Source organism: Mustelus asterias, chromosome 4, assembly GCF_964213995.1.
Source record: "Mustelus asterias chromosome 4, sMusAst1.hap1.1, whole genome shotgun sequence".
In the NCBI taxonomy this organism is placed as follows: domain Eukaryota; kingdom Metazoa; phylum Chordata; class Chondrichthyes; order Carcharhiniformes; family Triakidae; genus Mustelus; species Mustelus asterias.
The window spans coordinates 45,305,113-45,377,201 of record NC_135804.1 but is presented as its reverse complement, the minus strand read 5'-3'; the positions used below and the strand labels follow the sequence as shown (position 1 = coordinate 45,377,201).

Genomic DNA, 72,089 nt, shown 5'->3' with positions numbered 1-72,089 from the left:
TCCAAACCGCTAAATCACCCTCAATGCCATGCCTCCGTATCTTCTGCAATAGTTTACCGTGGGGAACCTTATCAAACGCTTTACTGAAATCCATATACACCACATCAACTGCTTTACCCTCATCCACCTCTTTGGTCACCTTCTCAAAGAACTCAATAAGGTTTGTGAGGCGCGACCTACCCTTCACAAAACCGTGTGACTATCCCTAATCAAATTATTCCTTTCTAGATGATTATAAATCCTATCTCTTATAATCCTTTCCAAAACTTTGCCCACAACAGAAGTAAGGCTCACTGGTCTATAATTACCAGTGTTGTCTCTACTCCCCTTCTTGAACAAGGGGACAACATTTGCTATCCTCCAGTCTTCTGGCACTATTCCTGTAGACAATGACGACATAAAGATCAAAGCCAAAGGCTCTGCAATCTCCTCCCTTGCCTCCCAGAGAATCATAGGGTAAATCCCATCCGGCCCAGGGGATTTATCTATTTTGACACTTTCCAGAATTGCTAACACCTGCGCCTTATTAATCTCAATCCCGTCTAGTCCAATAGCCTGTATCTCAGTATTCTCCTCGACAACATTGTCTTTTTCCTGCGTGAATACTGACGAAAAATATTCATTTCGCGCCTCTCCAATGTCTTCAGGCTCCACGCACAACTTCCTACTACTGTCCTTGACTGGCACTAATCTTACCCTAGTCACTCTTTTATTTCTGACATACCTATAGAAAGCTTTAGGGTTTTTCTTGATCCTACCTGCCAAAGACTTCTCATGCCCCCTCCTGGCTCTTCTTAACTCTCTCTTTAGGTCCTTCCTGGCTAACTTGTAACTCTCAAGCACCCTAACTAAGCCTTCACGTGTTATCTCTACGTAAGTCTCCTTCTTCCTCTTCACAAGAGATTCAACGTCTTTTGTAAACCACGGTTTCCTCGCTCGACCACTTCCTCCCTGCCTGACATTATCAGCTGCCTGACTTTATCAGTTTCTAAACTCACGAGGAAGCTTACCCCTATGACGCTCGGTTTAGGTAGACCCACCTGTTTTCTCTTGCCTCAAGATGCTAGCCTCTGTGAATCAAGAGCACTGGTCTGCCAGTCGAAGGGTGGAACCTTACCAGATTTAGTATCAGGCTCAGAGTGAAAACGGGTGTATACTCTCCAGCTGCACAGACCAGTTTTCACTCCATCTCTTTGAGCCTCTCAGAATGAAAGGAATGAGTAGGCAGGGTTTACATTGTCACTCTGGTGGAGCAAGGGCTGATAGAGCCGCCAAAATTGGCACCACAGAGAGCGGGGCGCCACCTTTAAAGGACACGCCGATCAGTGCTGGCGTTAAAAATCGCTCCTGCCATTCCCACCCCGCACAGTCATTGGGGGCTCTCTCCTCCCTGCCCCCCCCCCCCCCCCCCCCCCACCACCCCACCCCGAAGTTATCACCAGCATTTCCGCTCCTCATTGCCCGCTCCTCCCCTGTGCCTGCAAGCTCCCTCCTCACTGATCGTTCTCCTCCCTCACCACACGTAAATGGAACCCCCCTCCGCCCCCCCAGGGGCTCCAATGAGGGCCTCCCTCTGGTACTGCTCCTTGACAATGCCCCTTGGTGCAGGTTGAGGCACTTTCAGGTTGGCATTTCCAGATTGGCACTACGTTGGCAGCTGCGATCTGAGGAAACAAATGAGCAGCATATCTGAGGTCAAAGTCTTACAGCGAGAGGTAAAGCAGAGAAGCCATGCCCATCACTGGAATATCTGGAAAGAAGCCATCTCAAGCAGCAGTAAGGGTCAAGTTGGAAGATGTGGCAATATGCAGCTCTTCATTAAAAAATCCACTAAGTAGCAGCTTCAGACAGCATGCTGGTTCCACAGCCCCAAGTTAACAACAGTTATTTTTCCCTTCAGAGGCTGCCAAGTAAACAGTATCAGAAGTAAAGGATGAAGATGGTCAAGTGCTTGCAGTTACACTCAAATCTCTGGCGACACATGTACTCACTCATCCTCCTTCTCAGAGACAGGAGGAAGGAGGAATAGAAGTCCAAATGGTTGAGGTGAGGAGCAGGCAGTCAAATTCAGAGGCTGGCAATGCAGGCGTTCACCTTGAAGAGGTCTGATAAATGCAAACCCCTGTCTGCTGAGCACGAAGGCGATGATTTCAGGGATCCTGACATGAAATAAAGGAGATTGGCAGAGTCACAAATAATGACTGGAATTCTCCGACCTTACTCGCTGCTGGGAATCTCCAGTTCTGCTCCAGTGAATGGAGATTTGGCTGTGCGCCAAATTCTCCTGGCAGCGGTAGCAGGGTGTGTGAGTGTGGAGAATTCCGGCTATTGCTTCTGCAGAAGGATCATTTGGACTCGAAAGGCTAACTCTGCTTCTCTTCACAGATGTAGCCAGACCTGCTGAATTTATCCAGAATTTTCTGTGTTTAAACATGCACGGTGGCACAGTGGTCAACACTGCTGCCTCACAGCGCCAGGGACCCGGTTCAATTCCGGCCTCGGGTCACTGTCTGTGTGGAGTTTGCATGTTCTCCCCGTGTCTCCATGGGCTTCATCCGGGTGCTCTGGTTTCCTCCCCCAGTCCAAAGATGTGTGGGTTAGGCTGAATCGCAGTGCTAAATTGATCCTAGTGTCAGGGGATTAACAGGGCAAATATGTGGGGTTACAGGAATAGAGCTGGGTGGGATTGTGGTCAGTGTAGACTCAATAGGCCGAATGGCCTCCCTCTGCACTGTAGGGATTCTATGATTCTATTGTGGTTATTATAGCCTTTCCCAAGATGTGCAGCAGATGGCTGAGATCGCAGTGACGTAAGATGGTTTCACATCAATGCAGTGCTGGAGAAAGTGCTATTCAATGGGAGTATGTCAGGTGAAGTTGATGATAGCAGGGGTTAGGGTGGGATATTCCATTCACTGTCTCTCAAGCTTCCTTCAGTTGGTTCTTCTGCTGATTGCTGGTGTAAGGGAAATTGTATTAGATATTGTATGAGCTAGGTATGAAATTCAGATTCACAGGTTTTAGTAAAATGATATAGCAGATTTAGGTGAGTAGTGAGATGGGTATATAACCTAAAGTAACTTCGTGTGACCTAATGTGATCAAGTATAGATGACATGCTCAAGGCAGAGGAAACAGGGAAGTAAATGGCAGTCACTGATTAGCAAAAGCAGACAATAGTCACTTAAGAAAACAAGGAAGACTGCTCGGTGGTTCAACTTAATAGTGGACCATAAATCAGCAGAGAGAATGTCTTTTTCTTCTAAACACATTCGGCCTTAGCTTACAAAACCACGATTATTGTACAAACAGAAAAGTTCAGATAAGAGCAAGAGTTATAACCACCATGGTTTAAGAGACAACGAGATATAACAGGGAGCGACCGATTGCAAAGAAAACAGATAAAGGGTCAACTAAAAATAATGGTGGCCAAAGAAAGATAGGGCTGTAGGGTAAGATAACAACCAAGGACAGGCTGTAAAAGGGAGAGGAGGATCTTGAAATATGAGGCTGAAATGTACATAAAAGACTGTAAGCCCAAGGGCTCTTTGGAGTGTTCCGGACGTTCCCGACTTTATCTCTTGTGCTGAGAAATAAAGTCTATTGCTTGGAAGATCGCTGCTCAGACTCTGTTTTAATTGATGTGAATAAATTGTCGTCCTGGGGAACCACGACAAAATTGGCGCTGCTTAGCAGGGTTGGTGAGAGATCGCCCAGAAAAGCATCTGGAAGGAGTGGCGGAGACGGTGGTCCAACCGGAACCGAGAGGTCCCCAGCCGGCCTTCTGTCAACAAGGTAAGCAGACTTGCATGCATGTAAATCCTTGTTGTCAGAAAGGGGTTTTCTCGAGGCCCGGTGCGCCCGGCTCTCTGCTGGTCCTGGATCTCCCCAACCCAAAAAGATATCCTGCACAGGTAAAACCAAATTGTGTAAAAATTTTTGAGAGACTGAGTCTGATCTGAAGAGCAGAATTTTTGCATGCAAAAGCGCGCTGCGAATACTGTATTGTCTGTGAATGGGTAAAAAGTGAGACGGGAAAAAGGCCGAAAGCTAAAGTAATGCAATTAGGTTAAGTCAAGCGGTTTGGAGCGGGTTTTTCAGGTCACGACTTGCCCAGAAGAGAGTAAGTGTGGGAAAACCTGCCAGTCCAAACCTACCCAGGACCTCGGGTAAGGGACGTCAACCGAGAGGGAGAGAGATCAGTGAGAGATCGCTCTCTGACCTAATACAGTAGCCAAAAGCACAGGAGTGGATTTTAACCACAGGAAAGGGGAGTAGCAGCTAGAATAGAGGAAGTAAAAGACCAATTTGAACAAACTGGTCTGAGGTAACAGCGTGGAGAACAGAAATAAGAGGAGAGTCGGAACATAGGTAGGGTAATAACTAACAACTTGGAAAGATTACCCTGACAAAACTGCCTGGTGACAAGATTGAAAATAACTAATCTTTGAATAATAACAAAAACGGAAGCAACACTGGATTGGAAAAAGATTACACACATAATTAACTTAGAGGACATAAAGAATGAGTGGCCGTATGTAAAATGGGAAAGAGTAGTCGATAGGAATTGGATAGACGAAATAAAATTGGAAACCCTAGAGAAATTAATAAAGGGATCTGACCGATACAGGATTCTTATACACATAGACGAGCAAGTGAAAACCTACTACCCTCTGGCCCGGGAGAGGAAGATAGTGCCGGGACAGGGGACTACGGGGAAGTGGATATCAGGACCCCGGTTAGAATTACAGATAGTGGCAAAAGAAATCCAAAGGAAAGGTAAACAGGGGACTGAGCACGGAAAAACAATACAGCAAGTAATAATCACTGTGATACCTAACTCTGACAGATTAAGTGACAAAAATTGCGACAGTGATCCAAAAAGACGAGTAATGGCGCACCAAGTTAAGACACCAGTGGAGATATTAGGGGATAAGTTCCCAGCCCTTAGGGGAGATATAGAACACGTCTCTAAAAAATGGGCCAAAAGAACAAATAAGACCAATACACAGTGGCCGGAGGAAGGCACATGGTCCATAGAGAGGTGTGAGGACCAGAAGGGAATGATAAAGAACTATAAGATTAAGGATAAATCGAGCAAAAGAAGGGAAAAGCGAGAAAAGGAGTTAGAGATATTAGCCCTATTCCAACAAGAAGGGAAAGAGAGAAGAGGGGTATGGAGGGGAGGTAGGATGCAGATGCCAGTACAACTTGAGGAAAAAGCAAAATTGGAAGATCCAAACGTAGCCCCACCCCCATACTTAGAGAAACAGAGCTTCACGGGACTGTACCCAGTCATATCAGGCACAATGAATTTTGAGGGAGAATATGACATAGAACAGATGACGAAGGAGGAATGGGCACGAAAGGAGGGAGAAAAGAAACAAGGTATAGAGGAAGCAGCTAGAAAAACAGAAGAGGCTTTTGATGGGCTGAACCAAAGGAGAAAGGAGTTGGAGGACGAAGTAAAGGTGGTAGAACTTTTGGAATGGGCAAAGAAGGTAATGAAAGAGGAAAAAGAACGAGAAGAGGGAGGAAAGAATGTTAGAAAAGAATATGAGGGGAAAACAGGAAATGATTTTTGCGAGTATGCAAGTGAGACATCACAAGGATGGAGGTGGAAGCACCCAGAGGAAGGTAGAATGGCGAGAGAGACGGAAGGAGAAACAGAAGAGAGTAGTGAAGACGAAGGGAGGCAATCAATGTTAGGGGTGCAAAGAAAATCAAGGCGGGAAAGGCACCCACCTGTAAAGTTTCCAGATGTGGATAGGAGAGGGAAAAGGGTATTCCCGGTGATTCTGAAGGGTGGCAGACCGCAGTATATCCCTTGGTCAGGTCAGGATTTGCCTAATTTAATTAATGAATTACCCAATATTTTGGATGGGGCTGGAAGGTGGATTGGACAGTTGGAGGCAGGGATGGTGGGAAAAAGGATGGCACTGGGCGACATCAAAGCTCTCCTGACAAAGGTGCTAGGAATGGACCAAATGGCGGAAGTAATGAGACGTGCTGGCATCCCGACCGCAGCTTATGACCCAGCGGTGGATGGGACACTAATGGACCAGTACCGCCAAGACATCTGGCAGGCACTGCGGGACATGTACCCCAATCGAATGGATGTAAAAACCCTAAAGGGAGAGCCACTGGGTGAGGAGGAGAATGCAGCGGTGTATGTGGAGAATCAATTAAAAAGGTGGAGAAGGGACACGGAGAGGGACATTCTAATAGACCCACTGACCAACTCCATGTTCCGGGCTGCAATCCTAGAGGGCTTGCCAGCCCCAGCTAAGACAAGGCTGGAGGAAGTGGTGGGCTTGGACTCAAAACATTACCGAGAGTTTGTGGATTATGTTGCCCATGCAGTAGAGAGACATCGCAAAGATGAAAAGAATGCAGACAAACAGCTGAAGGAGGTACAACGTAAACTCCTTCAGGCACAGTTGGAGGAGATCAAAAGCAAGGATAAACTGAAGGCAAAAGAGGATCTCGCACCCAGAAAAATAGCACCAATGATGGTGGAGCAAAAGCCAGAGGAAACACCTGCACTAATCAAAGGGGGGAGCGGAGATGGAGGCCAGCCCGTCATAACCTATAACATTTCTGCCTTCCCACTGTCCATGAACCCAGGAGCCTATGGCCTAAATTATCAAAACCCATACGCCCTGCAAAGTCAGACTGACTGGAATAGAAATGGGAAAGGACAGGGAGGTGGTAGGCCACCCTATCAGAATCAGAGAGGACAGGGACAGGCTAATCATCAGACTCCGAGACAGGGACCACTGCCTGGCCCTTCAGGTGTGTGTTGGGGGTGCGGGGAGGCAGGGCACATAAAAAGGAATTGCCCGCGGAATTTCCCCAGACAGGGAGAAAACCAGCAGCAGACAGGCCAACAACTGATCCAAGGATCGCCAAACAGCATCCCGATGTTTCAAGGGCCGGTAAACCATCAGAATTCCCCATAGGGAGGCCCAGAGAACCCCGAAATGGTAGGACAGCACGTACAGATAACAGAAACTGCAGAGCAGGAACCTATAGTTAACGTTAGAGTAGGAGGGATCGAGGTCCCCATGATGATAGACACCGGCGCCACATGTACGTGCATGCAAACGAAATATGCGGATCACTTACCATTGTCAAACCAGTTTGTAAAAACTGTGGGGTTCTCGGGGAAAGTAACATTAGCTCGAATGACGACGCCGGTGCCTGTTACCATTGGAAATAAGACAACCCATGTACCTATTTTAGTATGTGATAAAACTCCTTTAAATCTATTGGGAAGGGATGCAATCCTAGGTTTAGGACTGAAATTAGAATGCACTGAACAAGGAATTGATTTGATGGGAATGTATCCACTTGAAATACCAGGAAAGGAAGGGGTTAATGTATATTGGTTGGGAGATATAGAGGAACAAGTTAAAAAACAGATATGGGAAGTTTGGGGAAAGCTTATAAACACTTGGGTTCCACAAGCCAAATGGCCAAGAACAGAATTACACAGTACAATGATATTTGATGAAGGGCAGGAACCTGAGATACAGGAGAAATGGGAAAGGGAGGCAGGACGAGAACAGGAAATAAAGTCAGGAAGTATTTTAATCGGACTAGAGGGAGTAGCCCTCACCATTGTTAGGAATGAATGGGTTAACAAATGGTTCTCTGTATCTGGGGCGGAGCCACATGTCACATTGAAAGTGAATCCGGGATACAGATCAAAAGACCTAGGACCAATGGTGTTGAGAGCACAAGATTTAGAATTTGTCCAGACAGACAATGTAGATATTTGGACGTCCAGCAATGGACAAATGACGAAAATAATTTTGGATGTTAAGATGCTTGGGAAACCGAAGCAGATAACAATAGGAGTGCAAATTGAGAAACAGGAACTGGAGTGGAGAGAGAGGTTAGAGCAGGATTTGAACTCCCTCCCGCAGGAGTTGTGGTCCAGACAGGACACGGATGTAGGGAGGGTCAAAAACGCTAATCCAGTTGAAGTCAGATTAAAGATAGGACGTCAGGGGCCGTATAGGCCGCAATACCCAATCAAGACAGAAGCAATTGAAGGAATTAGAGGGACAATTAAGGGATTGATAGAAGCAGGGGTATTAAAAGAAACCCGGAGCAGGTGTAATACACCGCTACTACCAGTGAAAAAGGCGGACGGAGAAAAATGGAGATTGGTGCATGACCTAAGGGCAATTAATGAGGTAGTGGAAGATATGCCAGCAGAGGTTCCAAACCCTTATACCTTGATGACAAATATACCACCTGAAAGTAGATGGTTTACTGTAATAGACCTATGTTCGGCATTTTTTAGTGTGCCACTAGCTCAAGAAAGTCAGTATCTCTTTGCATTTACGTACGAGGGGAAACAATACACATACAATAGGATGCCCCAAGGATTTAAACATTCCCCACATGTATTCAATCAGGTGTTGAGAGCAGATTTAGAAGGAATACAGTTGGAAGGAACACTAATACAATATGTGGATGATTTATTATTATGCACAGGAACACAAGAACAATGCAGGAAGGATAGTTTAAAACTATTGAAAAGACTAGCAGAAGGGGGCCATAAAGTTTCCAGGAAAAAGCTGCAGCTGTGCCAGAAAAAGGTAGAATACTTGGGGAGAGAAATATCAGCAGGACAGAAGGAGATAGCTTCACAGCAAATAGAAGCAGTACTAAAAGTTCCGAAACCACGGACGGTGGGACAAATGATGACATTTTTGGGAATGACAGGATTCAGTTCAGAATGGGTGGAAAGCTATGCCGAAAAAACGCAGGCACTACGAAAGATAATGAAGGAGGCAGGGTGTGACGAATTAAAAGCCAAACTAAAATGGGATAAAGATGCTTCAGACGCATTTGAAAACGTGAAAAGAGAAATGGCACAGGCACCAGCCTTGGCTTTACCGACCTATGACAAGCCCTTTGACTTATTTGTGAGTAACAGAGAAGCCGGATTTGCTACAGCAATGTTAATGCAGGAAAATTGCAAGGGTAGACGAAGGCAGGCTGTAGCATATTACAGTACCAAGCTAGACGACGTAGCAATGGGATACCCTCCGTGCTATCAAGGCCTGGCAGCAGCTTGGTGGGCGTACGAAAAGGCAGCCACGGTCACAATGGGATATCCGATAAACATACATGTATACCATAAGGTAGCTGAATTGATTGAGCAAGGAAAATTTGTGCTGACACCTGCTAGGATCCATCATTATCGAATGCTAACCACATTTCCAGATATCACGATAATAAAGTGCAACAGAGTAAATCCAGCTGATTACATGCCATTACCTCATGAAGGAGAAGAGCATGAATGCTTAAGAGAAGCAAAAACATTAATGAAACTGAGAAAAGATTTAAGAGCAGAGGGACTAGTGACAGAAGGGAAAAGGATACTGTATGTAGATGGCTCATGTTACAGGGATCACTTAGGAAACCACGCAGGCTATGCCATAGTTGAACAGAAAGGGGAAACACTTGAAGTCATAGAAGCAGAGAAATGTGAACAGCCCTGTTCAGCCCAACTGGCAGAACTTAAAGCATTGACCAGAGCATGTGAGCTAGCAAACGGGGAAGCATTGGAAATTTATACTGATTCGGCCTATGCCCACGGGGTCTGCCATCTGTTCGGGGCAATATGGAAGCAAAGGGGATTTATGAAAAGCGGAGGAGGACCAATACAACACGAAGGTCAAATCAGGGCTTTAATAAGGGCCATGATGGGTCCAAGGGAATTAGCCATAATTAAGTGTCAGGCGCATTAAAAGGGGAGCAGACAGCATCACACAGGGAAACACCAAAGCCGACAAGGCAGCTAAAGAAGCGTCAGGATGCATTGAGGCTACGATAGCCCCAGTAGAAATAGCAAGGCCGCACCCAGGGCCAGGTACGGGGGATATCGAACCTCATATTACATTAGAAGATGTAGCACAATTACAGGAGGAAACCTCTGTAGCTGAAAAGGCAATGTGGAAAGATAGAGGAGCACTACAGGGACAACAGGACAGGATATGGAGAAATGGGGAGGGATTGGTCATAGCACCCACATCATTACTAACCGTACTAATTAGCGAAGCGCATGGAGTGGACCACTGTGCAAGAGGAGAAGTGGCTAGAAAGATCAAGAAGGAAGGATTCTGGTCACCATACCTGCAAAACTCGATTGACTACATACTGAGTCAGTGTGAGGTGTGTGCTCAGAATAACATCAGGAAGGGCATTACTGCCCCAATAGGGCATATACCCATTCCTGAAGGACCATTTAAACATCTATACATGGACTATGTGGATATGGGAAAGGTGGTAAGAGGGAAAAGATACATGCTAGTGATTATTGATAGATTCAGCAGATGGATAGAAGCAACGCCATCCAAAGATCAAGGATCTGGAACGGTGATTAACTTCCTGTCAAAAGAAATTATCCCAAGATTTGGTATACCCACGCAATTAAGTTCAGACAATGGATCTGCTTTTATAGGAAGGGCACTGAGAGAGACACTCTCGGCACTCCGAATAAAGCAGAAGTTTGGATGCGTATATCACCCCCAATCCCAAGGAATGGTGGAGAGAGCAAACGGGACCCTTAAGGCTAAAATAAGCAAAATTTGCAATGAAACAAGGAAAAACTGGATAGATGCTCTGCCATTGGCTCTAATGCAATACAGGAGTCAGGAAAACAGAATCACACATTTGAGCCCACATGAAATGATGACAGGAAGAGTAATGCCGGTACCTAAGATCAGGGGATCAGGAGGTCCTACGCTAGAATGTTTAGATCAAAGCACAAAAGAGTATATACAACAATTAACTGTTATACATAGAACTATATTTGAACAGGAAAAAGCCAAGGAGGAGGAGAATCCGGTAACAGAACATCAGATCAAACCTGGAGATCGAGTATACATCAGAAAGTTCCGGAGACGTTGGAACGAACCGAGACGAGAAGGACCGTTTGAAGTCACCAAAGTGTCTCCCACGGCTTTGCAAGTAGAAGGCAGTACACTGTGGTATCACTTGAACCATTGTACCAGAACGGTACCAGGGGTGGGGGAGAGAAGGGAAATTGAAGAAGTACACAGAGTGGATAGAGGTGATAGCGAGGAAGAAATAGAAATACACGGGGAGAATCGTGGGGAGGAGGAACAGAGCCAAGGAAGAACAAAAAGAATAGAGGATGATGAAAGTAGTTCTGTACCTGAGCTGGCTGATGATACAAATGCCCAGCCTGAGCCTATTAGTCAAGGTGCCGAGGGAGGTGAGGACAGGGAAGGGGCCCCATTCCCCACCTGGGACTTGGAAACTATTTCCCTTAGGGACTTCCGTGACCCATAGAAAAGGAGAATGGGATACAGAAGACATAAGGGTGCAGAATCAGGAAGATAGAGTATTAAGACGAACAAAACGTGAGCGACTAGTGAGCACAAATACTATTTGGGAAAAAGCGCAGAAAAACAAATGGTGGAAATGGGCTGAGTATACAGGTCAGAAAAACAGTGATGGGAAAGAGTGTGTGGTATGTGCATCAGAGAGACCTAACACCCAAGTAACTGATATACCATGGGGATCAGGAGACTGTGAAACCAGGCAACAAAGCTGGAGAAAGGAAAATTGCCGTGCATATACCACATATATACGGAATTATACAATAGGGAATCGGAACTACTCGTATGAGAAGATAGACTGTTCCGGATCCGCATGTGCTAACCTTTGTAAAGGTAAGCCGCCGTTGTGTCAATACCACTGAATCCTGTTTGCTGGGGTAAAAAAGGGCATCTACAACTTGACCCACAGATGTCCAAAGTGGCCAAAAACGGCAGTGGACGCGGTCCCAAAGGAATGGAGTGTAGAGCCCAACTTACAAATCCAAGATTGCTATTGGAGGGAAAGTAGCACAGGAAGTAGTGTGGGAAATTACACAGGAGAGTGTGAAAGGATTTGGAATATAACCGATGTTCTTAGTCTGATCATCTCAGAAGGGGGATGGACACCCCCTCCTTATGTGGTAGACTATCAAGAAAATCAACTGGCCGATCTCTGGTGGCTTTGTGGCCCGGAGAAAGGGCTATTGGCAAAACTACCACAGAATTGGAAGGGACTATGTGCCCGAGTTATGCTTGCCCAGAGCACTGTGATACTACCGGTGGAAAGAAAAATTAAATCACAAAGAATTAAGAGGGCATATACCCCTGACCCTACGATAAAATTGGACGCAATCGGACAGCCTCGCGGCATCCCGAATGAGTTCAAAGCTAGGAACGAAATAGCTGCAGGGTTTGAATCCCTCTTTGTTTGGATCACACCCAGCAAGAATACTGAGTGGATCAATTACATCTATTATAATCAGCAGAGGTTTATTAATTATACGAATGATGCCCTGGAGGCCTTAGGAGAGCAGTTGGATGTGACCAGCAAAATGGCGTGGCAAAATCGACAGGCGTTAGATTGGCTCCTGGCAGAGAAAGGAGGGGTGTGTGTTATGTTTGGGGATCAGTGCTGCACATTTATCCCTAATAACACTAATCCAGAGGGGTCATTTACACAAGCCATGAATAAGTTAAAAAAATCTTAAGAAAGAAGTGAAAGAAAATGCTGGGTTTGGGCATGAGGTATGGAGTTGGCTGGACAGAATATTAGGAAGATGGGGGGCGTGGTTTGCCAAAGCTGGAGCTGTAGCAATCGCAACAATAATCATTCTGGGATTGATATTTTGTTGTTTTTTACCCGCCCTGAGATCCTTCTTTACCAGAATGGCAGCGCGGCAGATGGTGACGCGGGTGCTAAGCAGCTCACGCTCAAGAGAAAAAACAGAGGAATGGGAAAATCTTGAGCCGCCCCCGCTGAGTGGATTCACAATGACCTTGGTCGAAGTTGAAACTCGTCACTCTGTAAAATAACTACAATAGTGGAAGATCACCTTGTGGAAACAACAGCACCTTGCTGAAGTCCGCGCGAAACCAGGAGAACTTAGTCTGTACACAGGAATCAGTCTTTTTCCCTTCCCTAGACAAGAGTGGGAAGGTTTTTGGCTGATGACTGTCAGGGGCAGGCAATCTGGAGGAGCAACCCAAAAATCAGAACCGGGATAGACAAATAATGATAAAGTTAGAATAGGGACACTGATCCCTGACCAAAATAGTCGGCTCCTCCACATCGCCTGGGAAAAGTGATTAAAATAAAATACAAATGGGATTGAGCAAGGGGATTATTTGAGCTTGATAATTGGGATGAGGCTAGGGAAGCCTCAAAGGGGGGATTGTAAGGGAAATTGTATTAGATATTGTATGAGCTAGGTATGAAATTCAGATTCACAGGTTTTAGTAAAATGATATAGCAGATTTAGGTGAGTAGTGAGATGGGTATATAACCTAAAGTAACTTCGTGTGACCTAATGTGATCAAGTATAGATGACATGCTCAAGGCAGAGGAAACAGGGAAGTAAATGGCAGTCACTGATTAGCAAAAGCAGACAATAGTCACTTAAGAAAACAAGGAAGACTGCTCGGTGGTTCAACTTAATAGTGGACCATAAATCAGCAGAGAGAATGTCTTTTTCTTCTAAACACATTCGGCCTTAGCTTACAAAACCACGATTATTGTACAAACAGAAAAGTTCAGATAAGAGCAAGAGTTATAACCACCATGGTTTAAGAGACAACGAGATATAACAGGGAGCGACCGATTGCAAAGAAAACAGATAAAGGGTCAACTAAAAATAATGGTGGCCAAAGAAAGATAGGGCTGTAGGGTAAGATAACAACCAAGGACAGGCTGTAAAAGGGAGAGGAGGATCTTGAAATATGAGGCTGAAATGTACATAAAAGACTGTAAGCCCAAGGGCTCTTTGGAGTGTTCCGGACGTTCCCGACTTTATCTCTTGTGCTGAGAAATAAAGTCTATTGCTTGGAAGATCGCTGCTCAGACTCTCTGTTTTAATTGATGTGAATAAATTGTCGTCCTGGGGAACCACGACACTGGCAGTCAGTATTCTGTTACAGCAGCATTAGAGTAACTCGTGCACATGCTGATGAGATAACTCCCCTTCCCCTTCATGGCAGCAGCACAGGCGAGCATTTCACCAGATCCATACAGGAGGTTTCAACTTGGACAGGACCATGACTATAGTTTAAGCTTATTTATTAGTGTCACAAGTAGGCTTACATTAACACTGCAATGAAGTTACTGCGAAAATGGGCGGCACGGTAGCACAATGGGCGGCACGGTAGCACAAGGGGCGGCATGGTAGCACAGTGGTTAGCACTGCTGCTTCACAGCTCCAGGGACCTGGGTTCGATTTCCGGCTTGGGTCACTGTCTGTGTGGAGTTTGCACGTTCTCCTCGTTGATTGGCCATGCTAAAGTTGCCCCTTAGCATCCTGAGATGCATAGGTTAGAGGGATTAGTGGGTAAAATATGTAGGGATATCGGGGTAGGGCCTGGGTGGGATTGTGGTCGGTGCAGACTCGATGGGCCGAATGGCCTCTTTCTGTACTGTAGGGTTTCTATGATTTCTATGAAAATCCCCTAGTTGCCACACTCCGGTGCTTGTTCGGGTACACTGAGGGAGAATTTAGCATGGCCAACGCACCTAACCAGCATGTCTTTCAGACTGTGGGAGGAAACCGGAGCACCCGGAGGAAACCCACGCAGACATGGGGAGAACATGCAAACAGGTCCCTGGCGCTGTGAGGTGGCAGTGCTAACCACTGTGACACGTTGCTGCCCCCAGCGACCCTCAATGGAGGACTAATTTCAGCCCCAGAGGCTGAGGGGAGATGGTGTAGTAATTCAGTAATTCAGAGGCCCTGGTTAATGCTCTGTTGACACAGGTTCAAATCCCAGCAGAGCAGCTGGTGGAATTAAAATTTGAATAATAAATATGGAACTGAAAGCTAATCTCAATAATGGTGCCATGAAACAAAGAACAAAGAACAAAGAACAATACAGCACAGGAACAGGCCCTTCGGCCCTCCAAGCCCGCGCCGCTCCCCGGTCCAGGATTGAATCCTGAATCCAGGATCCCCGCCCAATTTTCCAGCCTATCTACATACCAATATCCTATCCACCGAGCTGTCCCTCACAGCTACGATGCTTTGTTCATCACAACCTATTAACTCACCCCCACCCCCCCATTCCAGACCATGTGATCTCCAGGGAGAGGCGAAAACCCAGAGTGAAAACCCCAGGGCCAATATGGGGAAAAAAATCTGGGAAATTCCTCTCCGACCCCCTGAGGCGATCGAAACGAGTCCAGGAGATCACACTGGCCCTGATCGGAAAATGCTTCCCAACCCTAGTCATTTCCACTTCCACGAACACCATATGAATTCCCTGCCCCCGAGACAGGTTCCCAACTATCCGCAGTCTCGCTCTGTACTGGCACCAGCAAGATGATCATAGATTGAAGCCTTGAAACGAGAAACAAGGAACAATTAGCCTGCGCCGCTCCCTGGTCCAGACTAGACCACTCTTTTGTATCCCTCCATTCCCACTCCGTTCATATAGCTGTCTAGGTAAGTCTTAAACGTTCCCAGTGTGTCCGCCTCCACCACCTTGCCCGGCAACACATTCCAGGCCCCCACGACCCTCTGTGTAAAATATGTCCTTCTGATATCTGTGTTAAACCTCCCCCCCTTCACCTTGAACCTATGACCCCTCGTGAACGTCACCACCGACCCGGGGAAAAGCTTCCCACTGTTCACCCTATCTATGCCTTTCATAATTTTATACACCTCTATTAAGTCTCCCCTCATCCTCCGTCTTTCCAAGGAGAACAACCCCAGTTTCCCCAATCTCTCCTCATAACCAAGCCCCTCCATACCAGGCAACATCCTGGTAAACCTCCTCTGTACTCTCTCCAAAGCCTCCACGTCCTTCTGGTAGTGTGGCGACCAGAACTGGACGCAGTATTCCAAATGCGGCCGAACTAACGTTCTATACATCTGCAACATCAGACCCCAACTCTTATACTCTATGCCCCGTCCTATAAAGGCAAGCATGCCATATGCCTTCTTCACCACCTTCTCCACCTGTGACGTCACCTTCAAAGATCTGTGGACTTGCACACCCAGGTCCCTCTGCGTCTCTACACCCTTTTTGGTTCTTCCATTTATCGTGTAGCTCCTCCCTACATTATTCCCACCAAAATGCATCACTTCGCATTTATCAGGATTGAACTCCATCTGCCATTTCCTTGCCCAAATTTCCAGCCTATCTATATCCTTCTGTAGCCTCTGACAATGTTCCTCACTATCTGCAAGTCCTGCCAGTTTTGTGTCGTCCGCAAACTTACTGATCACCCCAGTTACTCCTTCTTCCAGATCATTTATATAAATCACAAACAGCAGAGGTCCCAATACAGAGCCCTGCGGTACACCACTAGTCACAGGCCTCCAGCCGGAAAAAGACCCTTCCACTACCACCCTCTGTCTTCTATGACCATGTGGAGATGCCGGCGTTGGACTGGGATAAACACAGTAAGAAGTTTAACAACACCAGGTTAAAGTCCAACAGGTTTATTTGGTAGCAAAAGCCACACAAGCTTTCGAGGCTCTAAGCCCCTTCTTCAGGTGAGTGGGAATTCTGTTCACAAACAGAACTTGTAAATTGAGTCTGTGTCTTTATAAGTTCTGTTTGTGAACAGAATTCCCACTCACCTGAAGAAGGGGCTTAGAGCCTCGAAAGCTTGTGTGGCTTTTGCTACCAAATAAACCTGTTGGACTTTAACCTGGTGTTGTTAAACTTCTTTCTATGACCAAGCCAGTTCTCCACCCATCTAGCCACCTCCCCCTTTATCCCATGAGATCCAAACCTTTATTAGTCATCAGAAAAACGCATCCAGTTCACTCATGTCCTGAACGAAATATGCTGTTCTTATTTGGTGTGGCCTACATGTGACTCCAGACCCACAGCAATATGTTTGACTCCAAACTACCCTCTGTAATGGTTTAGCAAGGCACTCAGTTTTAATAAACTGCTGCAGATACCAGATGAACTGCAGCGGTTCAACAAAGATACTGACCCTCACCTTCTCAACGATGATTTGGAATCAGTAACAACTGTCAGCCTTGGCAGTGATGCCCACATCCCACAAAAGAACAAAAAAGATTTGGAGCAGCCATCTATGTTTCAGGGTCCAGGCACTTAAGCAGCACTGAAACACAAGTGTGCGAATAAGGCCATGCAGTCAGAAGCCAGATAAGGTGTACATGTAAAGAAACCAAGTAACACATTGCCAAATAATTGCTGCAATCATTGGTACTGTTGTGAAGTTGTATGAACTAAGGAATAGCATGATGGGAAAATTGGTCAACTATTTGGTACAATATAAGCAAGGCTGACTCTGTATAATTTTAAGACATGCCTGACCTCTGTATAACCTGATAAGGCTGACTCTGCATAACTTAAGACGTGAATAAGATCAGAGAAGATCAAGCTATTCCAAAATGTCTGACCTCTGTAAGGCCTGATAAGATTGACTCCTCATAACCTAGGGCTACATGAGTAAATAAAACAAGATATGGTCAGGGATGACAGAGTCATCAACCTTCTTCTATTACATCAAAGGGCAAGATAAGGGTATGAATGATGAGACAAAGAGTTCTAGGAGGTCAGCAGGTTGTGACATGATTAATGATATTGCTTATGGTTCTATTACTGATCGAATTCCTGAATAAGCTCTGGTCACGCTAACTGATAATGATTATGTATAAATACTGAACTGTTTCTTTCTGTAAGCGCGGACTTGAGGAGGAATTAGCAAGTTGTACCAACTGCTCTCTGAACTCAAGTTTTCAGCCAATACTGCATGTAGTCTTTCGTAAATAAATATTTAGTTGAAATGAATTTTGTTGAGTCTTTCTATCACAATCAAGAAGCAGGAAAGTTTCCACTTCAACATTTGGCGCTGTGAAGCAGAAACCAATACCCTGGGTGAATTCCATGGGGGACTGAAGAAGTGATCAAGCCACGACCCAGAGGGAAGAGACGGAGGCCGGCACAAGGTAAGATTCACCTTCGTCTCTCTCTCTCTCTCTCGGATCGGTGCTACGACCCCTCGTCCCTGACGGAGGACACTAACAGGTGACGGTATTCGAATCTAAATTGGACTGTGAGTAGAGTATTTAGGGTCAAGGACCCGATAGAGTATCTAGGGTCAGGGACCTGATTGTGGCTAGCCTAAGGTCATGGACCCCTTGATCTCATTTTACATCCGGACCAGGGTTGCACAGGCTTAGTTTGGGTCAGGGACCCTGTGATTTGAATAGTTTGGGTCAGGGACCCTTTGGTACCGGGAATTTGTATTTAACGTTTTTGCCAGGGGCACAGTATACTGACGTTATGGGACAGAGTTTAGACAAAACAGGGGGCAATTCTCCTTTGCTTTTTATGTGTTCTGAGACCCCCGCTCAGGAACGTAATTTACATCGATTATCTGCTGCACTAAATAGTAAATTAGGTAAAGATATTTGGCCACTAGGCGGAACATGGAACTTGGAAAATTGCACTGCAGCAGAAAAAGCTATTTGGACGAAAAATGCAGGTTCCAAGTGGAAAACTTTAATTTCAAAATGGAAAAAAGAGTCGACTCGGCGCCACGAACAATTGTTATTAATGAGTTGGAGGGATAACGCCCGTAGAAAAGGGATTGAAGAATGTGTGGAAGGGAAATCAAAGGATTGGGAAACTTTAAAATTGGAATGTGAACTTTGGGATAGGAAGCATCATGAGACGAAACGACAGGGTAGGGATAAGAAAGCATCGGGTGATAGGCAGGCTGGGCTAGCCCATCAGGTTAAACAATAGGAGGATCCTCCCAGTTGCTCTGGCATGCCGCTGTTTCCCTATTCAGGTGATACGGAGAAAGAGGAGGAGTTGACTCCTAGACCCTCCCTTTATCCACCGCTCCCCACTGCTCCATTGCCACCGTCCCAATTCCAGCCTCCCCCTTATGACCCCGCTGCCACTGATCCCCCAGCTGCTGCTGATCCCATAGCATCACGCACCCGTTCACGAACACAAGTCCCTTATATGGAACAACCCTTCACCTCTCTCAATCAGGCTCTTCATGATTTATCCCTCCAACCTAAGAAGGAGGAGGCTTTTCCGCCACCACCGCCCCCTGCTAATTATCCTGTTAGGAGTCTCATCAACCCCCGAGCTGGTGCTGGCGACAACCAATTCATTGAGGTGTGGCAGGCCTTTGAACCCCAGGAACAATGTTTGATCATGGCCCACTGTCCATCCTGTAAAGATGACCCAGAGGGGTTTACTGAATATTTGAGACGAACTGCTACCATGTACGGGGCTACAGCACGGGATCAGTATGCACTGATTTATTCCTCACTTCCCCCGCAGTTAGGGAAGAAGTGGAAAAAGGAATTAGGAGCTCACGGGGCCACGTGGGCGGCATTTAGCGTTGCACACCGGACGGAGGAGGATCGGCGCACTTTAATGTTCCCGGCGCTGAAACGGGCTCTCCGTAAGCCCGTAGACATCTCCAAACTCCTTGACTGTAGACCCGTTCCTAAGGAAGATGGTACAGAATTTTTTGACAGCTTCTGTGACATTTACACTCTTTACTCCGGGGATGATGCTTTTAATGACGAGAGACAGTCTCCCCAATTTAATGCGCTACTAATGCAGGTATTGCCTGACCGCATAGCATCCAGTATTAAAACTAATAACATGAACTGGTCTGACAGTTCTAAATCTCAAATGAAACGTGCTGTTTCTTATTACTGGAGCAATGGCCGCGACCGTGAGGCCGGTCATAAAGACACTACGCCTGGAATTAAGTCCAAGTTTGTCCAACGGCCCTCTCAAAGAAAACCTCCTAAATATTCGGCCAGTCAAGGATCTCAGATGGGTCCACATCAGTATCGCCCAGATTGCACTGACCCTGCGGGATTTGGTTGCCGCTCACATGCTGATAGCCCCTGCACCCCGCGCATGGAGGATTTTGACTCCGTTCCTCCACTTCATCCTGTAGCCAAAAATAATGTCACTTGCTTTAACTGTCAACGAACGGGACACTATACTAGGGATTGTCCGGCTCCCCGCCGACACGGTAGATCTCATCCCCATCGACAGACGCCCTTCACCGCCTCTCGCCCCTACTGACTGGCCCACTCTAACTTTCCGGTTCTCTCGGGGGACCACTCTGACGAGCCCACGGCTATGATTTACATCAATGGCATACCTATCCCCTTCCTGATTGGCACTGGCACGACTAATTCTATGTTAGACTTGACATTAATTCAGATGCATAAATTTCCCCTCTCTGGCAAGCATGTGGAACTTACTGGTTTCATGGGTGCAGGTGCTGTTTATCCACTTACGAAGCTGCTCTCTGTTCAATTTGAGGGCCGAGGGTGTTGCATCCCTTTCACGGTTACCCGGGCCCTCGGTGTCAACCTGGCCGGACGGGATTTGCTGTGTCCCTTGCAGGTGGAAATTGTTTGCCTTGATAACAGCATAACAATATCAGTTATCCGCACGCCCAGCTCCGTAATTTCCCACTTTTTACTACTCCACAGTGGTGGTCGGTTGATTTTGATCCCTCCCACTTTCCCCCTCACTTAGATATTCCTAATCCACATGTAACTCTTTGCTACGATCACACGGGATGCTCGACTGAGTTGGAGACTATTTACCGGGACGCCCTTGGAACTCTACTAACCATTACCTTTGTTGGCCTGGCTAAGGGGAAGGAAGGTTCTGCCTTTCTTGTTGAAGTACCCCAGGTACTCTGGCATCAGTCGGGACTTGTGTCACCTCACGTGACTCTTACTGTCAATGAGGGCTACAGTGCCAAATCCTTGGGATTTTTGGTAGCCGCCCTGCGAGGAAGGGCTGATCCTTTCTTTACCGGGCGACAAACCTTCCCTGAAGGCACTTTAGAACATTTCCCCCAACTGTTTAGTTTAACTGGTACATTGGACCACCACCGGGCTGCCCAGTCTCCAATTTCGGAAGTCCCCGCGGATTTATGGGCGGCTTCCAAACATGAAGTTGGTCTTACTGATGTACCTCCCATCCTTATTAAAGTCAACCCTGGTATGTCCTTGCCCTCCATTTCACAGTACCCTTTACGCCCCGAAGCTGAAGAAGGAGTCTCGATCATGATCCAATCTTTGCTTCAACAGGGAATTTTGGTGCCATGCCCATCGCCCTGTAACACCCCGATTCTTCCAGTTCCAAAGATAGGAAGACCGTCCGAATGGCGTTTGGTCCAAGACCTTCGCCGTATCAATCAGATCGTGGGACCCTTACATCCTATTGTCCCGAACCCGGCTACAATCCTTAGTAACATCCCACCTGAAGCGACTGTTTTTACCCTTGTGGATTTACAACATGCCTTTTTTGCGATACCCCAGGCCCCTGAATCACAGTATTTGTTTGCCTTTACATTTAAGAGGAACCAGTACACTTGGACTAGGCTCGCTCAGGGCTTTATTCATTCTCCAACCCTATTCTCACAGGCACTGCACTCCCAGTTAGCGACGTTAACACCCCCTAGGGGGTCCACTATCATACAAGATGTTGATGATTTACTCCTGACTTCGGCGCTAACCAGCACGACACCGTTTACCTGCTCACCCATCTCCATTCGTGGGGATATGTGATCCCGCCCACTAAAGTTCATAAAGGCCAACAGCAGGTCAAATTTCTGGGTGTTCTAATAAGTGCTACTGAACGTTCCCTTACTCAGGAACGTATTACTCCCATATTGCAGACCCCACTTCCTACCACACCTAAACAGATGAGAGCCTTCTTAGGACTAGTGAACTTTTGCAGACAATGGATTCCGAATGCTACTGCCCATACTAAAGAACTTACCCCTTACTCCTCTCAAAATGCTCCTCTTCAGTTTGAACTACTCAATTCGGCAAAGCAATCTTTTGCCACTCTCAAGGATGCCCTGGCTACTGCCCCAGCGCTAGGTCGACCTCTGTATGACAGACCATTCCAGTTGTATGTTAATGTTTTTGATGAACGTGCCACTGGTGTTCTGACACAAGAGCACGGTGACCAGCGTCGCCCGGTCGCCTATTATTCTACTAAATTGGATCCTGTAGCTTGCGGTCTGCCTGCCTGCACCCAAATTCTTACGGCTGTCCATTTGTTAGTGCAGGCAGCCTCTAATCTAACCCTTCACCGGCCCGTACAAGTGTATACCTTGCACTCTATTGTGGCTCTCCTAACGTCTCAGCAGACCCAGCATTTGACTCAAGCTTGCTTGAGCCGCTACAAGGTCTCACTATTGCAGAACCCCTACCTGTCATTTCATTACTGTTCTACTTTAAATCCTGCTGTGTTCCTCGAGCAGCCCACCGATAACCTTGCTGAGCCACCGCACGACTGTTTGCTTAGGAATCACTTCCTTACCGCGCCTCGCCCGGAGTTGACGGACCGGCCTATTGAAAATCCAGATCTAATTTTTTATGTTGATGGCAGTTCCTCCATTTCTCTAACTGGTATCCCACAGTCGGGATATGCCGCTGTGACAGACACTGAAATTCGGGAAGCAGCTGCCTTCCAGACCCCTGTCTCAGCACAAAAAGCCAAGCTATTCACCCTTACTAGAGCGTGTATTCTGGCCGCAGATAAAAGCGCCAATGTGTACACCGATTCTAGGTATGCCTTTGGCGTGACCCACGATTTTGGCCGCCTCTGGCAACAACGGGGTTTTACCTCTGCAGGAACTCCCATTCAAAACGCTCTCTGGGTCAAAAATCTCCTCGAAGCTGTTCAGCTTCCTTGTCAATTGGCTGTTATTAAATGTGCTGCCAACACGAAGGGGGACACTCCTGTGCAATTAGGGAATGCCCGCGCTGATTCAGCTGCTAAGGCGGCAGCTGTATCGGCCTCTGTGATTGTTCCCACTGGGGGTAATCAGGCTCTAAATCAGGTACCTGCATTAGGGACGAAGGGCATGCCAGAGATAACTGAGGTTCAACGTTTACAGAGGGACGCCTCTGATTCTGAGCACACACTATGGAAGTCAATGGGCTGTTCGCACTCCTTGGCACGGGACCTCTGGCTTTCTCCAGTTGGTCAAGTTTGTATTCCGGATTCTTTATTGCCAGTACTTATTGACTATTTGCATTCTTGTACCCATCTTGGCAAGGAGGGAATGGTACAGCTACTTCTAAAGACTTGGTGGCACCCAGATTTGAATACCGCAGCGCAAACGCGGCTGGATCAATGCCTCATTTGCATGAGAAATGATAAAGGTAAAGGTATTAAATGCCCTCCCGGAACCACTCCCTTGCCAGATGGTCCTTTTGCCTGAATACAGCTTGATTTTATTGAATTACCAAAAGTAATTTGCTATAAATATTGTTTAGTAATAATCGATGTGTTTAGTAACTGGATTGAAGCCTTCCCCACCACGAATTGTACTGCACATACGGTGGTGAAGTTATTGTTGACAGAAGTTATTCCCCGTTTTGGGGTACCCAAAATGGTGAGCTCAGATAATGGACCACATTTTGTGGCTCGGATCAATACTGAATTGTACGAAGCACTCGTAATTATACAACAACTGCACTGCGCGTATCACCCGCAGGCAGCAGGAATTGTGGAAAGAGCCAACGGGACTTTAAAAGAAAAATTATCTAAATTGACTGAAGAAACTGGGTTAAATTGGCTAAAGGTATTGCCCTTGGCACTGTTTCACATGCGGGTGACTCTACATTCGCGGACCGGACTGTCAGCTGCAGAGATAGTCTACGGTCGGCCAATGAGGACTCCCTGGGATGCCCATGAAAAGCCCCTGGAGGGAGTAGACCTCCATGTGATGAGGGAACAAATGCAGAATTATTTGAAGCAATTAACACTTTCTCTGAAGTTTCTCCACTCACAGATGAGACAGGCACACCTCCCTGTGACAGCAGGGACAGCCACCCCTCGATATCCAGTGATCGAACCCGGAGACTACGTATTGGTGAAGAACTGGGACAGAAAGAAGCTGGGACAACGCTGGAGCGGGCCTTTTCAAGTACTACTGACCACACCGACTTCCGTCAAGCTTGAAGGACGTTCAAGTTGGATACATCTATCCGATTGCAAGAAGATAGTCTCCAACCCAGATACGAACACAGGATGAAGATCTTCATTATATTTTTTGGACATTCTGGACTATTTGGCCTTAATGGCCACTCGGTAGTGAAAAAGCGAACTACTCGGGGACTGCATGCCAATACCTATTTATATATGTCTTATATTTATGCTGAAAAATTGAATGTAAGCAAGTGTTGGGTTTGTACCCACATCCCCGTCCATTCGAGGGAAGGAATACCTCTCCAATCCTTCCCATTCCAGATAGCAGAGACAGTTGAATGGATTCTACGTCAAAACCAAACAGGGATCGGGGGAGATATGAGCGAATGGAAATCGGCTGGCTATGAAATGACTAGGTTTTCGGCTTGGTACCAGCCTGCTTATAATCATGCCTTGCTTCCACCCTCCCTTACCGTCCCCTCGAATGATGTGCGAGGTTCCCTATGTTTTAGTAAATCAGGGAAAGGAAAGTTGATGGGGCAAAGTAGATGTAACCTTACAGGTGAGTGGCAAGGACCAGTAGTAAACCTATCCACCAAGGGTATGTTTATTCTTGATTGGTCCAGGGTATGGAATATAACCTCTAATAGCTCATGGGCACATACTTCCCCAACACCCTGGATGACATTGGCTGATGATTTTACGGCCTATATTGGAACATATTTTATATGTGGCACTAAAACCTACTCGTGGCTTCCTACCAATTGGATAGGATCCTGTTATCTGAGATATGTCGTACCCTACATGCACCACCTACCCTACCTTCAGCATCACCCCTCGCAAGCCAAAAGGACCATTAGCGGAACTGAATGGTTCTTTATGATGGCCTTTCCACTATATGGAAGGAGCAGGGCAGCCAACGAACTGATTCTTATGGCCTCAGCATTGGAACAACTGGCAAACATAACGGCGGCAAATGCCAGGGCAACTGGACAGGCACTGGCCGAGGTCTCGGCTGAGTTGGTGGCTGTCCGGACCATGGCATGACAAAATAGGATGGCTTTGGATTATCTGTTAGCCTCGCAGGGAGGAACATGCGCCATTGTAGGTCAGGAATGCTGTACTTATATCCCAGATGCCTCTGAAAATATCACCAACCTGGCTGACCATATTAAGAGACATGCTGATCAAATTCCAGAGATTGGCCGTGAATTTCATGAGTATGACCCATCGGGTTGGTTAGGATGGCTGGGTAACGGATTATTTGGTTGGATCTTTAAAGCCTTCATGTTACTACTACTACTGCTACTGGGGATCGGATTGCTTGGCTGCTTGTGTGAATGCATTTTTAATCGGGTCATGGATATACCTATTTAATTAGTTGTCATGATATGACAAAAGGAGGGAATCTGAAGTTGTATGAACTAAGGAATAGCATGATGGGAAAATTAGTCAACTATTTGGTACAATATAAGCAAGGCTGACTCTGTATAACTTTAAGACATGACTGACCTCTGTACAACCTGATAAGGCTGACTCCGCATAACTTATGAAATGCCTGACCTCTGTAAGACCTGATAAGGCTAACTCCGCATAATTTAAGACGTGAATAAGATCAGAGAAGGTCAAGCTATTCCAAAATGCCTGACCTCTGTAAGGCCTGATAAGATTGACTCTTCATAACCTAGGGCTGTATGAGTAAATAAAACAAGATAAGGTCAGGGATGACGGAGTCACCGACCTTCTTCTGTTACATCAAAGGGCAAGATAAGAGTATGAATGATGAGACAAAGAGTTCTAGGAGGTCAGCAGGTTGTGACATGATTAATGATATTGCTTATGATTCTATTACTGATCGAATTCCTGAATAAGCTCTGGTCACGCAAACTGATAATGATTATGTATAAATACTGAACTGTTTCTTTCTGTAATTGCGGACTTGAGGAGGAATTAGCAAGTTGTACCAACCGCTCTCTGAACTCAAGTTTTCAGCCAATACTGCATGCAGTCTTTCGTAAATAAAGGCTAGTTATTTGGTCGAAACGAATTTTGTTGCGTCTTTCTATCACAGTCAAGAAGCAGGAAAGTTTCCACTTCAACACTGTGGATTGGATAACTGCTTAATGTTTGGCTATCTTGTCGTATAGCGGGGAAAAGGGTACTTGTTGATGTTAAAGCTTAAGCTAATGGAAAAGTAGCTTTTTGTAAGGAGCAGGAATTTTACTTAATCCATATAGACTATCTTGTGCTTTATAAATAGATGTATAGAGTACAACACCAAAAGCATAATGATACAAGGCAGTGTGACCAGACCAGAGTTAGAATAGTTACAGTCCTGTGTGTAACTTTCAGGATCCAGTTACAGAAAGACATGAAAACCAAAGCAAAATTACAGCATAAACTCACCAGGATTATACTGGAGATGGGGACTTGAGATACTGAGATTATTTACACTGAACAGAAAAGATTAAAAGAGGAGTTTTTTGAGGACTTTGAAATTTTTGAATCGTAGAATCCCTTTAGTGCAGAAAGAGACCATGCAGCCCATTGAGCCCGCACCGACAACATTCCCATCCAGCCCCTATCCCCGTAACCCATATATTAACCCTGCTAATCCTCCGACACTAAGGGGCAATTCAGCATGGCCAATCAACCTAACCTGCACATTTTTGGAGTGTACGAGGAAACCTTAGCACCCAGAGGAAATCCACACAGATACTGGGAGAACATACAAAATCCACACAGTCACCCAAGGCTGGAATTGAACCCAGGTCACCGCGCCGCCCTTATAAAGTGTTTAAATAAGACTATTTATTTCAATTGGGGAATCGGTAATAAAAGGTTATTGATATAAACCTAAATACTAATTGAGTAAGGACAGATGTTGAGAAACATGTCAATATGCAGAGGGGTAATTGAGCCATGGAATGGATGAATCAAATAAATAGGTCAATGGAGAGAGCAGAGCATTAAAATGAATTTTGAATTGCTCTAATGAAGAACTGACACTGACATAATGGGTTGAATGACCTCTGTTGTGAATGTTTTTGATTCTCTGGTTGTATGTGTCCAGTAGTAGTAGGAGTTATCCACTGGTGTAGACATTAAGGACAGTTGCGAGTATTGCAGCCACTTATGTTGCAATGTCTGTGATGGAGGAGAGGCAAAGTTGTATAGTAACTCAATCATGATTTCTTTAGTTTTGCCTCTGGATCCTGAGGACATAGAATCATAGAATCCCTACAATGCGGAAGGAGGCCATTCGGCCCATAAAGCCAGCACTGACAATTATTCCACCCAGGTCCTATCCCCGTAACTGCACGTATTTACCCTGCTAATCCCCCAAGGGACAATTTAGCATGGCCAAACAACCTAACCTGCCCATCTTTGGAGTGTGGGAGGAAACCGGAGCACCCAGAAGAAACCCACTCACAGGGAGAATGTGCAAACTCCACACAGACTGTGACCTGAGGCCACAATTGGACCCCGGTCCCTGGCGCTGTGAGGCAGCAGTACTAACCACTGTGCCACTGTGCCACTGTGCCGCCGTAAAGAAAATGCTTTTGAAGGCATGATTTCTCAGACAGGAGCAGGCATACACACCCCTGCCTGTAGATTTTGAATAGGTGAGCGGGTGCCATGCACGTCCTGTTTGGTTGACCTGCATGACATCCTCCCATTGCTCTCTGCTGCTTCCAAAAAGCGAAAGCTGAAAGAATTTCCCAATGGGAAGATGTCAATGGTGAAACATTAACAAGAACATGAAGGCCAACTCAAGAGTGTTTCAGCAGATATTGCAACTCTATCAGCTTCCCCCTTCAATTTCTCTTCCACATTCTCTATCCGGCCCAGCAATTCTGGAAGCCCGTTCACAAAGGTGAGGACGTGAACTGGGTGGAAAAATCGTAGAACATGTGATGTATCATGCCACCATGTCATTACAATTTTACTTCCCTGCCCATAAATTGATGGGTCCTTCCCAGAGCTCATGGTGTTCTGCTTATTTAGTTAGAATGAACCTCAGTAACAGGTAACAATTTTTAAAAATTCATTCGTGGGGCATGGACGTCCCTGGCTGGCCAGCATTTATTGCCCATCCATAGATGCTCTTGAAACTGAGTGGCTTGCTAGGCCATTTCAGAGGGCAATTGAGAGTCAACCACATTGCTGTGGCTCTGGAGTCACATATAGGCCATACCAGGTAAGGATGGCAGGTTTCCTTCCCTAAAGGATATTGGTGAACCAGATGGGTTTCTTCGACAATGATCATCAGTAGATTCTTAATTCCAGATACTTTTTATGGAATTCAAATTCCATCTGCCATGGTGGGGTTCGAACCCGGGTCCCCAGAACGTTAGCTGAGTTTCTGGATTAATAGTCCAGCGATAATACTACTAAGCCATCTCCACCTGACAATATTGGAATAAATGTTGAAATGAACTTGATTATAGTGACTTGCAAACGCCTGTAATACTCTGTCCATCTTTCAAACTGAGCAAGGATTCAGTGTTGGCCCGAAATTGTCTGACAGCACCACTGAAATAGTGCAGCTATGTTGCAGGGTCTGCTTTACAGCACAAAGGCCCGGGGAAATGATTTGCCATGATTTCACACCATCGTTTCCTGGAATCTTTGACACTCCACCATTTCCCGCACTGAAATATTGAACAGTCAACGATAATAACTTTACTCCATTAAAATCAATGGTAATTGGGAATCTGCTGAAGTAATGCTTTTTTGATTGTTGTTGCTACTTAGACCATTGGGCTAATGGACAAGTGGGCTTTGAAACATAAGACATCATTGTGCCCTAAGAAATTAAGTGTAGCATTATTCCACTGGTAAGCCAGTTATATATGATGACAATAAACCATAAATGGCATTGACAGAATAATCAGCTTATAACTTTATTCCTAAAACAAGTTGATAAAGAGAGCACTACAAGTTAATCATGATAAAGATTTCGATTAACTAGCAACCATGAAGTCAAAATCTCATATTTATTAAGCTGAGTCACAAAATTAATAAATTCTGCATTTTCTTGGGTTAGTTTGCTTCTGGTGCAAGCAGGAATATTGGAAGTCACTTTCTGCTTTACAAAAATAACCACAGATCCTTTGCAACGAGAAATACCTTGGCAATGTAATCCCCCTGCAGAACCTCCTATTGGCTTGTTGCAAATACTATCAGGCATAATCCAAGATTCTTCAGTTGGATTACATGCATGTCCCTTGTAAAGTCAAACCTAAATGCATTGTAAACATTGTTTAAGAAATTTGAGATTGTCATGCTGAAGAGTTGTCTTTTAGCTAAATGGCAATAAAGAAATCTGAAAGGTCATCCCCACGGTGACACTGTGGTTAGCACTGCTGCCTCACAGTGCCAGGGACCCGGGTTTGATTCCAGCCTTGGGTGACTGTCTATGTGGAGATTGCACGTTCGCCCCATGTCTGCGTGGGTTTTCTCTGATTTCCTCTGGGTGCTCTGGTTTCCTTCCACAGTCCAAAAATGTGCAGATTAGGTGGATTGGCAATGCTAAATTGTGTTTTAGTATCCCAAGATGTGTAGGTTAGGGGGATTAGCAGGGTAAATAGATGGGGTGATGGGGATAGAGCCTGGGTAAGATGCTCTGTCGGAGAGTTGGTGCAGACTCTATGAGCTGAATGGCCTCTTTCTGCACTGTAGGGATTCTTTGATTCTACTGTCACTGACCCAGAAGTTGCCACTAGCTACACAGTTTCTGATTCACCACTATTTAGTTGTGGCACATCTTCATTCATTCTCCAGTAAATGTTTGGCACAAATTCACCACTGGAAAACCAGGATGCACAGCAACATAACTGTTGGCATTAGTTACAAATATCACAATTGCAGGAAATTGTTGGCTCTGTGCAATTAGACTTTTAACCATAATAAGATTTAAATTTGAGTTTTGGATTTGATGTGTAAAGTTATACAAGGGAATGTTGCTGAACATCCCAATGTGCTTGAAGTAAGTTATTTTATGTTTGCAAATTGGAACTTATAATAAGACTATACATTCCTAATATGAAGTTATCACATTTTAACACTGTTAACTCTCCTTCATCTGTTTTTAAATAGGTTTATCAATCTGAATTATTAACATCATCAAAATGTCTTGCTCCAGGCAAGGATTTATGTAATTAACAACATATTCATACTGATTGTGTTTGCAAGTTAAATCGTTTCTGGATAAACTTAATAGTGAAATAACTTTACCTGTCTTCACTGTTCTATCATAGAATCGTAGAATCTCTACACTGCAGAAGGAGACCATTCGGCCCATCAAGCTTGCACCGACAACAATCCCACCCAGGTCCTATCCCCATAACCCCACATATTTACCCTGCTAATCCCCCCCTGACACTAAGGAGCAATTTAGCATGGCCAATCTGGCTAATGCACACATCTTTCGGACTGTGGGAGGAAACCAGAGCACCCGGAGGAAACCCATGCAGACATGGGGAGAACGTACAAACTCCGCACAGATTGTGACCCAAGCCGGGAATCGAACCCGAGTCCTTTCCCTGCTAAATAATCACAAAGATTGGACTCCAAACTCAGTAAGACAACTTTATTGAATATGAAATTTATGAAAAAAAACAAAATTAGTATAAGAATGCTTCAAAATATCACAATCTCTTTGCAGTTTGCTGTCAAATAAGAAATGGAAACACCAGTGTTTCGTGCGAGCTGTCAACTTTTTAATCATATCTGGGCATTGCAGAAGCTTCAACTAAATGGCATTGTTCAGAAAAAAATCAGTTTGTACAAATAACCTGATTTTAGGTTGTTTTCAGTTACCTATCATATATTTGTTCTAAAAAGTAATTACTGTGGCCTGTTTTTGATAGCTGATTATTCCCGTGTCTTGGTTATTATGATGTTTCGATATCACTTAATAGAACTAGTTTAGATTTGTTTAAAGCATTTCCTGTATTTTAAAAGAAAAATTCACGTCTATATGAATATGGCTTGTGTTAAAAAAATTATATCAGTCAAGTACAGAAAGCATTTTCAAATATTTAAATAATGGTTTTTCATTATAATTCCATCACATTACACAAATCAATGCTTTAGGCAACCTGTGCCTTCACCATTTTACCTTAGTTCTCACAGAATAATGAAAATACTGACCTAAAAATATTGTTTCAATAGCAAAGCTGGATATAATACTGTTGTATTTGGTCTCAGTGTAAAATTCCACGCTTGACTTTACAACCATGAGACAATGTTGCACTTGTCATTTTAACAATAACTTACAGCGAAGACATTTGACTATTTGGAGGAAAATAAGAGAAATGATAAAAACGTGTTTATTCTAACAACCGAGCCAGTCAGTTTTCACATTTCCTACTTTGATAATCTTCAAGCTTTGGTCTTCCATTTTAAGGTAGTACCAATCCTTGAAAAAATAGGTGTGTCCTGTGCAGAAAGAAAAATAATGAAACAAATTCAACACATAATCAAAACTAAGCATTTAGAAATTTTCCTCCGTTTTCATGGATTCTTGCCCAAAGTTTCTGTTGGGCAAAAGGTGGGGGTAGGGTAGGGAGCAGGGGGGATGGAGGGACTTAGTTTTTGAACCCGTTTCAGCTTCTTTGAATTAGCCAGTCAGAGGTTCAAGAGTATAATTTAGGGAGACTGTCTAATCACTCTCCCCCTTGGAGGAGATTGGGGTAGTGGGCTGAGGATTTGAGGTGGGAGTGGTGATAGGGAATAGTGGTTGGGAGATGCCTCACCTCTTCTCAGTATCAATGGTTAAGAGTTTATGCAGGAATCACTCGGCTACAGGGCGAGTTCAACCATTTGTATGGGGGGTGCATTAATTTGGAACATGCCTTTATGATTCATTTTTAAAATCCTGAAACAAATGTTGACATATGTCAAATCATTACAATGATTTAGGTCTTGGGTACATATAGAAGATGTTGGCATAGTGGTATTGTCATTGGACTACATTCCAAAGACCAGAGTAATGCTCTAGGGACCCGGGTTTGAATCCCACCATGGCACATAGTGAAACTTGAATTCAATAAAAATCTGGAATTAAGAAGTCTAATGATGATTGCTGATTGTCGAAAAAAAACCACATCTGGTTCACTAATGTGCTTTAGGGGCAGAAGTCTACTGTTCGTGCCTGGTCTGGCTTACATATAACTCCAGAAATGTAACTTACTCTTAAATGCACTCCGAACAATGCATTTAGGGATGGGCAATGAATGCTGGCCAAGCTGGCACATCCAATCCATTAAAGAAAAAGTAAGAAATATGCCTAACAGATCACAAATTCCATTATATCAAGTGCAGTGTTGTTTGGCTTTCTGTGTTTTGTACCAGTGATATTCTCTGCCTTCACTCTATTTCAAGGCTTACCAGTTCTAAGCGACTCAAGGGCACAATCCAAGTTATCCGGGATGCCATTCCAGGCATCTGCAATCAACTTAGGGAATCCTGCATCCATTTTCTTCTTCACTTCATTGTATCTGTAAAGTTTGAAACATGAACCCTTTAATGAAATGAATTCTCCATACCACGTTATGAAGAAACGTTATTGTATTTCTTGTAAGTAACCTGACATCGCCAGTTCAAGAATATAAATCATCTTGTAGCTTGTGAAATCTGAGGCTTCAGACTTTGCACATCAAAAAACTAAAATTAATTATACTACTCAAACCATGAACTGAAAATAAACATTTCTCGGATTAACAATTTGGAGTTTCAACCTACCTCCAAAACTTATCACCAGCAAAGATGTAAGTCTTCTTGTTTTTCTTCCAGTTAAAAACGGCATCAATACGTGGCAAGTCATTTGGTAGCCCAAGTGTGGAGATTTTCTTGGGATAGCCATTCTCCAGGTCACTGGCAGTATAAATCCAGTATTGATCTCCTGAATAAAGAGAACCATTGTTTACGAGTAAAGCATTTGATTAAATATTCTTAGTGATAGCATACATATGGTCTGCAAAAGACATCATTTATCAGCCACAGTGAATCTGAGGAAAGTTACATTTTCATCTCGTAACAGCTGGATTCAAGTTCTGGCTAAAAGATTGATAAGTAGACTTATCTAACATTAGTGAGGGAAGGTGATTTACGATTTAATCCCATACAATTGCTTCATACAATACTAGTGCGTTATTCCATTTCATATTTAACATCATTCTTGATCATTATTGTTTCCATGTGTGACCCAGTAGCAATGATAGGTCAAACTGCAGAAACTGTTTCCTTTTGAAATTTCCTTTCACTTCCTCCAAAACAGTGCTTGGCTCAGGATTTGTTCAGCAGTTTTACAAAACTAATGTTAGAATGGTTGCTGTGCATTGTTTACCACTTAGATAATGAATTACTGTTTCTTGGGAGCAACAAATAGTCTTACAAGGTAAACTGTGTGATGGAACATATCATTTTAGTCCATATGTCGGTACATTTTTAGAAATTTATCCAAAAATGGACCAGGATTTGGATCTGTGTTCGGGAGTCGTTTATGACAAAATAACATTTGCATTGCGCGACATTGACTAGATTTCCTGCCCTCCCGCAGTGTGTTTTTGGACGACAAAATTTGCCAGCCATTGGACACTAGTGGGATTTTCCAGTCCCGCTGATTTTACAGCATTTTGCCTGGCTCGCACTCTCCACCGCCAGGGAACCCGCTGCAGAGGCAGGAGGGGGTAGGGGGTGGGGGCGCGGGGTTCGCCATCAGCAGGAACGGAAGATCCTGCTGGTAGAAAGTGCTGGGAAATTCATCCCTAAATCATAGTAATCAATATCGAAATTGATACCTGCGAAGAACACAGCATTTTCATGTACAGGATCCTGATAGACAGCATCAACTTTTTCAGGCAGTTCACTCCAGTAAACAGCAACTAGCATAGGTCCCGTGGGTTTGTTCCGGGGATTTGTGGTTCTCCAAATGAATCTAAACGGCACAAAAGATTTTAAGGAATGTACAAAGCACTTATTCATCAGCACATCTGCTTCTAATCACTGTAGGCAAAGTGAATACCCACAGCAGAGGCTCATGATTCTCTATGTCTGTGAGAGGTTGCTCATTTAAAACAAAACAATGTTTTTGTAAAACATTTAACAAGATGCTCCGGCACATTTAATAAAAAGATATGCAAAAAACGATTTGACTTCTTTGGGAGGATAACATGGTCATCTTTAAACAAGTGATTCTACCAAATTAATGTAAATGAGCTTATTACATGCAAAAGACTGCAGTTGACCAAACTTGTCCAAGGCAGTGATAAGGAAATGAAGTAATAATGAATTTATAATGAAGATAACTGATTAAAATAAAACAAACTGATTACAACATTGTAAGACATAAGTAATGTTAATAAGGAAAATGACATTAGAACATGTAAATATTTTAGAACAACAGTTATCATGTCAATGGTAAGAGATTATTTGTATTACAGTTATTGTCTCTGATAAGTTGAACGTTTAACTCATTTATTCACTGAAGAATGAAAACATTTGCTTGTGACCATTCTCTCTGTTCAGCTGTTGTCCCTCTCTCCTTTAAACCTCTGGCATCAACCACTCCTCAAAAAACAAACTTTTCATCCTACTATCCTTGCTACCCTGAATCTCCAGCCTCTCTTTCCTTTCCAAGTTTCTTGAACACATTGCCACCTCGCAAGTCTGTTCCTGTCTGTTTCAATGCAGATCCCCATGTTTGAATCCCTCCAATCAGAATCGAAACAGCTCTTATCAAAGTCACGAATTACATCCTATATGACTGTGATAAAGGTAAATGTTCCCTCCTCAACCTGCTTCACAGGGTTGACTACATTCCTTTATCATCCTCCATCACTCCTCCAGTGTTATCCAGCTGGCTGAGACTGCTCTCACTTGGTTCCATTCTTATCTATCTAATCATAGCCAGAGAATCACTTGCAATGGATTATCTTCCTGCTCATGCACCAACACCTCAGGTGTCCCCCCCAAAGATCAATCCTTGGTCCCTTCTTATTTCTCACCTATTTGTTGCCCCTCAGAGACAACATCGGAAGGTACAGTGATAGCTCTACCTTGCCACCATCTCTCTTGATTCTTCCACTGTTGCAAAATTATCAGATTGCTTATTCATGTACTACCTCATGAGTAGAAATTTCCACCACTTATTTTTAGTAATATTGTCGAAGTTCATCTGCTGCTGGAACACTCATCCATGCTGTTGTTACCTCTTGACTCAATTATTCCAAAGCTCTTCTGATTGTCCAACATTCTACCCTCTGTAAACTCGATGACATCCTAAACTCTGCTGTCTGTATCTTCATTTGCAAAACGTCCTGTTCCCCATCAGCCCTGTGCTCTTTGACCTACATTTTGACCTGGTCATGCAGTTTCTTGATTTTAAAATTTGCATCCTTGTTTTCAAATCCCTCCATGGCCTTGCCCCTCCCTCTCTCTGGAATCTCCTCCAGCTCACAATCCTCAGAGATATCTGTGCTCCTCTATTTCTGGCCTCTCTTGCATCCACAGTTTTAATTGCTCTACCATTGGAGACTATGGGCCCGATTTTACCATTTGGAGTCTAAGGGCCGGATCCGGACGTAAGAAGAAGTTTGTATTTGCAACTCTTCTCTCACATTCCGTGACAGATGTGCCCCTACTTATGAATATATATCCCCCATCCATATTTTGAAATATTTTCCCAAATTTTTGACTGTCAGGCTTTTGGTTCCTGCGATTATAATTTTGACATTATCTTCCAAAGGGAATTCCTCTAATTTTGTGCAATGTTCAGATGAAAACAAGATGAAAGAAAGGATCCAAGGTTGCTCCAGAGGCAGATTAGCTGCACCCAACGTTGCCCATGCAAATCACATTCATAAGGAGGGGAACATCTGCCATGGAATGTGAGAGAAGAGTTGCCAATACAAACTTCTTCTCACCGTGGTTGATTTCCCAGATTTAGTAATCTCCTTGAATCTTATTTCCAACCAAGTTCCACCACGGGGACAATTCTTCCAAGTTCACCACATGACTCTGAACATTTGAGCACCTGGTTCATGGCTACAGGGACATCAACAATCCAGTTACAGATCACAAATGTATTATACAGGTCACTAATTGCCACTGGGACACTGTAGTTTAATTACCTTTCCCATAGATAATTAGGCAGCACAAAGAAGATGCTACATTATTTTCAGTTTGCAAGATTCTCCCCATGCGCCACAAGGGCGGCACAGTGGTTAGCACGGCTGCCTCACAGTGCCGGGGTCCCGGTTCAATTCCCAACTTGTGTCACTGCCTTAATGGAGCACGCACGTTCTCCCCGTGTCTGCATGGGTTTACTCTGGGTGCTCAGGTTTCCTCCCACAGTCCGAAAGACGTGCTGGTTAGGTGCATTGGCTGTGCTAAATTCTCCCTCTGTGTATCTGAACAGGCATCTCTACATCATATCTGAACAGGTGCCAGAGTGTGGCGACTGAGGGATTTTCACAGTAACTTTATTGCAGTGTTAATGTAAGCCTACTTGTGACACTAATAAATAAACTTAACTAAACTAGGTGGCTGCAGGTTTGGTGCTTTCCCCTCACAGTACGGGCAGTAAGTTGCATTCTGAGTACTTCCCAATCCCCATGCGTAATAATAAATTGCACAGCCATGCATCATGTTCAAATCAGCATTATTAAGATCTCCAAGAATGTAAATAGGGACAAGGATTTTTGGAATGCCTTAGGTGCACTCTTCACACTAGCATTCCATATAGACTTATTGGGTTGGTACCGAAAGCTGTTACCCAGTTGCAACATTTATATAGTGCCTTCAATTAATAACCATCCCAGGGAACTTCACAAGAGCATTTTTCAAACAATCTTTGACACGTAGCTACAAAAGGAGATGTTAGAAAAGGAGATGACCAAAAGCTTGGTCTAAAAGGCAGGTTTTGAGTAACATCTTGAAGGAGGAAGGAGAATGTGGGAGTGGGAAGAGAAGACAGTGCATGTGATTTTCTGGCTAAGACTGGATAATTAAGAATGGAGCAGGTGAGTGAGGTACCAGCCTGTTGGACAGTAATAGAGGGGCATTAGAGGAGGAGGTTGTGGTTAACCATGTGAAAGGCTGCAAGCAGGTCAAGAAGCTTGAGCAGGGATCATGTATCACAGTGATGGAGGATGACATTCATGACTTTGTTAAGATCTGTTTCTGTTATGTGGCATGGGCAGCCATTCTGGCTTAATCACTAGCAATTCTTTTGCTGCTATCTTAGTCATAATTCTGTAAAAGTGCTGTCAGTTCAGCCACATTGCTTCAGTATCGGATATGGCCTAGTGCAGGATGGAGTAGCCTCATTAGCCCCTCCAATCAGTTTGACTTTGAGCTGTGCTGAATACCAGAACAGGAAGTGAGGTTTCACTGCTTATAAAGTACAAAGCAATCAGGTTCTGAGCAGCTCACAGTCCATCTAATTCCAAATTATTGTCTTGACCTCTCTTACAATGAAGGCAACACATCGCACATCAAATTTTCCACTACAGTGTGATCTCTGTCAGAAATGAAAAACAGGAATAACACAGATGCTCATCCAGTTGTAGTTTCTGAGCTCAGATTAGTTCAAAGAACTTTGGAAATCTCAAGGGAGGGAAGCTTGCCTCTGTGTGGTAGTGAACAGAGAATGAACAGGCCATTTAACACCTAGGGGGCAATTCTCCAAGCCCGCTGTGCTGCCCTAGCAGCGCAATGGGCCGGGAGACATCAGCGGAGGCCATTTCACGGGCTTCCCGTTGGGCACCACAGCCTCTGCTAATCTCCCAGGCAAAGATTTGTAGCGTCATCAGCTCTGTGTCGGGAATCACTGCGGAGCTGATTTCAGTATTATAATCCTCATTTTAATATGATCAGCAGACTCAGGATTGAATGGAGAACAGGCGGCCGACCCCGCTGGAAGGATTAAAGGCCATGGAGGCCCTTCCAGGAGGTCGTGGGTAAGAGGAGTGCCCCTTGAGCAGTGCCAGCCTGGCAGTACCAGCCTGGCCCCTGGCACTGCCCAAGGGGCACACTGGCAACACCCAAGGGGCACCTTGGCACTGCCCACTGGGCATTGGGCAGTGCCAAAGGGGTGGGGCCTGATGGGAGAGGGCCTATCGGGGGAGATCGGTGGGGGTGGAGGGGTCCTGTTGTCACTCTGCATTGGGATTGTGGGCAGAGGGAGGGAGGGCGGTGATCAGGGCTGGCCATTGGGCTGGGGGGGGGGGGGGGGGTGGGGAGGGTGGGGGATCGGGAAGTTTGGGGCTGGCTGGATGGGGGGAGACATAGAAGCTGGCCCGGGGAGGCCAGCGATTGGGGGGGGGGCGGTGGAGTTGGAGGGGCAGTGATGAGAGGTTGCGGTGTTGGCCAGTGATCGGGCTGGCCAGTGATCGGGAGGCCAGCAGTGCGGGGCCACTGCACATGCGCCGATCTCAGTGCTGACAGATTGCTGCATGCACAGTGGCCCGCTCAGCACTATGCTGCCAGCATCTCCAGCGGGAATAGGCCATGCCCCCTGAATCATGCTAGGGTACTCTGTGATGCAGAGTATCAGAGATTCATTCTGAAAATCCCGCTGAAAAACCAGCGAGAGTTACTCCTGTTCTCACGCGAATTGGAGACTTAGAATTATTTGGGGAGAATCCTGGCCCTTATTTATTTTTTATTCCTATTGATTCATGTAATCATAAATTTAAAGCTAGATATAAAATGGAAAAAATCCTTACCGATCTTTAAAGAAGAAAACCTCTCCTCTGATTATTGTAATTGCGTCAAAGACCAAGTTCTCTGCACAAAGGTCCAGAGGAGTGACTGGGCCCTGTGTCGGTGGCAAGGGTCTATCAGTTGGTATACCTGAAGTGAACCCAGAATGTACAAGATTTATTTTCAGTTGATAGGATACAAAAAAACCAAAGGTTAGGTCAACAATAATGTTGTTGATTTTTCAGCTCCTTCAACAAGGCAATGATTATCGCCGGAATTCTACCGCCTCGCCCGTCATGGAATCGGAGCAGGCAAGGGGCAGACAATGGAAATGTCTGTTGACCTTGGGTGGGAATTTCCGGTCTCGCTTGAGTGGAGCTGTAAAATCCTGCCCATTGTATCAGTAAGATGACATCATCGATCATCGGATCCCTACAGTGCAGAAGCATGCCATTTGGCCCATCGAGTCTGCACCAAATCTCCAACGGAGCATTTCATACCCCGTAACTCCATGTATTTACCCCGCTAACCCCCCTAACCCACACATCTTGGCACACTAAGGGGCAACTTGGCAATCAACCTAACATGCACATCTTTGGACTGTGGGAGGAAACCGGAGCATCCGGAGGAAACCCACGCAGACACGGCGGAAATGTGCAGTCTCCACACAGGCCGGAATTGAACCCAGGTCCCTGGTGCTGTGAGGCAGCAGTGCTAACCACTGTGCCACCCATGTTAATGAATCAGTTGAATATTATATCATGACGATATATAACTCAACAGTGCAGCAGCTTTCCCATCTTAGCTGTGCTTGGAGTTGTGGTGGTGAGGCAGAGCTGCGCGTTGTCAACATACATGTGAAAACAAACACTGTTCCTTTGGATGAGGAACTAGGCTAGTCCCTATGTATTGGGTCAGTGCTTATCGCAGCTATTTCCTCACAATGCTAAAACCTGCATTCCAGAATTAGTTTTCTGAAGGCGAGTTGTAATAAAATTGCAAGAAAGGAAACTGCTTGACACTGTGCTTTTCATATTATCAAAATATGAGGGTGTCAAATCTATTCTTAACCACTCCTCTCACGACATATCTCCTTGGAGTAACCCTATGGCTTGGAGTCAAGTTAGTGACTATGTTCTTAATAGCTGTAGGAGTTTAAGCTCTATTGGGATTGCAGCATACCAAACAAACTTCAGCATTCCTATTATTAATTTAGTCCGCTCTGTACCATAAAGCTTCTGAATGCCGAGAATATCGTCATGTGGGAGCCTGAAGTTTCTGCTGTAGGTGTAGATTGGGGCCATGAGTGCTCCAGGGTCTTGGGAATGCTCCAAACCAAGTGCATGACCAAACTCATGAGCAGCAACAAGGAAAAGACTGTAACCTGCAAGAGTCAAGAAGAAAAATCACCTTTTTGCAAAATTCCACAGAGGAAAGACACATCAGATCTTCCCATGTCCATATATTTAGTTAACTGTGAATGATGACTATAAATGCATTTCAGCTGTGGATATGCACAGAGCCCACACCTGTCGATACATTGGCCATGACCATCTGTTTGCCTGTCAGGTCCATTTCTGGAACAAGTTTGCCCAGTGTGCAGGAAAATACCTAGGATTTAGGCTGGGAACTAGATGCAGTGGGTCTCAGCCTCACCTGTGAGTTTCCAAGCGAAGGCACAGGGGTTCCACGGAATCTCTATTCACCCTAAATGTGACCCATACAAATATAAGAAATAGGAGCAGGAATAGACCATTTGGTCAAGCTCGCTCTGCCATTCAGTAAGATCGTGGCTGATCTGAATGTGACTTTAACTTCACTTTCCTGCCTGTCTCTCAAAATCCTTGACTTCCTGTTAGATCTGAACTCTGTCTAACTCAGCCTTGAATATATTTAATGGCCTAGCCTCCTCTCTTCATTGGGGAAGAGAATAACTCTCTTCGAGATAGGATTGCCCCTCACCTCTGAGTTAAATGGGAGACCTTTTATTCTGAAACTGTGCTGCCTAGTCTATGAGGGAAAGAACATTCTCTCAGCACCTGCTCTGTCAAATTCCATTAGAATCTGTTTCAACAAGATCATCTCTTGCTCTTCTAAATTCCAATGAGCATAGGCCCAATCTGCTCAACTATTTGTCATTGGACACGTAAAAGGAAAAGGCTGGAAAATCTCAGCAAGTCTGGCAGCATCTGTAAGGAGTAAAAAAAGCTGACGTTTGGAGTCCAGATGGCCCTTTGTCAAGGCATACTGCAGGGGGAGGGAATGAAAGATGAGTCATAACCACACGAACCAGGGGAAAAGACTGCTAATGACAGTCCATAGAGAAAATAATGGGTGTGAATGGCCAAACAGCAGAGAAGCTGAAATCAGAGGGTAAGCTGTGACAGATGAAGATCTGGGGGGGGGGGGGGGGGGGGGGGGGGGAGGGTGGGAGAGAGGTAAAATTTAGAAAAGGGGAAGCAAAGGGGGAGAAAAGGTAAGGAAAGGGGGATAAAGTAGGGGGAAAGAGTGGGTGGAAGAAAAATGAAGACAATAAAGAAATAAAAGGTAGAGAACAGTAAAAGATAAAATAAACTGAAAACGAAGGGGTTGAGGTGAGGTAGAGCAAATCATCTGAAGTTGTTGAATTCGATGTTGAGGCCGGAAGGCTGTAAAGTGCCCAGCCGGAAGATGAGATGCTGTTCCTCCAGTTTGTGTTGAGCTTCACTGGAACATTGCAGCAGGCCAAGGACAGACATGTGGGCATGGGAGCAGGATGGTGTGTCAAAATGGCGAGCAACTGGAAGGTCAGGGTCCTGATTGCGCACAGACTCATTGGATAACCACTTCATTACAGAAATCAGCATAGTCAACCTTCTCTAAACTGCTTCCAATCCCTCACAAAATAAGCAGCCTAAAGCTGTACACAATGCTCCAGGTGAGGTCTCTCCAATGCACTGCAGAGTTGTAGCAAGGCTTTCCTACTTTTATGCTCCACCCTCCTTGCAATAAAGGCCAAGATTCCACTTGCCTTCTTAATTATTTGTCCAGTTATTAGACTGCTCATTTGTTTTTTTTTTTAGCAGTAATTGCCAAGCCAGGCAATAGCTTCTGCAGTTGAATTTTGGCAGGGGCCAGTTCTTCAATGATGAGTCATTTGGTGGACCACATTGACTCTGTTGGCTAGGACAGTATAACTCATTTGCCCATGTACCAACTCCAAATAGTGTAACCCAAGCCCCATAATTCCTACTCCGTCGTCATCCACTTCTGTGCATTTGAAGCCATTGCTATCGGACATCATTCTAAATTGGTCCATTGACTTGCAACTTGTTGCAAAAATAGTTAAGAATTGAAGGGATGCTTGCACTCCCCATATAATGAAGAGTGCTTTACAACTGACCTCCTATCTTCATTCAAAATTCAGGTGGTGCGCCTTTATAGAATCCCTACAGTGCAGAAGGAGGCCATTCAGCCCATTGAGTCTGCCCGACCACAATCCCGCCCAGGCCCTATTCCCGTAAACCCACATATTTACCCTGCTAATCGCCCTGACACTAGGGTCAATTTAGCATTGTCAAACAACCTAACCCGCACATCTTTGGACTGTGGGGGGAAACCAGAGCACCCGGAGGAAACCCATGCAGACATGGGGAGAATGTGCAAACTCCACATAGACAGGCGCCTGAGGCCGGAATTGAACCCGGGTCCCTGGCACTGTGAGGCAGCAGTGCTAACCACTGTGCCACCATTCCACTCCATCCTTCCAAAGAAGGGTGGAATGGAAATTCTGAGTGCTCCAGGGGCGTGGAGGCCAAACGTTGGTACGGTTGAGATCAGCTAACTGACAGCCCCTCTGGAAAGAAGGTCTGTATATGTGGCACTTTTCATGGTCTCAAGCCACTTCAAAGTGCTTTAGAGGCAATAGTTTACTTTCCTAAGGCTGGTCACTATTGGCATGTAGGGTTGTGTAAAGATCATCTCTCTGAGAAGCGCCCTTTAATGCACAATCTTTCAAGCATCTAGTGCTCTCGTGGAATTGACAGAGTAACATCAGCCAGCCCTCAGGCCATTACTACACTAGTCTGTGTGTAGGTCATGCTACCCCTCTTACTCTCTCGCTCACGAGTTGGACAGTTTCATTGTTTCATTTCACAATAATTATGAAGAAGCCAACATTTTCCACTTGCTACTTCCATGATTTTCTGGACACTGCATTGCCAAATCAAATAAAGTCAACCATCCACTCAGCTACAAGTAGTTTCACCTTTCATGTGGCAGAATACAAAACTTTTTTTAAAAAGTTCAGCTCAACTTTACATTGCTTGGTCATTCAAAGAGGAAACTCTTCACTGGGCGTCACATCAGAGACATCACTTCTCCTAAATTTTTTAATTATAGAGGTTTGAGAGACCAGCAACAAAGCTCTGGAAAGACTGTTCAATGTATGACTGACTGCTTGAAGACGCAGACACCTAAGTCATAGAATCATAGAATCTTACAGTGCAGAAGAAGCCCATTTGGCCCATCGAGTCTGCACTGACCACAATCTCATCCAGGCCCTATCCTCATAACCCAGTGCATTTACTCTAGCTAGTTCCCCTCACACTAATTAGGCATCTAATTGGCACTCCTCCAGACAGCAAATTCAGAGGGTTCCACTTCCATTTTTAAAAAGTGTGAATTTCTTCAGATATAAAAACAGCTTTTAATGTTTCCTAACGATGTTTATAGTTTTGAGTGAAGATGAGTTGCACATCACTCAGGGAGGGTGAGTTTCTGTGGCACGGTGCACTTCCAAATGCATGTTGTAGCCTGGGGACTACGGATAAGTGAAAGTAGGGGCTTTAACTTTCTTTCCATCGCATGGCTGACCAGGAACCTGTCCTGCTCTCAATGCCTGATATTGGCATATGTTGGAAAAAATTACAGGTTGACCTGTTTGGCAGAATTATATAGATAACTTCCTTTCCCTTCAAGTCCGGGGGTGGGACTGGAACTTGGAGTTTCTGACTCAGAAGGCCACCCACTGCACAGCAGCCCCCCCCCCCCCCCCCCCCCCCCTCACTCCATGATTTCCCATATAGTTGTGAGCACTGAAAATGTCTGACTACTATTCAATTTCCAACTACAATTTACCACTGTCGGGGCAGAATCCCCACTTGCTGTCTGTGTCATAATTTCCAGTGGTCGCACACCACATCTGGCCATCAGTACGTCCACTCGTCGTGCAGGAATCATACGTTGAACCAAGAAAAGTGAAAGGAAATATACAAGGTTCACCATCTGAGTTTCCACCAGTTGTTGACATGGCTGAAATGAAGAAATCAGACAGATGAGCACCATTTTAAAAAAAAACTACAGACCAATAAACTAGACACTAGGAAAAATGTTCAGTTAGAGAGGTGATAGCTTTTGGAGTACTGCTATAAAAAATACATTTTGTAAAGGTCCATTCATTGAAATTTGCCACACAATAAAAAAATGTACACCTACGTTAACTAACAACACTAAAAGGTGTAATGCTCTATGAATGCGGTTAAAATGTTAGCCTGGAGCCTGAACTATAGTTACCAGTTGATCCACTATTGGAACAAAAAAATCAGGTTGGTTTATTTAAAGTTTATGAAAGGAGACTCTACCCCACATTTTTTGTCATCAGATGCTTTGAGCTGAATTTTCCAGTGGATGTCAAGATCCAATGTTGGGTCTTTATGAGGGTCCTGTTGTCAATGCGCTTACTTGTTCAACCTTCCAGAAAAGTATCTCCTAAATGCCTCCTCCATCCTCACTGCCCTATTAAGGACTGCGTGGAGGACCTGAGGCTGGTGGCCTGATATGAGGGTCCACAGTGATCTGTGTGAGACTGGCAGTCCCACTGGAAGAGGCAGGGGAGTGTGCTTTGGTTGCCAGCTTGTGAAGTCCTCGAAGAAAGAGGCCTGAAGCCAACTGCCCCATCAGGGTGAAAAGGCACCCTCCCCCCATGGGGGTAGTGATGGAAACAATGCGCCTTTTCATCCTGGTGGCCGTCATTGCAGCAAGGAGCCTCTGGCTCTGATGGCCATCTGGCCTTCCACCATATAGCTGCCTCAATTAAGCTGGCAACTGTCTCACTCAAGTGGTGGGCTGGGGTGTTTCCACTCTGACAGGTTGAAAATACAAGTACCATCGCAGCATAGCCTCTAAGTTCTTCAATTGGTTGCCCGCCTGTGGTGACTGTCCCTTTAAAGGTAACGCAGCAGAAAAAGGTCACCTGACTTAGGGACCCAATGAGGGTAATCGCACAAGGATGTGGAGTCCTCTCTTCAGCAGAAGACATCGAGAAGGCATGTAAAAGACATGTAGGGACTGGGGACTGTTGGTGGACTGCTCTGGGACAGTCGGTGGGCTGTGCTAGGCCAGCTGTAAGGCTGAAGTCTCTGCACAGTTTTTATTGTTAATACCTTTTGTGTTTCTGACCAAGTCTGTGAGCGTGCATCATAACACTGCACTGTGGAACAGGCAGCCAACCCAGCTTCTAGCCCACACCTGGCAAAGTCCCCTGGAGGTGGAAATCATTTGGCAAGCTGTCATGACAAGGCTCCCCCACCCATTATTTTCTCAGCCCCCCTGTCCCCAGCCTCGTCTCCACAGGACCATGAAAATTTCGATCTTTCAATCAGTTGTAAAGCTTGCTCGATTCAGAATAATCGCAGCACAGTGCAGGAATGCTCATTGTGTTCATGTTGTTAACATTAATCTTGTCACATAATTTTTCCCTCATCCCATTCCAAAATATTATGGGCAGCATGGTCTCTGATGGATACTGATATGTTTTCACAAGTGGCGGACGATCCTTTTCGGAATGTGATGCACATTTGGATGCCTAACAATTCATAAGATATAGGAGCAGAATTAGGCCATTCGGCCCATCGAGTCTGCTCCGCCATTCGATCATGGCTGATATGCTCCTCATCCCCATTTTCCTACCTTCTCCCCATAACCGTTCAACCCATTACCAATTAAAAATCTGTCTAACTCCTCCTTAAATTTACTCACTGTCCCAGCATCCTTTGGGGTAGTGAATTCCACAGATTCACAGCCCTTTGGAAGAAGTAGTTACTCCTCAACTCTATTTTAAATTTGCTATCCCTTATCCTAAAACTACGACCCCTCGTCCTAGAACGCCCCACATGAGGAAACAACTGCTCCATGTCTACTTTATCCATACCTTTTATCATCTTGTCTCCCTCAATTTTATCTCCCCTCATTTTTCTAAATTCCAGAGAGTATAGGCCGAAGGTGTTCAATCTCTCTTCATATGACAAACCCCTCATCTCTGGAATCAATCGAGTGAACCTCCTCTGAACTGCCTCCAATGCCACTACATCTTTCCTCAAATAATGGGACTAAAACTGTGCACAATACTCCAGGTGCCTTGTATAACAGTTATATGAAAGTGCGGTGTTGGTAATCATCTGGAGTTGATCATTTTGCACGAGTTGGTTTCTTTTTTTAAAACAAAAGTGTTTTTTTGCCAATGGTAAATGCAACAGAAAGGAACAGAATTTGTTATGTTGCATAACAGAAGTACCTTGAAAGCAGATACAAACCACCATAGTGATGATCTGACTCGATTCTATTGGTTTATTCCCTATTACTGCTGCACTAGGAAGGTAAAGAGAAATGCGGTGCTTGGTGAGTATGATTGTTCTTCTCAAGGTCAATCCATAAACTGTCAACAGTCACAAGTTGTACCCATTCTGGAATGTGATTGTCAGCAATGTTGGCCTTGCACTTCATTAAATATTTAGCATCCTTGGTGCTCAACATCTCAGCCTGAGTGAACTCCAGGCTCAGAGGTAGGTTAGTTGGTGATGGCAGCTGTCAAAGGACTAGTGGCCACCCTTAAAATTGGCCTGCAGTTGGGGGTGAGGGGGCATGACTGGAAACAGACAAGGGAACAGAACTGCACCGTTCTCTGATACAGCTCGCCTGTCCTGTTGCAGTGCATCTAGCAGAGAGGAGAAACTTCTTTTTATGTTAAGGGCACCCTATATTAAAGAACAATGCTGAATGGCAAGGAAAGAAGTGTCAGTTTGAATGAATGCTCTCTTAGCTGTGGCCCAAACAAGGAAGCAAGTTATAGTAATGCGTGGCATTATTTGAAATCTCGGTAAAAGATGCATCTTAGTATACTTCAGTCTAAACTCGGTGCGTCATCACAAAGGAAGCATTTTGCAAACTGTTGATCTTTCAAAATTCTCCATTTATTCCTGGGCACTGTGGAAAATTGTTATATTATAACATTAACTGCACAGCCCATCAAATGTAGTAGCAAAAATAGCAAGTTGGATTTCAATACAATGAACCAGAATGTTCTCTGTCCACACACCAATGTCTGGGTACTTCATTCCTCAGTCCAACATGTGCTGTTTTATTATTGCTCATATTAAGAGGCTGCATAGGCCAATAGGAAACCGATGTACAAATGCTCAAGTTCCGACTATTAACTCCTCAGGAGGAAAGACCTGCAGCGATTCTGAGCATGGAGGCTTTACAGTGGATAGGGGAGGGTAGGATTATATACCTGCTCTAAATTCCAGAACCTTTCTTTTCAAGATCAATTTTAAACATTTTCTTAGCCCATGAACTGCTCAGTTGTTGCTCTTGCATGATGGAAACTTTCCCTTGATTGAATCATAGAATCCCTATAATGCAGAAGGAGGCCATTTGGCCCATCGAGCCTTCACTGAAAACAATCCCACCCAGGCCCAATCTCCATAAGCCCACGTATTTACCCTGCTAATCTCCTGACATTAAGGAGCAATTTAGCTTGGCGAGTTAACCTAACCTAATGCCAAAGAGGGCCCAGGAATATGGCTCAGCCCTGGAGTCTAATGGGAGGCCACCAGGATTTACCTAGCAGTCTTTCCATGTAACATAGCAACAGCTATCCCCCCGCCACACCCAATCCCCCCACCCCCACATATTTGAACCGTGGGAGGAAACCTGAGCACCCAGAAGAAACCTACGCAGACACAGGGAGAACGTGCAAACTCCACGCAGATAGTCACCCAAGGCCGGAATTGAACCCAGGTCTCTGGCACTATGAGTGAAGTTAATACCCCAATTCTCAGACAACTAGTACAAAACTGGCCTTGAGGTTTTCAGTGCCCAAGGTATTTCTCGTTGCCTAGCAATGCATGCACCAAAAATTCCACAGACTTCAGATTTCGGCATCCCCATAATAGTGAGTCAATGCCCAATGCGTGGCAGTGCTACAGGGCTGCCCGGGATTACATTATTGGACCGTGCAAGGAATGACATGGTTAAACAAAAAGATGAAGACTCTTACACAAATGGTGTAGCTCACTTTTAAATTATGTATCACACTTAAATTGTTCATACCTGAGTCTGGACAGAACCCATATTTTCTGTCTGTGTCATAATTGCTGGTTGTGCTACACCACCGGTAGCCATCTGATCTTCCCTCTGTTGTGCAACTATCATACTGTCTGCTTTCAAAGGTAAAAGGAAATGCACATGGCTCTCCGCCACCATTTCCTCCCATCGTAAAGAGTGCTGGAAGGAAGCAAAACATTTGGATAATATTAGACGCTCGCTTTTAGAGAAAACAACAGAATCAGGCTTTTATCTTTCCACAATTTAGCTCCAAAGTAGATTGTGCAGAAATAGAGAAGAATATTCCTGACTTGTTATTTATTTAGATTATCTTAATAGAAAGTTACAGCTCAGTTAAAATAGTTAATAGAATACGGAAAGCATAATTAATGATGCAATAAATCGGAACACTAAATGCAACAGTATCAGGAAACAAAGGAATGAACGCAAATGTTAACACAATAAAACAGTATTACATTTGTGCTTTAAATATTTCAATATAGTATATGCAAGAGTCATCCAAAATAAACATCCCATGCCAAATGGCAAACAAAATTATAAACTGTAGGCAGAAAACAAAAAAGGGGATGGGTTTCCCCTCATAACAAAGCTCAATATATATAGGAGGCCGAAGAAACATTCAATTTAGAACAGGAATAAACTGACTATATACTGTTTTCTTCCCACCTTTATTCCCAACATGGCCACCAGCTCTGGATACTGCACATATATCCTATTAATTCCTGTTTCAATTCATATTAGAATCATGGAACCATAGAGCCCCTAAGGTGCAGAAGGAGGCCATTTGGCCCATCGAGTTTGCACCAATCAAAAATCCCACCCAGGCCCTATCCCCATAATCCCATGTATTTACCCTGCTAATCCCCCTGGCACTAAGGGTCAATTTAGCATGGCAAATCCACCTAGCCCGCACATCTTTGCGGTGTGGGAGGAAACCGGAGCACCTGGAGGAAACCCACGCAGACACAGGGAGAATGTGCAAACTCCAAACAGACAGTGACCCATGCCGGGAATCGAACCCGGGTCCCTGGTGCTACGGGGCAGCAGTGCTAACCATTGTGCCACCGTGCCACCCGTAACATAGTATATTTTGATATGTTATGTACACAGTGCAGAAGTTAGTGCTTAAATTTATTTTAATAGTCTACGTCTATGAGTTTAAAAAAAACAGCCTTATTTCAATGTTGTTGCTGTTGAACAATATGAACATCTGTTTCGATGACTCATTTTGAACATTACTCTGCTCCAGCTGCAGCAAGTTGGTTGAAGTATAGGTTTTGCCTGCCGGTTAACAATGCAGCTTAAGATCAATTATGGCTAGAATAGATTTTAGCTTGCTGCTGACTCATATGAATACGCAGCAACAAGATGTACAAAAACACTTCTTCTGGGCCTGAGTGAAATCACATGTCCACAGGGCTAGATAAAAACATCAGCAGAATAATAGCACCATAAATGGAAATGTTCAGGTTGATAAAAGTGCTGTTCTCAGCTAAAAACAAGTTGCATCACTTTTTTTCCCCCCAGTGCAGAAGGCTGAGTATCACTACGAAGCATTCAAACACCGGTACAATTGCCAAAAATATTCATATTAATGTCAAAAGTGCCTTTCTCTTTTGGTAGCATTTACTTCTGTGATATTCAAGACCATGTAGTACATTTCACTAAATTTACTGATCCACAATTGTTAGTAACCGCGGGCTGGATTTTATGAAGGGGTACACTAATCCACCGGGGCTGAAAGCTGCACTCACTTCAGCGGTCACTGGCACCCGAGGCTCCGTCTTGTCAGTGGCAGCCAATCAAGAGTTTGGCACCAGGGTTGCTGTCCCAACCAATTAAGGATGGTGGTCCACCATCACTACTGCCAGGGCTCAATTCAAGGATGACCATGTACCCTCAAAGTCAGGAACAAGGACAGTCAGAGAGGTGCTGTCAAGGCCAAGGGCCGGTATGCCAAAGAGGGCCCAAAAATGTGGCTCTGCCCTGGAGTCTAATGGGAGGCCACCAGGATTTACCTAGCAGTCTATCCATGTGACACATCAACACCCCTTGTATCCTCCTGATAAGATGCCAGCAAAGGCACAAAGAGGCCCTCAACTGGGCAAATTGGGCTGAGGGCGGGCAAGCCATCTGTACCTTTTTCACAGCTGGTATGAAAGCAAAGCACTGAAAGATACCGGGCACACTACCCCTCGCCTTCCTGCATCATTTTTCCAGCCGATGTCCCTGCCAGCCCATTCCCAAAGAGGTGGTAAAGTCCAATCTTATGAATCAGAACTTGGTACTTCAGTGGATAAAAGCACCATCCAGTTTGGTAATGAGCCTTAATGACTAGGAAGGTTCTAGATTCAATCAAGAGGCTGAGTTCAAGCGAAATACATTTAGATCCAAAACATTAATTCTGTTTTCTCTCTCCACAGATGCTGCCAGACCTGCTGAGTTTATCCAGCATTTTCTGTTTTTATATAAGAGGTTGAGTTTGATGATTTCAGAAGGCAGAAGGCTGCCAGTATGGTTGCTACAACTTGCCTCAATAATTATGGAGTAAATTATGAATGAAGCCAGCCAATTTGCATTATTGACTAGAGTGTTACAGGTGTGTGGACATGTACTTCAGCAGAAGTTCCTGATTCTAGAGAAAGAGCTTGCAAACGTTAACACTGTTTCTCCCTCCACAGCACAGATGTTACTTGACCTGCTGAGCATGTCCAGAATTCTCTGCTGCCCATAGCTTTACTCATTCATAATTCATGCCCAGAATTGGTTCCCTGTTCTGCACTTTCTCCAATTTCAAATTTTCACTCTTGTGCCTAAATTCCATTGTGGCCTTAACCTGCCCTAACTCTGTAATCTCTTCCAGCCTAACAACTCATCTGCCCAATTCTCTGTTTCTCCAACTATGGCTTTTTGTGCATCCATCCTTTCTCGCACCCCACCATTGGTAGTCAGAACTCCTGCTTTCTGGGCCCCAGGTACAGGAGCCACTTCCTAAACTTCTCTGCCTTTCCACCTCATTTCAAGTCCACCATAAACCCAATCTCCTTAACCAAAGTTTTTGATCACCTTTCATAGAATCTCCTCCTTTCAGTCAGCATCTACTTTTGTCCAGCTGTGCCTCTATGGGGGGGGGGGGGGGGGGGGGGCACGGTGGCACAGTCGTTAGCACTGCTGTCTCACAGCAGCAGGGACCCAGGTTCAATTCCAGCCTCGGGTGAGTGTCTGTGTGGAGTTTGCACATTCTCCCCGTGTCTGTGTGGGTTTCCTCCAGTTTCCTTCCACAGTCCAAAGATGTGCAGGTTAGGTGGATTGGCCAATCTAAATTGTCCGTTAGTGTCGGGGATTAGCAGGGTAAATGTATGAGGTTATGTGGATCGGGCCTGGGTGGGATTGTTGTTGGTACAGGGTCAATGGACTGAATGGCCTTCTTCTGCACTGTAGTAATTCTAATATGGAGCACTGTGGCTAATTTTATACATTAAAAAACCTATATAAATGAAATTTTGCATTAATAGATGGAAACCATTGGTTGAAACAGAAAACTTACACTCATGAGGACAGAATCCATATTTTGCATCTTCATCGAAATTATAAGTTGTGGAACACCAGGGGAAGCCATCACTACGGCCTTCTGTAGTGCAGCTCCTGTATTCCTCCCCATTAAACAGAAAGGGAAACTTGCAAAATTCACCTTCTGCATTTCCATATCTTGCCTTAACAACTGTAAAATACAAATGTAGACTCACTGAATTTCAACTCAGCAATTGCAATCTGCTTAATTGTAAAATGGTGGTTATAAAATGTAATACGCTTAGTATCACAAGATTAATATTAGCCAGTGCTGTATTAATCAAATAATGGATAATAATATTAGCTGTGGTAATTGTTTTTGTACGGATTAAATACGTAGATGGTAGATGATCGAAACCTTTAAGATCCTGAATGGTCTTGACAGGGTGGATGTGAAGAGGATGTTTCCTCTTGTCAGAAAATCTAGAACTAGGGGTCACTTCTTAAAAATAAGACAACTTACGACAGAGATGAGAAGAATTTTTTTCTCTCAGAGGGTTGTGAGGCTTTAGAACTTCTTCCTCAAAAGGCAGTGGAAGCAGAATCTTTAAATACTCTTAAGATTGAGCTGGATAGATCCTTGATTAACAAGGGGGTGAAAGATTATTGGGGATAGGTAGGAATGTCGGGTTGAGGTCACAATCAGCTTAGTTATGATCTTATTGAACGGTGGAGCAGGCTCGAGGGGTCAGGTGTCCCACTCCTGCTCCTAAATTCGTATAAACATATAGTTAATCCAACTTGGAATTTGAGGGCAGCCGGAGATCACGAAACAATGCTTGAAAACTGAACAACATTAAAAGTCATCTCCAGTAACTAGTTGTGTTACGGCCAGTAAGTACAGTGTAAACTCAGACAATCTGACTGGAATTTCTCGGCTGTTCATGCCTCATCGCTGCTGCATGCGAGGACAGAGAATTTGGCACTCAGCCAAATCTCCGCTCACTGCTGGAGAATTCCGGCCAGTGTCTATTGAAAAGTTTAACATTTCGTGACTGGATTCAAGTCAAATGTGAACAACAAACGTGAGGCTAAAATGAACGCACCATAGTTTAAAATATGTTAGCGTACCTCGTCCTTCACCTAATGTCCAGAACTCATCATCATCAAAATGAGAATCCCCGCCAATTCCTTTCGCTGGGGCAAAGGCGTGTGCCAGCAGTCCATCCTTCCCATCAAATGGGTATCCATCACCATGTTCTTGACAAAGTTAAAATTGTACTGCATGGTTATGTTCCATATACATCATTATCTTAAGTTAAAGTAACAACTTTCATCTTTAGAATATATTTTTAAAAACATTTTACTATGTCTGTTGCCATCATAGTCTCTACTCAGGACACACTAAATCTTCATTGGTGGTTTGTTCCACAAGCTACATGGCAAGGGATCTGACAACACCCAGGTTAAAGTCCAACAGGTTTATTTGGAATCACAAGCTTTCGGAGCGCTGCTCCTTTATCAGGTGAGTGATTCTAAATAAACCTGTTGGACTTTAACTTTGTGTTGTGAGACTTCTTACTGTGCCCAGCCCAGTCCAATACCAGCATCTCCACGTCACAAGCTACATAGGTAGCGGTTTTTTTCTTTGCAATTTTCCTCTGCCATTGTAACACAGAAATGCATCGAATAAGTAAAATGCGTAAGTTAATGACAATGGCAAAAAAGAGGTAGAGACCCTGTAATATAGATCGTGGTCAATATGATTTCCTGTCCAATGTTAGATTGACTAAAAGGGCAAGGGAGGGGTTTTCCAGGTTTTTCTCCTAATTGGCTTGGACTTTGCTCTAGACTTTGTTTGCCTCTCCCAGGAAATGACGTGGGTCCAGGTTGGGAAGGAGTGTCTATCAGGATCCATATGGCAGCATAATTATAGCGAACAAGCTGAATGGACTTTTCCTGTCTGTCATTTTCACACATTGATACACAAATTTACTTTTATTATAAAAATGACATTATCTTTTGATTTTGAAGTCCTCCTCCAAAAAATATCCACACCAGAAATAGGAACAATGCAATAAAATATCTGCGTAAAAAGAGTTTGAATGGAGTTATGACAACATGGAATCAAGAATTAAATGGTGTTGATGGACTGGCAGTAAAGTTGTCAACAGCAAATATAGCTACTGGTCCTCACCATGCCCACGGGAGAGGTATTTGAACGTAGTTTAGGTGCCTCCTCACAGAAAATAAAATTTAAAAGCGAGAGATTTTAAAAATGGGGACACAGTCTCAAGGCAAGAGGATGGTCATTTAGGACTGAAATGAGAAGAAATCTCTTAATTCAAAGGGCTGTGAATCTTTGGAATCCTCTAGTACAGAGACCGATGGTAAAGATGCAGCACGAATGGTGCTTACAACGATTCTTTTAACATCTCCTGTTGATCCTGCAATCTGTAGCGTTGGTGGAGTTGACCAGAGGCAATTCCAGTGCTCACACCAGAATTCTGCTCTGAGAAGTTTGGGTTCAAAATATCTGCCAAACATAAAGGGTGAAATTTTCCAATCCCAACTACCACGGGACAGGACCATGAAAAGCTATGTTGACCTCAGGTGGGATTTTCCGGTTTTGGGGCGAGCGCAGCCGGAAAATCCTGCCCAAAGTGTTTGGCACATGCTCTCATTAAAACTACTTTCATTTGAAGTGCCCTTGTGTGGAAAGCATTGATTAAACCTCCCTTCTAGGCATTATTAATAATCCAGCAGGGATTTATCGCCCATGGTCCAAGAATAGTCCAGGTTTGAAGAGGAGGGGAAGAAAGCAATTATTACCCCAGCGGCCAAAGTTGATCATGATGTCCGCCTCTCCGTCGTAGATCCTTGTAAATGTCAGTGGGGTGACGGCAGCCCACACCTGAAAAGCTCGGGCAAAAGCATCATCCACCGTCTCTGAGTCCAGGTCGTAAGTGTATCCCAAAATCCTGGGAGCAAAAACCAGCAAAAGCTCAACTTGACATGAAGAGTTTGAAATGTAGGACATCAATGTAAACCATAATAACATGCTTGCAAAGTGACCTATTTTTAAAAATAAAACCAATACTCCTCAGCACCAGAGATGACAGCAACTCATTCACTGAGTTGGTGAACTAAATATCTTGAAGTTAGTTCATTCAGGGGTACCTCTTTTTAAAACTTTTTTACTCCATTCTTGAAGTAACAAAGCCAATGTGCAGAGTGGACCGGGCAGACCTGAATCCATCTCCTTGCTTGCTCGAAAAACCAAATTCAAATTGAATCCAATTCATGGTCCCCACAAGAGAGACAAACAAGATCCAAGCTGACAAGATACGGCATTGCATCCCATCTTGGGCTTGATCCAACATTTGATCTTAGTCAAATAGCATCGCATCCTGATAAACAGGCAATAGCATCTAGAAATCTGAAGATTGCATATTCATATCACATCAGGTTCATGGAGATTTTGGGCAGCACGGTGGCGCAATGGTTAGCACTGCTGCTCCCGTCGCCAGGGACCTGGGTTCGATTCCAGCCTCGGGTGACTGTGTGGAGTTTGCACATTCTCTCCGTGTCCGCTTGGGTTTCTTTCAGGTGCTCCGGTTTCCTCCCACAGTCCAAAGATATCCAGGTTAGGGGGATTGGCCATGATAAATAGCCACTTGGTGTGTACAGTAAGAAGTCTCACAACACCAGGTTAAAGCCCACCCAGTCCAATGCCTGCATCTCCATCACTTGGTGTATAGGTTAGGGGGATTAGTGGAATAGGATTACAGGCATGGGGAGGGGGGTGGGGTTGGCCCGGGTAAAATGCTCTGTTGGGGGGGGGGGGGTCAGTGCAGACTCGATGGGTCGAATGGTCTTTCTGCACTGTAGGGATTCTCTGATTCTATCAGGAACAATGTTTCTCTGTATCATATTGAGAGATCACGGCAAACTCAGAGTAAGCAATCCCATTTCAAACCCTTTACCAATCAGAAGCATTAAAACACAGACAGACGCCTACCTGTAAGTGATATGCTTATTCTCCCATTTGGGCTTTTGTGGGAAGAAGTTGTAATTGGCCAAGTCCGGAACTCCACATCGCGGCTTTTTCATCACGTTTACTGTCTCGCTGTCCAGCTCTCCGGTTTGCGGCAGGCCAAAGAACTTCTGCATCTTCTTCAGCGTGTCGGATAGCACCACAAGGTCACACCTTTCCTTCGGGCAGCCATAGAATTTATTCAAGTATAACTGATTCAAAACACAAGTGGATACGTTCAGTGCGTGGGAAGGATAGCATGGAATTTGAGACGAGTTAGTTACTGGGTTAGTTGCAGACGCTGTGCATCTATGTGTGATTGCAAACTGTAAAGAATGGCAGTGTACATATTGGAAAGACTGTGACTGGCCATTTTAAATGGGTTACAATTCTCACTTACACTTTCTCTTCAAGGTTGACTTTTATGTAATAACAAAAAACTTGGACTATTCAGACTGATATCGTTAACTTTGTCTAAGCCACTCCAAAAGCCTATTTCCCATTGGTAAATAATCTGCAGAAAGTTACAATTTTGCAGTCTGCAATCGGAAAGTGAGTGGAGTTGGACTTTTTCCAACTTTCCCTCAACAGCAAGAACACTATCTGCAAACTCGAGTGACTTTGAATGGATGTTTATTTATCTGAGGCACACAAATTGTGAAACTGACGAGTATTATTGTTTTGCACTGCACGCCTCGGACACGCTAGACAGATTGGGATACAACTTCTTCCTTTAATGTGTCAAACCATACGAAAACAATATTTAATGTTTTGACCGCACAGTTGTTGAAATAACAGACTTAAGCTCTTGTTGTAAGTATGGGATGAGGTTCCGCTTATCTGTTAGTGTTGTTTTCTCTACTAGCAAGGACCGTGCATTGCCAAAACGAACAGATGTTATCAAGGCCCGTTGTGGTTTCCACTTCTAGATCTTCAAGAAACTTTGATCCCTGTCTGGGGGGAAGGGGGAATACTCGTTTCCTTCATTTTGGCAGCTTGTCGAAGCTACAGAAAATGATCAGCCCAGTAACATAAAACGCCATTTGCAAGGCACCCGGGTGTTAGAAAGTTAACGACTACCCAACTTACAGTGGCTATTTCCTTGTTTGTTTTCGTGCTGTTATCCCCTGGAAACGCCACTATGCCAGTCGGTGCCTCTAGAGTCTGCTGGACCCCGATGGTGTACAGCAAGGCTACTTTTAAGACTAAGCGACAAAAGTTGCCGCTTGTTGTGATAGTCATTTTCTCCCAGTAGAAAGGCACCTATATAATCAATAAAAAATCTCGCTGTCTGTCCTGCTGTCTCTTTGGTATCTTTCACTGCACAGGCATTAGTGCTGGGTTTTTCTCTTCCCCCTTCTCCTCTCTGCTGTTGCCGACACAGGTAAACAATGTGTTGTTGTCAAACTTGCTCCTTGTCGACTCCAAAATCCTTTTGTACTTTCCAAATGCGCAGTCGCGTTCAATCTGCTGAAGCAGAGCACTTGGCGGAAGTTGGGAAAAAAAACCCCACCGAAGGAAATGCATTCTCTGGCAACAGGGGCGCAAGCTTCCACAAGTTTATAGATGTGGAAATGAGACTGTTGTGGAAGATGAAGGCGCTTTTGAGATAAGGCTACTTGGTAAATGAACCAAAAAAAGTCAGTGAAATAGCTATAAATATATTGGCTAAAACCGTGTGCACGAACATTAAACAACACTGCAATGTGGCGTGAATTTCACTTTACAAGCTCAAATGTTGGATTTCTCTTGGTTGCAAAAGGGGTTGACTCCACGCACTTTATTGACATTTCCCTTCTCTATAGATATTTCCTGTGCTACATTAACTGTTGAGCACTTTGGGCGACCCTCTGTGAAAGGGGGTGACAGACATGCATTTTCCTTTAAATAAAAACAAAGAATGCGAGGCACGAGAAACAGCAGTGGGAAAACAGTCAGCAGAAAGCGATTAATAACTAATTCAAGCCATGTGGCGGATAACATTGACCACTTTAGAATACTCGAAACTTAAGAGTTAATGATATAAATCCCTTTAAAGCGACGTGCACTTTTGAAGAATCTTCAAGAATCTCACAACTTTTAATTTGAAGGGCGTGCTGTAAACTTGCTGCATGACTGGAGCAATCGCAAGCCTGGAGGCGCCAGCTAGTCTTTAGGGGTTTTTTTTTGGTGCCAGACAAGACTCTTCTGCAGCCAGATGTTGCAGCAGTGAATGGCTCACGCTGGCCAGCACTCCCCGACACACATGCTGTGGGAGAGGGTTGCAGGTACCCACTCTGTCTCTGCAGCATCGGGGCCGCAATTCTAATCAATTTCAATTGCCGTTCATTGAAGATGTGCTGTTTATGTTCTATTTTCAAGGGATATTCACTCAGACGGTTTGAAAGAAGGAGTAAGTGGGGTAGCCTCCCAGGGGCGCTTCCTTTGTGCTGCACTCCAGAAGTGATAGCACCCAGAGTTTCTTCCTACACATTTCGAACTGCTCCACTTGTCAGCACTTCATTGAAAACATATTAGATTTAGGCACAGACACCATTTGACCACAGTGCTACGATTTGAAATCAAAGTGAAGTTGTCTCCCAACTCAAGCAGGTGATTCCCCCGTTATATTACTGGGAGGGACTTGTAAAGAGAGACAGGCAAACACCTTTACTTTCCAAAAGGCATAGGAGCAGAAGTGGGCCGTTCGGCCCATCAAGTCGGCTCCACTATTCATGAGATCATGACATCTGATATTAGCATGTGGACGGCATCGATTCAAGAAGGCAGCTCACCACCACCTTCTCAAGGCCAAGTAGGGATGGACAATACATGTTGGCCAGCCAGTGACACCCATGTCCCACGAATGAAAAAAAAACCCTCAACTCCACGCCCTATCTTTATCCCCACAACCCTGGATTCCCTGACTGATTAAAAATCTGCCTGCGTCAGCCTCTATGGCCCTTCCCTCCAACCTCTTCCTTATCCATGGTCTGTGCAAGACATAAAGCCCCATACAATGATAGAATGATACAGCACAGGAGGCCATTTATCGCTACGGTGTGCTACTAAACTACTCAGTTCATCTCATTCCCCTGTTTCGTGTGTAATTACTTTTTCTTTAAATTATTTACCCAGTTCCCATTGGAATGGCATTGGTGAATCTGCTTCCATCAGTTAATTAATTATGATCACAACCATTTGCTATGTAAAAGAAAAGATTCCTCATGTTGCCAAGTACCTCAAATTTTTGCCGTTGAGTCACCAACCCTTCCACCACTGGAAACAATTTAAGTTTTAAGTTTATTTATTAGTGTCACAAGTAGGCTTACATTAACACTGCAATGAAGCTACTGTGAAAATCCCCTAGTCGCCACACTCCGGAGTCTATCCATGTACACTGAGGGAGAATTCAGCACGGCCAATGCACCTAACCAGGATATATTTCAGACTGTGGGAGGAAACCAGAGGGCCCAGAGGAAACCCAGGCAGGCACGTGGAGAATGTGCAGACTCTGCACAGACAGTGACCCAAGCCGGGAATTGAATCTGGGTCCCTGGCGCTGTGAAGTAGCAGTGCTAACCGCTGTGCCACCGTGCCACCCTCCAATTTCTCCATTTTAGAACTTTGGAACACTGATCCAACCTCAGTTGGAATACCACGCTCAAATGCATGCACCGTGCTTTAAGAAGGATGTGAAGGTATTGGATAGGTTGCAGGACTGTGGGGCTTTGGGTATGAGAATAGATTGGAGAACCTCGGGCTGTTCTACTTGGAGACAGTTGAGAGGTGATTTGATTAGAGGTGTTTCAAAATCATGAGAATAAATAGGGAACAACTCTTCCCATTGAAGGAGACATTTACTTTCCTACCAGCTGCCCACAGTCAATTTTGACTGACCTTACGAGCCTCGGGTGGGCGAGGTGGGAACATTCCAGCATTGGTCTCCTAAAGGAAAATGAATTAGCCCAAGTAATGGAACAGTTTTAATTTTTTAACTGTGGATCCTCAGTTCTACAAGTAGAAAATTGTTGTTCGGGATTGTTTAAATTTAAAATTTAAGTTTCTTTATTACTTTTCATTCCTGTCTCTTTTTAAACCAGTCTTCTTTTCCACTCTTTTTATTTCTCTTTCTGTATTCACCTTGTCTCTAAATAACCATATTCCTTTCTTAATCAAATCTCATTGGTAAAGTATACAGACTTTTACTCCCTTCACCTTCCAATGTTATTATTGCACTTCCAGAAACTTACTGAGCAAAAATATCTCGAGCTGAAGGGTGAGGGGAAAAGTCTAATTAAAAGGGATACGCCACAAGATGCCCTTCCCCAGCCAAATCTAGCCAATATGTTTCACATACTGTGCAATGTAATGCAAAATCTTACTGCTTTAGACTGTTTCCTTTCTCATATTAACATATTTGAGCTCTACCTTTCCATCAGTGTTTACTGTTTCTAAGTAAAGAAAGCACTTACATTTATTTAGCAGCTTCCAATGCGCTAATTGTGGGCAAATCTCTGGCTTGGGGCTTGATTCCATAACCATCTGACCCTGTGGTGGAAGTATTATAATTGAGCCAAAGATGACGGTTCATGAATTTACTTTTTGTTTACTTCGGAATAACATGTTAACTGCCAGGATCAATGTTAAGTTGCTCTGGTGGGTGTAGGAGGGGTATTAATGGCTCAGAAAGTATTAAGTCACTTAACACTCTGTTACTTACTGTCTGGTTACCCGGGTGTTCCAGCTACAAGCATCTTGTGTATAATCATCAGGCAAATGTCTGGAGTGTCCACCTGTTTCAAGCAGGGAGCTATTTGTAATATGCAGATTGGAACGGTACAACTCCTCGTCTCCATTTGTAATCTAGAGGTGCAATTGGGTGGAGTATATGCTGTGTATCTCTGCCCATTGTTACTGAGCTATGAGCGATCTGACCAATGTTCATTAAAGGGCTTGTAGGAAGCTGCTCACAGAATTCCCAATGATTTACTTTTTCATGACGCAGTTGAATAACTTGTCCACATTTGGTGTCTAAGTTGACATATGAAGAATGATTTCCTGGGTGGGAAGTGAGCGTTGTCAATGTCTATTGAAGCATTTCTCAATTCGACTCCAAGATTTTCAGGAAGGAAGGGAGAAAACAGGCAAAAGAAAGAAAAACTAAAAATCATTGAATCCCAACAGTACAGAAGGAGGCCATTTGGCCCATCAAGTCTGTACCGACCACAATCCCACCCAGGCCCTATTCCCACAACCCCACACATTTACCCTGCTAATCCCCCTGACACTTGGGTCAATTTAGCATGGCCAATCAACCTAACCTGCACATCTTTGGACTGTGCGAGGAAACCGAAGCACCCGGAGAAAACCCGCACAGATACGGGGAGAAAGTGCAGACTCTGTACAGACAGTGACCCGAGGCCAGAATTGAATCTGAGTCCCTGGCGCTAGTGCTAACCACTGTGCCACCGTGCCAGCCCTGAGATAATTAGATACATAACATTCTAAACAATCCTGACAATTACTTTCAAGTAAAACTTTTTAAAACCCAAACAGCAACCACAAATTCTGTAATGCCCTTTTGGTCCTCAGACTTCTCTAATGATCTGCTGTCTTGCTATTTCAAATTGCTCTCTTTCTGAAATGCTATTCATAAAGTTAATGACATGAGACCCTGTGTTTTTTAAAAAAGATTTGTGCAACCAATTACCAGATGTCATGGGAGTTTTAAAAAAATGGTTAAATTTCATTGCAGAGAGATCTGCAATTATCCTTTTGCCAACTATGGCATTTGTTTAGATGATCTGTGTGAAACAATCATTCCTGTTGAATAGCCCACATTAAGAGTGACGTCTGTCAGCTTCATCAAGTGGTAAAGCAAATGGTTATGCTTGTTATTTGTGAGGTAGTCTGACTTGCTAGTCTCAGGGTGGCTATTAAAGGGAGGCAGAAATAGGAAGCTATGTAATTATTTTTGCAGAAGAACTCATTTTCAAAGAGTGAGTTACCCCAAGTCAGTCTCGTATAATCTCTAGTATTGCATTCATCAAAGGTGCAATGTGAATGCAAGTTGGTGTGACAAAAAAAATGCAACTTTGCATTCTAATTCAGTTGCATCTCTGTAACTCCGTATTTCAAACATTCAAAATGAGCTGCTGCACCCATTGGTTTACAGTCCACATCTCCGTATAATTAGCTGAAGCAATGGCTTAGGTACCTCAACTCATTTACAAAGTATTTCCTCTTGTCCAAGTACTTCACAGAGACGCAATCAGAAAACAAATGCATGCAGAGTAATAGAAGAAAGTGTTAGGAGGAGTAACCAAAAGATACAGTAATCACTGGAAGAATGCACAGAAGAGATTTCTGGAGAAACATCCTTGAATCTTACAGCATTGGGGAGTGAAATGAGCATTTGTCTGTCCTAATCCCATGGTCATCAAGATTGGTTATTTTCAACAGAGCAAAGTGGTCTATTATAGGCAGTTATCCCTGGGATTTTATTTTAATTTGTACGTTAGTGACATGTACTCTTCTGATTTACTGCTATTTTGCAACAAGGGGGATTCACCGGCTCCATTAGCTGTTGGTGAGAATCCCAATTGCCTGCTGAATCAGGAGTCTATAGCGGGATTCCCTCTGGGCAGCAAAGGATTTTGGATTCATCAAGCCTGCCCCGCCAGCCCCCATCGGCTACCTGCCCTAAGCAGGCAGCAACCTGATAAATATATAAAACCCCTCAGCCTGAGCCCACCCAAATTCCAGGACTCTTGGAGAACCTTGCTCTGCAGCCTGGTAGTGGCAGAGGGCACATGGGCTCCGCACTCACCTCCTTGACTCTCTTCAGCATTCTACATGACAGGCCAGAGTATCACTGCAAGGGTGTCAGTGTCAGGATGCCATTGGCACTACCGAAGATGATGGCCTGTGGAGTGGGTCTGAGGGTGGGGGGTGGTGGAGCCTTTGGTGGGGGTGTGCTGAGGAAGGGGGGATTGGGTCACCCCCATGCCAATATGGTGTGGAGTTTCTGACCTGTTATTTTAGTGGTGGGTGGAGGATGTCCCTCTTTCCTGAAGAATTGGTGGTGCTTCCGTTGTCCGGGGGGAGTCACCATTCCATGTGGGGGTGTGGGGGGGTGGTGGTGCAAGGGGGTGAACAAGGAGGTCGGGGCACCCTTTAAAAATGATGTCCCGATATTGGTGAAGGCCAGCTGGTTGCATGCCTCCGGTTATGCATAGTTTTGCATGCTAAAGTTGGGTGAATCCCACCTGGGAGGCACTGCCAGCGCCATCGAGAAACACTCCAATTTTCCCACTGGTGTGAGCACTTAGGCTGTAATTCTCCAGCCGTTTACCAGCAAGAACGGAGAATTTGATGCTCAGCCAAATCTCCATTCACTGCAGCGGGATCGGAGGATCCCAGCTGCAGGCGAGATGAGAGAATCCAGCCTTTAGATTTTCCTGGAGATTCGCGGCCAACAGTGCACCACTCTTCTCTTAATCCATTGTACAATGGTAAAAATAGGACCTTGATTTTTTTCAAAAATATACTTTAAAGATATATCAAAAATACTTTTTCTAAAATATACTTTATTTATAAATTTGTAAAAACACATTGGAAAACAAATAAAATATAATATTGATTTGTTTTACTGTCAAATGTACTGTCAAAAGTAACAGTAAGTCTAGTGGTGCTTGCTGTTATTTATGATCGTGCACCTTTAGGTGAGGGCAGGTGTCTGGTTTAACACTAATGTCCGAAGTGTTTCTGTACAAGTTGCGCTAGTCTGCCCTGAACATTGAGTGGGATTTTTCTCTCCCTCTTGGGTTTGTTTGGTGGCAGCAGGAGTTGGCGGGATCTTATGGTCCCGCTGTGGTCAACAGGGTTTCCCATTGAATGCTCCCCTCATCCCCGGGAAATCCTTGGTGGGGGTGCGCTGTTGGCGGCACTGTAAGATCCCGCCACCATGAATGGCAGCAAGGTACCTCACTCTCTGCCTCACCATTGAAATTAAATGGTGTGAAGTTGCTACATTTGTTCAGTAGATATAAACTAAACTCGCCACAGAAAGTGAACTCTTGTCCATTTCCGTCTTAATATTATTCACAATGTGATAAATGTCAATGTCTCTGGCACTGCAAATTAACTAATAAAAAATTGGAGTGCCATTTCTTTTGGATTTTATTTGCTATTGGTGATTTAAAAAATGTACAATATAAAATTAGAAACAAAACTTTGTTTTACTTTTCTTTCCTGCCTCTTCTTGTCTGTCCATTTCTCTCCACTTCATTTGTCTTTCTGGGTCTGAATTGGCTTTGAATTCACCCAGCCTAATTTGTACTTCCTTCTCAGACCATGCACTTTTTATTTCATAATTCCTCAATGTAATTGTTTAAGGAGATAGATAGTTGCTTATTCTGTTCACTCAGGTTCCAGATTCCCTGAGCCTGATTTTACCATCAAGTTGCGCCCATTTCCGGGTGCGAAAAGTTGGTAAGGTTGGGCATGAGGCGAGTAGCGTGATCCATGCCCACCTCTGTGCTGGTTCTCCCTTTAGCAAGGGCCGAAATTGGCTGCTGCCAGAACCGTGCCCAAAACGGGCGCAACATCAACTTAAATGCATTTGCATGCATTTAAATTGACTTAATGGGCTGCATGCCCCAACTTACTGGCACTTCCCCCTTTACCACCGCGTTCGCCCATCCAGATTCGGCACGAAACAGGCATGGTCCGCAAAAGTCCGATTCGGGTGCTCCAGCTTCTGAGGAGATAAGTTCAGAGCTTCTGTCCGCTCTCTGACTCAGATCGGTGGTGGGGAGGGGGAGGCGGGTCAGATGGCTCTCTGGTGGGGGGGAGGGAGGTGGATCAGATGGTCTCTGGTGGTGGGGGGGGGGGGAGGGAGGTGGGTCAGGTGGCTCTCTGGTGGGGGGAGGGAGCAGGTCAGAAGATTCTCTGACTCAGATCGCTAGTTGGGGGAGAGGGAGGTGGGTCAGGTGGCTCTCTTGTTGGGGGGGAGGGAGGTGGGTCAGGTGGCTCTCTGGTTGGGGGTGAGGGAGGTGGGTCAGGTGGCTCTCTGGTGGGGGAGCAAGGGGGGGGGGGCGTGTGGGCAGGGGGGTCTGCTGTCACTCTGCGTGTGATTGATGGGGGAAAGGGGGGCTCCGCTGCTATTCTGCGTGTGATCGGTGGGGGGGAAGGGGGAAGGGGCCCACGATTGGTCTGAGTGGCGGGGACTAGGAGGGATAAGGGGCTCAGTAATATTGTGGGGGTGGGGCAATGTCTGTGGGGGCCAGGGGGAAGCATTATCCGGCCTGGGAGCAATGTGGCAGGGGAGCGTTTCTCTATCTTTTTTTGCGCATGCGCAGTTGGAGGTGCCAATTGGAGCTGCAGTGTTTCGGGTGCGATAAGCCCCGCCCGCAGGCTTCTGCAGCGCGATTCAGAATCACTGCTATTTTTTTGGGCAGAATGGTCATGGGGGTGCCTGAGAACGGGTCTAAACATCTGATGTGAAATGCTCCCAGTTTCAAGTCCGCCTGGCACTTAGAATTAAAATGGTAAAATAGGGCCCCCTGTTTCTCTCTCTTCTGGTGTATGCCCTGCCACTGGAAACTCTGATGTGGAGATGCCGGCATTGGACTGGGGTAAACTCCACTCCACTCCATCTGACGAAGGAGCAGCGCTCCGAAAGCTAATGGCATTTGCTACCAAATAAACCTGTTGGATTTTAACCTGGTGTTGTTAAAACTCTTACTGGAAACTCTGGCCAGAGAGTTATCAGAATTGTAAGTGTTATACAACAAGATATGTCTGTCAATCTTATAATTGATTGATAGATAGATACTTTAGTGACAGAATGAGAAATTTCTATCCTTGGACAGAATTTTAAACGATTCTGGTGAAAATAGTTACCCTGGTGATCAAATGTCTTTAGAGATAACAATGCTAGAGGCAGCATGGTGGCACAGTGGTTTGGACCCTGGTTCAATTCTGGCCTTGGGTGGCTGTGTGAAGTTTGCATGTTCTCCCCATGTCTGTGTGGATTTCCTCCGGGTGCCCCAAGTTCCTCCCACAGTCCAAAGATGTGCGGATTAGGTTGATGGGTCATAGTAAATTGTCCCCTAGTGTCAGAGAGTCTAGCAGGGTAAATACATGAGGTTACGGGGATAGGGCCTGGGTGGGATTGTGGTCCGTGCAGACTCAATGGACTGAATGGCATCCTTCCACACTGTAGGAATTTTATGTAAAAGTGTTGGCATAGGTTTATATTGAGCTGTGTCATGTGCGCCTTGGACATGTGTCAAGGCAGCAAAGATCAAAAATGAAAAAATATATTTCAGTCTGATATCAAAATGCTCCAACTTCACTTATAATGGGTGTGGTGAACCATTGTTGGTTCCCACCAGGTAGTGCTGAGCCATGGTCTGGCCAGTACTATGAGTCTGTAGATATGTTACTGTTGAGGTTAGGGTTGGGCTGTTCTACCTGTTAATATAGTCCTATGGTACACCCCAGTTGGCTCCGCCTCCTGGGAGAGGTATAAAGGTCACTGCTCTGCCTGGTGACCCTTTAGTCTGGGATCGTATACTGTATATAGTAGATCTGTTATTGTTGACAATAAAAGCCTTTATTTCCCGAGTACATCCAGCCTCTCGTGTGTTATATCGCGCATCAATGGGTCAGTTAAGGAAATTGCTCTGAGGTATATTCAACAATAAGCACTCCCAGCTTCCATAGTATAAATGTATCAATAGATACACAACTCAGTTTTCAAGCTGAATTGCATTTCAAAATTTCAGTTCTGATGAGGAGATTTGCGATTTCATTATATTTCCTTCAACACTACACGTACATCAGCTTAAAAAATTTAATTACCTTGGCAATCTGTTTCTTTTTCTTTCTTATAGTCTGTTGGTGTTCCCAAAATCAGAGGCAGAGACCAGAATGAAGAACAAAACAACCCCTTTCAGTGTATTTAGATCTTTAACTGAATTGTGTGGCAGATGCAGTGAAAGATAAAATAGCTACTATGGCAACAAGGAATCAGAAGAGCGACTATCAGGTAAATCTTTAAAAGGGTCCACCTAATTTTCCTCTATTTTGACCACAGGCAAGGTTCCAGATGACTGGAGAACAGCCAATGTTGTTTTTTTGTTTAAGAAAGAATGCAGGGATAATCCAGGACATTATAGGCCAGTGAGCCTGACGTCAGTGGTGGGGAAGCTTTTGGAGAAGATACTGAGGGACAGGATATATGCACATTTGGAAGAAGGTGGACTAGTTAGTGACAGGCAGCATGATTTTGTATGGGGAAGGTCATGTCTCGCCAACTTGATTGAATTTTTTGAAGAGGTGACAAAGATAATTGATGAGGGAAGGGCTGTGGATGTAGAACATAGAACATAGAAAAGCTACAGCACAAACAGGCCCTTCAGCCCACAAGTTGCGCCGAACATGTCCCTACCTACCAGGCTTACCTATAACCCTCTATAACATAGAACATAGATCATAGAACAGTACAGCACAGAATAGGCCCTTCAGCCCACGATATTGTGCCGAGCTTTATCTGAAACCAAGATCAAGCTATCCCACTCCCTATCATCCTGGTGTGGTCCATGTGTCTTTCCAATAACCGCTTAAATGTTCCTAAAGTGTCTGACTCCACTATCACTGCAGGCAGTCCATTCCACACCCCAACCACTCTCTGCGTAAAGAACCTACCTCTGATATCCTTCTTGTATCTCCCACCACGAACCCTATAGTTATGCCCCCTTGTAATAGCTCCATCCACCCGAGGAAATAGTTTTTGAACGTTCACTCTATCTATCCCCTTCATCATTTTATAAACCTCTATTAAGTCTCCCCTCAGCCTCCTCCGCTCCAGAGAGAACAGCCCTAGCTCCCTCAACCTTTCCTCATAAGACCTACCCTCCAAACCAGGCAGCATCCTGGTAAATCTCCTCTGCACTCTTTCCAGCGCTTCCACATCCTTCTTATAGTGAGGTGACCAGAACTGCACACAATGCAGTTTATGTAGTTTATATGGACTTTATGTGGACTTTAGTAAGGTGTTTGACAAAGTCCCATATGGCAGATTGGTACAAAAATTAAAATCACATGGGATTTGGGGTGGGCTGGCTAGATGGATACAAAACTGGCTTGGTAATAGAACAATAAGAAGTCTCACAACACCAGGTTAAAGTCCAACAGGTTTATTTGGTAGCACGAGCTTTCGAAGTATCGCTCCTTCTTCAGGTGAAACTCATTTTATTCAGGTGTATCCATTGATACATTTTATTCAGGTGAGAGCTTGAATAGACTAGGATTCTTTTCACTGGAAATACGGAGGCTCTGGGGAGACCTGATAGAGATCTACAACATTATGAGAGGCATAGATAGGGTGGATAGTCAGAGGCTTTTTCCAAGTGTAGAAGTGGCAATTACAAGGGGGCACAGGTTCAAGGTGAGAGGGGGAAAGTTCAAGGGAGATGTGCGGGGGAAGCTTTTCACACAGAGAATGGTGGGTTCCTAGAACGCGCTGCCAGAGGAGGTGGTGGAAGCGGGCACATTATCAACATTTAAGAGGCATCGGGATGGGTACATGAATAGGGAGGGGATAGAGGGATATGGGCTGAGTAAGGGCAGAAGGCCTTTTTAGTTTAGTTAGGCCATCATGATCAGTACAGGCTTGGAGGGCCGAAGGGCCTGTTCCTGTGCTGTACTTTCCTTTGTTCTTTCTTTGTTCTTTTTAAACTGGTGGACAGAAGAGCAGGCAGACTCACTTACAAGCATACGCTTCACCCCAACCAGTTTTCTTTCAATACTTGTGCCCAGATGATCCAATATTCTGAGATCGGAAAATATATCTCCCTATGTTTAGTGATCAGTGGTGCAACAGGCTGATCAAAAACTAAGTCTAGGAATTACAGGAGTATATCTATGAAACTGATGGCTCGAGGTTTGCTGCAATAAAAAGGACAAAGTAATGGACTGCAGAATTGGATACAATATTGCAACCAAACAAGTGTTTTATATAGATTTAGCATAACTTTCTCATTTTTGTACTCTGAGCATTCATTTAGAATTCATTTGAATTATTAACTATTTCATTACCCTGTTCTCCTATCATCAAATATTTGTACAAAAACACCCCTTCTCTGTTCTTGTACCCCTTTAAGATTGTACCATTCCCTCATCTCTCTTTGCTTTCATTACAAAAATATATCGCTTACACTTTTCTGCATTGAATTTCATCTGCCGTGTGCCCACCCTTTCCATCCCTTACCTGTGCCCTGTTTGAATATTGCTGTAAAGCGAGTTATATTGCTGAAGCTTTTCATCTTGCACTCATCAAGACAAACACAAGAATGACAAATTTCAAACAACCACAACAATTTATACTACAGAAAAAAAGGGTGCTGATTGGTTGGCAAGTCGACTCTACTTGGTATAGGTTATACCTGTATGCAAGAAAACTCTTGTGGGGGTTGGGGGGGGGACGGGCGGATATTACCAAAAAGATTCTAAATCCCAAGCGAGCATGGAAATGGGAGAGTTTCAGTTCCATTTTTTTGGTAAGGCCACAAATCCAAGCTTATGCCACTACATGCAAAAAATGAAGCACAATCTGTTTCCTGCTAGGAGGGGGAGGGGGCTGGGCATAAACTCACATGAAATCTGGCAGCTGACAGTAGAGGGCGCAATTGTGCATGCATAGACCTCTTTGCTCTGTGCAACAGAATAGAGAGATCTGTCAGTCACCTCCACCCACTGTGTATCACCCACCTTCCCTCTGTGATCACTGGCCTCCCTGGCCGATTGTTGCCTCCCCCCCGAGGCCTGGCCAATTGCCATCCCCCCGGCCTGGTTGATCCTCCCACCTGGCCTGGTCAATTGCCGTTACCACCCAACCCATTCAAGCTGATCACCCCCCCCCCCCCACCTCAAAGCCCGATTATTCACTCACCCAGTCCATTGTCCCCCCAGTAGATCACCGGTTTCAGAATGTGTAGGCTCCCCCCCACCCACCCTCTTCGGCCCCACCCATCCATGCTCCGTTCCTCCCCTTAGGCCCCATGCCCCCCTGGCCCTGGCCCCTTGATACTACCTGATGCTCCGTGGGCACTGCCTGAGTGCCAGGCTGGCAATTCCAGGGTGCCTGCTGGGCAGTGCCAGGGTGCCAGGCTGGCAGTGCCAGGGTTGCAGTCTGGCAGTGCCAGGCTGGAATTGCCTAAGGGGCACTGCATCCTTGCCCCTGACCTCCTGGGTGGCCTCAATGGCCTCCTGTCCTATAGAGAGGCCATCACAACAGGTCCCTGTTGATGGGGACTACATCTGATCCTTGCTGGGGAGGACCTTCACCGGCAAGGCCGCTAAGTAAGCCTGGGACAGAATCGCCGAATGATATTTAAATCCACATTAACATGGTTTTAAATATTATAAACAGACTCACGCCTGAGGCTGATCTCGCTGAATATCTGGGCCCAGTAAGATCATGAGAGGCAGAAAATTGCGCGCGAACATGACTTTTCGCCTCTTGCACGATCTTATCAGCTCGCCCCGCCCATTAACTGGTGGGACGAGAAGGTAAGATCACCCCTTTGGACTTCACTGATCTAAGCGAAGTCCTTATTCATTGAATCTCTCAGTCTGACCAAATGGAGGAGTTGTTTGAGCAGAGAGCCTGAATGGCTGCTATATGGATGTTCCTGAAAGATATAATTACTGGTACAATTTTTACAATGTTTTAAATACTCATCTTTCAAGTCTGTATCTGTCTTCTTCTTCTTCAGTTGAACTAGGATGTGAGCCTGTCCTGCAGTTAGCCCTTCCCTTTAATCTTCCTTACACTCCACTTATCCCTGCTTATTCATGATTGATGTGTTTCCCGGTGAAGTCCCCTCAGACCCGTCTACTCTGTGGACTATGCCAACTTCTATGCTGCTTGCCAGGATGAGAACAAGTTAACAGTGAACTGTTGTCAGAGTTTTTAATTAAATAAGAGAAAAGAAGGAGAAACGGTGGAGAAACTGTCAATAAACTCAGTTATGACAAGCCTACAGTTTAATTTCCAGTCTGACTGCATCTTTCCAGTGTATCAATGGCAGCCACTTAGACTGGGGTGAGTTTGGTGAAACCTCTTCCTGTGCTGGCTGACACCTTTCAACATAAGTTGCTTCCAGAGAAATACATCTGATCCACTTTATTTGCATTAGGTTTGATGTAGCCTCTTCCAACATTCAGGTTTTGAGGTGGGTAAGATCAGAAAATATATAAAGTTGAATCTCTAAACATGGTGGGAATCTGAAATGATCAAGGCTGAGTGAGAAGAACTTACACTGATACACTATTTTTAAACAAACTATTTATAGATTAGGCGATGCAGAGAATCAGTGGCAAAACTTCACACATTACTTTTCTTGATTGTGAAAATTCTCACAGAACATAGAATTTTCCCCTAATTTTCCAATTCCAATTCTCTTCCCACACTTAGTGGTGGCTTTCATCTGTTTCCATAGCTAGTTATTCCTGGAACAGGTTGCTAATCTGTCGTCAGGGGCTTATAGCTTGAGGGGTGCCACTCCACATGAAGCTTGTCTGATCAGTAGTCTCCTGGTTTGCGCATTCTCCCTGTGTCTGCGTGAGTTTCCTCCGGGTGTTCTAGTTTTCTCCCACAATCCAAAGATGTGCGGGTTAGGTGGATTGGCCATGATAAATTGCCCCTTAGTGTCAGGGGGACCAGTGGGGTAAATACGTGGGGTTATGGGGATAAGGCCTGGGTGGGATTGTTGTCGGTGCGGGCCCGATGGGCTGAATGGCCTCCCTCTGCACTGTAGGGATTCTATGATTCTATGATTCACTTACCGCCAGCTATTGGCGTGTTTGGAGGGATTTGCAGGCTGACACAATCAAATGTTTGACTGCGTTATGAATGCGCCTTCCATGGCCATCAAGTCCTGGGGTGAGACTCAAACCCAAAGCTTCTGGCTCAGAGGCAGGGATGCTACCCACTGTGACTACAAGACCTCCATTCCTCTAATATGCATTAAGTCTAATGGGATGAGCCATCACATGAATTAGGATCACTGGAGTGTCAGGCAATGCTATTTGCTTCTTTATATCTCAATACAATTTCTCCAATTGGTGTGCTTTGAGTAACAGTTCAGGTCCAATTTGTGCGGTATCTGCATCTAGTACACCATATTGTATGCCACAACATATCAACAAAAATCAAATGAACTCATGTACTAGACTATTTTGCATATAATGCAAAGTGCCTAAATATACCATTACTTTCACAAATCCTCTGTTCAAAGTGTGAGGCAAGTGATTAAAATATACAGCAAGTGTCTTTTCTATTAAAACTGTGGGAAGCACAGTTCAATGGGGTGTCGGCTGGGAGGAGGTGATGGAGAGATGAGTGACATTTTGCTAGTATGTTGGAACAAGCCTTAAGAAGCC

General features: G+C 44.7%; 1 protein-coding gene across 1 annotated transcript; it reads right to left on the bottom strand.

Moving 5' to 3' along the window:
* Positions 1-30,587: 30,587 nt before the first annotated feature.
* mmp2 (matrix metallopeptidase 2) lies at positions 30,588-57,129 on the bottom strand. Its single transcript, XM_078210907.1, has 13 exons — positions 56,742-57,129; positions 55,638-55,864; positions 54,449-54,597; positions 52,748-52,876; positions 51,654-51,827; positions 48,092-48,265; positions 43,841-44,014; positions 39,951-40,106; positions 38,746-38,872; positions 33,817-33,953; positions 32,759-32,918; positions 32,405-32,514; positions 30,588-31,453 (listed from the first exon to the last, which is right to left on the bottom strand). The coding sequence occupies exons 1-13, from the start codon at positions 56,892-56,894 to the stop codon at positions 31,350-31,352; spliced, it is 1,974 nt and encodes a 657-aa protein (XP_078067033.1). The 5' UTR covers positions 56,895-57,129; the 3' UTR covers positions 30,588-31,349.
* Positions 57,130-72,089: the final 14,960 nt, after the last annotated feature.

Excerpts from the sequence above, each read along its gene's own strand:
- mmp2 (XM_078210907.1), bottom strand. The coding sequence starts at position 56,894 with ATGACTATCACAACAAGCGGCAACTTTTGTCGCTTAGTCTTAAAAGTA. Across the intron at positions 54,598-55,637 it reads AATAAGCATATCACTTACAG|GATTTTGGGATACACTTACG; the intron begins GTAGGCGTCTGT and ends TTTTGCTCCCAG. Across the intron at positions 48,266-51,653 it reads TGGATTCTGTCCTCATGAGT|CACTCTTTACGATGGGAGGA; the intron begins GTAAGTTTTCTG and ends GCTTCCTTCCAG.